The 63,019-nt window shown below is 37.6% G+C and overlaps 2 protein-coding genes and 3 pseudogenes across 2 annotated transcripts; 4 read left to right on the forward strand and 1 right to left on the reverse strand.

Annotated features, from left to right (window-relative positions):
* Positions 1 to 16,341: 16,341 nt before the first annotated feature.
* LOC131837249 (olfactory receptor 56B4-like) lies at positions 16,342 to 20,231 on the forward strand (annotated as a pseudogene).
* A 10,346-nt stretch (positions 20,232 to 30,577) lies between these two features.
* On the forward strand, positions 30,578 to 31,542 carry LOC131821740 (olfactory receptor 56B34-like). Its single transcript, XM_059158035.1, is given in 2 exon segments — positions 30,578 to 31,157; positions 31,160 to 31,542. Coding segments are annotated over 2 exon segments (963 nt in total).
* A 7,584-nt stretch (positions 31,543 to 39,126) lies between these two features.
* On the forward strand, positions 39,127 to 39,667 carry LOC131837377 (large ribosomal subunit protein uL11-like; annotated as a pseudogene).
* Positions 39,668 to 41,471: 1,804 nt separating this feature from the next.
* Positions 41,472 to 42,437, forward strand: LOC131821746 (olfactory receptor 56B34). The gene has a single exon (XM_059158049.1). It carries the CDS (start codon positions 41,472 to 41,474, stop codon positions 42,435 to 42,437), a length of 966 nt encoding a protein of 321 aa, XP_059014032.1.
* Positions 42,438 to 55,432: 12,995 nt separating this feature from the next.
* LOC131837531 (olfactory receptor 52B2-like) lies at positions 55,433 to 56,388 on the reverse strand (annotated as a pseudogene).
* Positions 56,389 to 63,019: the final 6,631 nt, after the last annotated feature.

Genomic DNA, 63,019 nt, shown 5'->3' on the forward strand with positions numbered 1-63,019 from the left:
TCTACACATCATCAATATTGGTGGTATTTCCAATTTTTCCCAGTGATACCAAGACCATGCATTTCCACCCCAGACAATCTATCAGATTATCCAGATCTGCAAAGTTTGGTGAAAAGTTAATTTATGGATGAAGCCTGGATGTCTCTCTCTTGCTTGGCCCTATGCTTGGCCATTACTCACCAAAGAGCTTCACTGTTTAACCTACAGAAGGATGAGAAGAAGTTAAGCTACCAGTCAATTTCCAAGAGCAGAGTATTTAATGGACAGCTTTTCGGGCCTTGCCTATAGGGATCCAAAATGAAGCTCCCACCACCCAGACACCAATTAGTACTTCTGCCTCTTCTTCAAACAAAGGTTTAACAAGGTCTCTTCTTCTTACTGGGACTCCAGGGAACATCTCCAGCAGGGAATATTTTGAATCGCATACTCCAGGATGCCATGTCAAGAGAGGCCTTACATCCAGAAACAAGGTAAAGCTTCCTGCCATGGGGAGTGGGACTACCTGATTTTCTGGCCTAAGCAAGATCTGATCTAGGGTGAGTGAGGAACAAGGCAGGGATGGGGAGGACCAACACCAGGACCAACATACAATATTACCTAAATGACCCTCCCTCCATGACGTAAGTGGAACCATGAGAGGAAGAATGGATTAATACGTAGAAGACTTTATGAGAAAAGATAACCTGCCAGGGAATAAGAGTGAAGATAATATCAAATGTCTGAACTCAAAATGGTAGGTACAAGTGTAGGCCAAGTCTTGACAGTACTACCATCCATATACTATCTCACCTTAGGTGAAATTACCTACCACTCTGTCCCTATTTAGCCAATTTCTTGAAATTTGATTCTCATCTCAGCCACCAAAATCACTCCTGAAAATGGTGCCATGTTAATCTATGGGAGGATATTCAAGATGATGAAGGATCTAGATTGAGAGGGAGTCAATGGATTAAGAGGGATTCAAAAAAATTGAGTGTGTACAGCTTACACAAGAGAACACTTGTGACCTGCATGATTTTTGATGGATTCTTCAAGTCTAGGAAGAAAGTCCCTGCAGGGGAAAAATTATTTGTTTTATAAAGCCAAAGGTGGGGGGACAAGAAACAAACTCTGCAAATTTATAGCTCGAGAATCAGTAAGACCTGTGTCTTCAGAATGATACTCCCTTACCAGAAAGACAAAGGGCAACACAGGCTATATGGAAGGCAACAGCACCCAAATCAGGCCAACCCTTTCTGAGAGCCATACTCTAAGGGTACCAAACCAGTTCCAGGGGGAAGAAGAAGACATAGCAGGTGTCGTTTCTGGTAGAGCCAAGATTAGAAATGCTAATATGAAACACTCAGTTTCCTGACAGAGAAGTCAAATTAGATAACAGTGAGCTTAGAGCAGAAGATACCATCATGTCTCTGAAACCGCAGAGAGAGGTATTATGAAGCAGAAAATACTGGCCCAGAACCCCAGTGGAGGAAGAAGGAGTAGGCAGAACAAGTAGCAAGAGCAATACAAAGTCCATTCTAATAGGCACTGGTAACAGACACAGAAACTCAGGCCCAGAAAATAAAGAAAAGCCTCAGAACCAGAACACTAGATTAGTGTGACTATGGACTCCTTGACTGAAACTCTGAACCCTCGTCTGAAGTCAGAAATTGTGTAAAATATCAAGAGAATGGAATGGGCTAAAGCTTCACAAACAGTCAAGAGGGCTGGGATCAATAATTTGTATCAAAAAAATATGTTTTCTGAGTTCCCCCTTAAGGCTGTGTAAGGCAATTCAGAGATTTTAAACATGGCCAAGTGGAATATATACATCAAACTAAGGTGAAGCATCACCAAAGGCAAAGCAGACGTATAGGCAAAGATTTGTGGCCACACCATGGAGAGATGGGAACACCTTGGAGAGAGGGCATCTAATTATACCTGAGGGATCAGGGAAGGCTTCACAAATAAGGCAACATTAAAGAGGAAAGCTTAAGAGTGGAATAGAATATTCCAGAATGACTTACTAGCCTGAAAAGGAGCTCCAAATTCAAAAAGTGTGGAATTTTGGATGAACAGATAAGAGATCAATATTGAGGGAACAGTGCAGAGGGATGAGGCTTGAGAGGAAGGAATGTAGTAAGTAGATTCAGAATGGTTACTGCCAGTGAAGTTCAGGTGATGTTTTTCTTTGATCAACTGTGATGTGAGTCAAATCACCAAGCTGCACATTGTAGCTTCAGATATCAGTAGGGCTTTTTGAACCTATGAATAAGTGATATTATTGTAGTATCAAATTCATAAATATTTTCCTGGTGGGAGGGCAATGGGGTTTCATAAATCTACCAATGACATTTCATAAGAGAGACTCCCTGTTTTCCATTGCCTATAGATCTTGTGCTAATAAAGGCATGGATCAAGATGCATAGTCATCAAATCTTAGCCAGTTTATTTGCAAATTTTCATTATACTACTGAGTCTGAATGATATGCATAAGGAGATACCCTTTAATCTGTAAGGGGTTAGAAGTTTTCTTTATAATCTGAACTGGAGAATGTGAGCCACATTACTCAATAATATCATAAATCTTAGAATAGAATATACTTCCATAGTACTTATAGAGAAAGGTAAAAGTGTAAGCTCTAACAAAAAGTCACGATCAGTCATACTACCATATCTCTAAAATTTCATTAAGACATTATTAAACTCACCATCTCTGCTACATGCTCTTAGCTTTTCTTTTTTTTTTAATTTTTTATTTTTTATAAACATATATTTCTATCCCCAGGGGTACAGGTCTGTGAATCACCAGGTTTACACACTTCACAGCACTCACCAAAGCACATACCCTCCCCAATGTCCATAATCCCACCCCCTTCTCCCAAACCCCCTCCCCCAGCAACCCTCAGTTTGTTTTGTGAGATTAAGAGTCACTTATGTTTTGTCTCCCTCCCAATCCCATCTTGTTTCATTGATTCTTCTCCTACCCACTTAAGCCCCCATGTGGCATCACCACTTCCTCATATCAGGGAGATCATATGATAGTTGTCTTTCTCTGCTTGACTTATTTCAGTAAGCATGATATGCTCTAGTTCCATCCATGTTGTCGCAAATGGCAAGATTTCATTTCTTTTGATGGCTGCATAGTATTCCATTGTGTATATATACCACATCTTCTTGATCCATTCATCTGTTGGTGGACATCTAGGTTCTTTCCATAGTTTGGCTAATGTGGACATTGCTGCTATAAACATTCGGGTGCACGTGCCCCTTTGGATCACTACATTTGTATCTTTAGGGTAAATACCCAATAGTGCAATTGCTGGGTCATAGGGCAGTTCTATTTTCAACATTTTGAGGAACCTCCATGCTGTTTTCCAGAGTGGCTGCACCAGCTTGCATTCCCACCAACAGTGTAGGAGGGTTCCCCTTTCTCCGCATCCTCGCCAGCATCTGTCATTTCCTGACTTGTTGATTTTAGCCATTCTGACTGGTGTGAGGTGATATCTCATTGTGGTTTTGATTTGTATTTCCCTGATGCCGAGTGATATGGAGCACTTTTTCATGTGTCTGTTGGCCATCTGGATGTCTTCTTTGCAGAAATGTCTGCTCATGTCCTCTACCCATTTCTTTTTTTTTTTTTTTTTATTTTTAAATTTTTTTATTTTTTTTTTTTTTTAATTTTCTCTACCCATTTCTTGATTGGATTATTTGTTTTTTGGGTGTTGAGTTTGCTAAGTTCTTTATAGATTCTGGACACTAGTCCTTTATCTGATATGTCATTTGCAAATATCTTCTCCCATTCTGTCAGTTGTCTTTTGATTTTGTTAACTGTTTCCTTTGCTGTGCAAAAGCTTTTGATCTTGATGAAATCCCAATAGTTCATTTTTGCCCTTGCTTCCCTTGCCTTTGGCGTTGTTCCTAGGAAGATGTTGCTGCGGCTGAGGTCGAAGAGGTTGCTGCCTGTGTTCTCCTCAAGGATTTTGATGGATTCCTTTCGCACATTGAGGTCCTTCATCCATTTTGAGTCTATTTTTGTGTGTGGTGTAAGGAAATGGTCCAATTTCATTTTTCTGCATGTGGCTGTCCAAATTTCCCAGCACCATTTATTGAAGAGGCTGTCTTTTTTCCATTGGACATTCTTTCCTACTTTGTCGAAGATTAGTTGACCGTAGAGTTGAGGGTCTATTTCTGGGCTCTCTATTCTGTTCCATTGATCTATGGGCCTGTTTTTGTGCCAGTACCATGCTGTCTTGATGATGACAGCTTTGTAATAGAGCCTGAAGTCCGGAATTGTGATGCCACCAACGTTGGCTTTCTTTTTCAATATCCCTTTGGCTATTCGAGGTCTTTTCTGGTTCCATATAAATTTTAGCATTATTTTTTCCATTTCTTTGAAAAAGATGGATGGTACTTTGATAGGAATTGCATTAAATGTGTAGATTGCTTTAGGTAGCATAGACATTTTCACAATATTTATTCTTCCAATCCAGGAGCATGGAACATTTTTACATTTCTTAGTGTCTTCCTCAATTTCTTTCATGAGTACTTTATAGTTTTCTGAGTACAGATTCTGTGCCTCTTTGGTTAGGTTTATTCCTAGGTATCTTATGGTTTTGGGTGCAATTGTAAATGGGATTGACTTCTTAATTTCTCTTTCTTCTGTCTTGCTGTTGGTGTAGAGAAATGCAACTGATTTCTGTGCATTGATTTTATATCCTGACACTTTACTGAATTCCTGTATAAGTTCTAGCAGTTTTGGAGTGGAGTCTTTTGGGTTTTCCACATATAGTATCATATCATCTGCGAAGAGTGATAATTTGACTTCTTCTTTGCCGATTTGGATGCCTTTAATTTCCTTTTGTTGTCTGATTGCTAAGGCTAGGACCTCTAATACTATGTTGAATAGCAGTGGTGATAATGGACATCCCTGCCATGTTCCTGACCTTAGCGGAAAAGCTTTCAGTTTTTCTCCATTGAGAATGATATTTGCGGTGGGTTTTTCATAGATGGCTTTGATGATATTGAGGTATGTGCCCTCTATCCCTACACTTTGAAGAGTTTTGATCAGGAAGGGATGCTGTACTTTGTCAAATGCTTTTTCAGCATCTATTGATAGTATCATATGGTTCTTGTTCTTTCTTTTATTGATGTGTTGTATCACACTGACTGTTTTGCGGATGTTGAACCAACCTTGCAGCCCTGGAATAAATCCCACTTGGTCATGGTGAATAATCCTTTTAATGTACTGTTGAATCCTATTGGCTAGTATTTTGGTGAGTATTTTCGCATCTGTGTTCATCAAGGATATTGGTCTATATCTACGGCCATACCACCCTGAACGCGCCCGATCTCGTCTGCTCTTAGCTTTTCTAATGATCCTTCCTCTTTTAGAACTTGTGTCAAGTTCTTCTTAATCTTCACCATCCAGTCTGAATTTGTTTTTCTAAATAATCTCAACACTTACATATGTACAAGTTTTAGTATCTGAGTTCCAGCCTCATGAACAACTTTGGGCCTTCAACGAACAAATGCATAAGGTCAACCTTCAATAAGAGAAAGAAAGTGAAAAAAATTGATATATAAATACACCTCTAAAACAGTTTAAATTATGATTTTGGGTTGATGTCCACTGGCAAAATCTCAGTAGTGGATATCACCCAAGAAAATAATGTAGACTAAGAAGAGATAGGTTGAGGAAAGAACACAGGGAAGTACAAGCATTAAACATAGGACACAAAAAGAAAATTCAGGACACTGAAAATATGCAGTGCTGAAGTTGAATTAATAATAGTTGATTAAAGTAGCTGGATTCTATACTAATATTTTTACTATATGTTAAAATATATAATGGAGTACAAAGAGTATGGTGTTATAGCAGCAGAGAGAAAAAAATATTCAATATAACATTTGTTAACATCATTATCAGCCATCAACTCAGAGTTATGAGGAATAAAATAACGGATAAAACAGGCACAGCTCCTGCTCTCACAGAGCGTAAAGCCATGGAGAGAAGAGACATGTAATGGCAATTATAATGCTATCCAAAGACTGATTAAAAGGGGAAGTTTGGAGCATTATGGTAGTACACAGGAATGGGATCTAAAAAAGACTGGGAAAATCAGGAAAGGTTTCTTAGAAAAAGTGATACTTAGGTTAGAAGGCAAAGACTAGTAAAAGTTACCCACATGAACATTAAAAAAAAAAAAATTCATGAAGAAAGAAAACTATCTCTGGATGTATTTGAGAAACGAGGTTCAAGAAAGAGAAATATGAAAAACTTCCCATTTGATTGAATAGTGTGAAGTGTGGTGGGTACACAAGCAGACTACACAGATCCCTCTTCAAGGAAGGACTTTCTGCCAGCTGGTAAGAGAGAAGACATCCTCCAGCTGTTATTCTTAGGGACTCCCTTGGGTATCGAAAGCCCAAAGTCACACCCACCCCTAAGAAGACCCCATTCAGTGACAGTGTGAAGTGGGGATATGACAGCTGGGACACTTTGGTTTTCTGTGGATTAAACTGTGGTGGGCACAGTTCCCTACTTTGAGTTAGTTAGCTGAAGCTTTGTCATGCATTCATTACAGTTTGATTTAACAGATATACTCAGAACAGTCCATTCTAAAACAGAAGAATATGTATTCTCAAGTGCACATGGAACATTCTCCAAAACAGATCACATGTTAGCCCACAAAACAAACCTCAACAAATTCAAAAAGACTGAAATTATACCATGCATATTTTATGATCATAATGCCATGAAACCAGAAGTGAACCACAAGAAAAAATCTGCAAAGACCACAAATATATGGAGGTTAAATAAAATGCTACTAAACAATGAATGGGTTAACCAGAAAATTAAAGAAGAAACTAAAAAGTACGTGGAAACAAATGAAAATGAAAACACAATGATCCAAAACCTCTGGGATGCAGCAAAAGTGGTTTTAAGAGGGAATTTTATAGCAATACAAACCTACTTCAAGAAACAAGAAAAATCTCAAACAACCTAAACTTTCACCAAAAGGAAATAGAAAAATAACAAACAAAACCTAAAACCAGCTAAAAGAAGGAAATAATAAAGATTAGAGGAAAAATAAATGATACAGAGGGATGCCTGGGTGGCTAGTCCGTTGAGCAGCTGCCTCTTGGTTTCAGCTCAGGTCATGATATCAGGGTCCTATGATCCAGCCCTACATTGGCTCCCCGCTCAGCGGATTTGGTTTTAGGTTTTGTTTTTTATTTTTCTATTTCCTTTTGGTGAAAGGTTAGGTTGTTTGAGATTTTTCTTCTTTCTTGAAGTAGGTTTGTATTGCTATAAAATTCAGGATTCTCTCTCTCTACCCTCCCCATTCTCACTTTGCCCCTCCCCCTGCTTGCTCTGTCTCTCTCTATATATATAAAATAAATAAGTAAATATTTTTTTGAAAAAAGAAAGGATCTGTACTTGAAGAACTACGGAACACTGATGAAAGAAATCAAAGAAGATACAAAAAGGTGGAAGAACATTTCATGCTCTTGGATTGGAAGAATAAACATTGTTAAAATGTCTATACTGCCTAGAGCAACCTATACTTTCAATGTCTTTTCGATCAAAAGTCCACTGGTATTTTTCAAAGAGCTGGAGCAGATAATCCTAAAATTTGTATGGAATCAGAAGAGACCCCAAATTGCTAAGGAAATGTTGAAAAAAAAAAAAAAGCAAAACTGGCGGCATCACATTTCCTGATTTCAAGCTTTACTACAAAGCTGTGATCACCAAGACAGCATGGTACTGGCATAAAAAACAGACACATAGACCAGTGGAACAGAGTAGAGAGCCCAGATATGGACCCTCAACTCTATGTCAAATAATCTTCGACAAAACAGGAAAAAATATACAGTGGAAAAAGACAGTCTCTTCAATAAATGATGTTGGGAAAACTGGGCAGCTATATGTAGAAGAATGAAACTCGACCATTCTTTTACACCGTACACAAAGATAAACTCAAAATGGATAAAAGACCTCAACGTGAGACAGGAATCCATCAGATTCCTAGAGGAGAACATAGGCAGTAACCTATTCAATATCAGCCACAGCAACTTCTTTCAAGATATATCTTCAAAGGTAAAGGAAACAAAAGCTAAAATGAACTTTTGGGACATTATCAAGATCAAAAGCTTCTGCACAGCAAAGGAAACGGTCAAGAAAACAAAGAGACAACCCACCGAATGGGAGAAGATAGTTGCAAATGACAGTACAGACAAAAGGCTGATATCCAGGATCTATACTCAAACTCAACACACACAAAACAGATAATCATGTCAAAAAATGGGCAGAAGATATGAACAGACATTTCTCCAATGAAGACATGCAAAATGGCTATCAGACATATGAAAAAATGTTCATCATCACTAGCCATCAGGGAGATTCAAATTAAAACCACATTGAGATATCACCTTACACCAGTTAGAATGGCCAAAATTAGCAAGACAGGAAACAACGTGTGTTGGAGAGGATGTGGAGAAAGTGGAACCCTTTTACACTATTGGTGGGAATGCAAGTTGGTGCAGCCAATTTGGAGAACAGTATGGAGATTTCTTAAAAAATTAAAAATAGGGGCGCCTGGGTGTTTCAGTGCATTAAACCCTCTGCCTTCGGCTCAGGTCATGATCCCAGGGTCCTGGGATTGAGCCCCGCATCGGCTCTCTGCTCAGCAGGGAGTCTGCTTCCTCCTCTCTCTGTCTGCCTCTCTGCCTACTTGTGATCTCTGTCTTTCAAATAAATAAATAAATAATCTTAAAAAAATTAAAACCAAACATTTAAAAAAAGAAATTAAAAAATAGAACTTCCCTATGACCCTGCAATTGCACTACTGTGTATTTACCCCAAAGATACAGATGTAGTGAGAAGAAGGGCCATCTGTACCCCAATGTTCATAAAATCAATGGCCATGGTGGCCAAACTGTGGAAAGAACCAAGATACCTTTCAACGGACGAATGGATAAGGAAGATGTGGTCCATATACACTATGGAGTATTATGCCTACATCAGAAAGGATGAATACCCAACTTTTACATCAACATGGATGGGACTCAGAGAGATTATGCTGAGTGAAATAAGTCAAGCAGAGAAAGTCAATTATCATATGGTTTCACTTATTTGTGGAGCATAACAAATAACACAGAGAACATAGGGAGATGGAGAAGGAAGTTGAGGGAAATTAAAAGGGGAGATGAACCATGAGAGACTGTGGACTCTGAAAAACAATCTGAGGGTTTTGAAGGGGCAGGAGGTGGGAGGTTGGGGGAGCCAGGTGGTGGGTATTATAAAGGGTACATATTGCATGGAGCACTGGGTGTGGTGCACAAACAATGGATTCTGTTACACTGAAAAGAAATTAAGTAAATAAATAAATAAAAAGAAATGATATAGAAACCGAAATAAATAAATAATAGAACAGATCAATGAAACCAGGAGATAATTCTTTGAAAAAAAAAAAAAATTTCAATACAATTGCTAAACCTCTCTCCAGACTTACCAAGAAAAAAAAAAAAAAAAAGAAAGGACTAAAATATATAAAATCGCAAATGAGAAAGGAGAAATAACAACCAACACCACAGAAATATGAATAGTTATAAAAAAAATATTATGAAAAACTATATGCCAGCAAATTAGACAACTTAGAAGAAATGGATAAATTTCCAGAAACATATAGAATACTAAAACTAAAACAGGGAGAAACAGAAAATTTGAACAGACAGATAACCATCAAAGAAATTGAGTCAGTAATCAACACACTCCCCACAAACAAAAGTCCATGTCCAGATGGCATTACAGGTGAATTCCACCAAATATTTAAAGAATAGTTAATACCCATTCTTCTCAAAGTATTCAAAAAAAATAAAAGAAAGAAAGAAAGAAAGAAAGAAAGAAGAAAAGAAAGGAAAACTTCCAAATTTATTCTATGAGACCAGCACTACCCTGATGCCAAAATTTGATAAAGACTCCATTAAAAAAGAGCACTAACTATATAGGTCAATATCCCTGATGAACATAGATGAAACAAGTCCTCAAGAAAATACTAGCAAACCAAATTCAACAATACATTAAATAAATCATTCACCACAATCAAGTGGGATTTATTCCTAAATTGGAAGTGTGATTCAATCCTCACAAATCAATCAGTGTAATAATCACATTGATAAGATACAGGATAAGAACCATATGATCAGATATGTCGTATAAAAAATAAAAAATTTTTAAAAAAAGAACCATATGATCATTTCACTAGATGCAGAAAAAGCATCTGACAAAGTCCAACATCTATTCATGATAAAAACTCTCAACAAATTAGCTTCAGAGGGAATGTACCTTAACATAATCAAAGACCATCTATGAGAAACCCACAGTTAACATCATCCTTAATGGGGAAAAACTGAGAGCTTTTCCCCAAGATCAGGAACAAAACAAAGATGTCTTTTCTCACCACTTTTATTCAACATAGTACTAGAAAGTCCTAGCCACAGCAATCAGACAACAAAAAGAAATAACAAGCATCCAAATTGGAAAGGAAGTAGTAAAACTTTCACTATTTGCAGATAACATGATATCATATATGGAAAATCTGAAAGAACAACAAAGAAAGAAAGAAGCAAGGAAGTTCTATCAGCTAGAACTGATAAAGCAATTGAGTAAACTTGCAGGATACAAAGTCAATGTACAGAAATCTGTGCATTTCTAGACACCAATAATGAAGCAGCAGAAAGAAAAATTAAGGAAACAATACCATTTACAATTGCACCCACAATAATAAGATACCTAGGAATAAATCTAACCAAAGAGGTGAAAGACCTCTGCTTTGGAAACTATAAAACACTGATGAAAGAAACTGAAGAGGACACAAAGAAATGGAAAGACATTCTATGCTCATGCATTGGAAGAACAAATATTGTTAAAATGTCTGTACCACCCAAAGTAGTACACTTAATATTGTTAAAATGTCTGTACCACCCAAAGTAGTACACTTAATGCAATCTCATTCAACCAACAGCATTTTTTACAGAACAAGAATAAACAATCCCCAAGTTTGGATGAAACCACAAGTCCCCAAATACCCAAAGCAACCCTGAAAAAGAAAAGTAAAGCCCAAGGCATCACAATTGCAGATTTCCACGTTCTATTACAAAGCTGTAGTGATCAAGATAATATGGTATTAACACAAAAATAGATGCATAGATTAAGAGAACAGAATGGAAAATCCATAAATAAACTCAAAATGATGTGGTCAATTAATCTTCAAACAATGCAGAAAGAATAGCCAATAGGAAGAAGATAGTATCTTCACCAAATGGTGTTGGGAAAACTCGACAGCAAGATTCACAAGAGAGAAACAGGACCACGTTCTTATGCCAAACACAAAAATAAATTCAAAATGATTTGCAAATGACACCTTCAATAAGGGTTACTATCCAAAATACATAAGGAACTCATAAAACTCAACATCTAAAAAAAATAACCAACTTAAAAAATGGGCAGAAAACAAGAACAGATGTTTTTGCAGAGATAAAGATGACCAACAGACACATGAAAATATGCTTGACATCATTCATCATCAAGGAAATGCAAATTAAAACTACAGTGAAGTATCACCACTTACATGTCAGAATGGCTAAAATCAACAATATGAAAAACAGCAAGTATTGAGGACGTGGGAAAAAAGGAACAGTAGTGCAATTTTGGTGGGAATGCAAACTGGTCCGGTCACTCTGAAAAACAATAAGGAGGTTCCTCAAAAAGTTAAAAATAGAGCTACCTTATGATCCAGCAATCACACTACTGGGTATTTACCCAAAGAATACAAGAACTAATTCAGGGGGATACATGCAGCTCTATGCTTATAGCAGCATTATTTACAATAGCCAAGATATGGAAGCAACCCAAGTGTCCTTCAATTGATGAACGGATGAAGAAGATGTGATACTTTACCTCTTTGGTCAGGTTTATTCCCAGGTATCTTATGGTTCTTGGTGCTATAGTAAATGGAATCAATTCTCTAATTTTCCTTTCTGTATTTTCATTGTTAGTGTATAAGAAAGCCACTGATTTCTGCACATTGACTTTGTATCCTGCCATGTTGCTGAATTGCTGTATGAGTTCTAGTAGTTTGGGGGTGGAGTCTTTTGGATTTTCCATATAAAGAATCATGTCATCTGCAAAGAGAGAGTTTGACTTCTTCATTGCCAATTTGGATACCTTTTATTTCTCTTTGTTGTCTGATTGCTGTTGCTAGGACTTTAATACTATGTCGAACAAGAGTGGTGAGAGTGGGCATCCTTGTCTTGTTCCTGATCTCAACAGGAAGGCTGCAAGCTTTTTCCCATTGAGGATGATATTTGCTGTGGGTCTTTCATAGATAGATTTGATGAAGTTCAGGAATGTTCCCTCTATCCCTGTACTTTGAAGCGTTTTAATCAGGAATGGATGCTGGATTTTGTCAAATGCTTTTTCTGCATCAATTGAGAGGACCATGTGGTTCTTCTCTCTTCTTATATTAATTTGTTCTATCACATTGATTGATCTGCGAATGTTGAGCCATTCTTGTAGCCCAGGGATGAATCCCACCTGGTCATGGTGGATAATCTTTTTAATGTGCTGTTGGATCCTGTTTGCTAGGATCTTGTTAAGAATCTTAGCATCCATAGTCATCAGTGATATTGGTCTGAAATTCTCTTCCCTATGACCCTGCAATTGCGCTACTGGATATTTACCCCAAAGATACAGATGTAGTGAAAAGAAGGGCCATCTGTACTCCAATGTTTATAGCAGCAATGGCCACGGTCGCCAAACTGTGGAAAGATGCCCTTCAACGGATGAATGGATAAGGAAGATGTGGTCCATATATACTATGGAGTATTATGCCTCCATCAGAAAGGACGAATACCCAACTTTTGTAGCAACATGGACGGGACTGGAAGAGATTATGCTGAGTGAAATAAGTCAAGCAGAGAGAATCAATTATCATATGGTTTCACTTATTTGTGGAGCATAACAAATAGTATGGAGGACATGGGGAGATAGAGAGGAGAAGAAAGTTGAGGGAAATTGGAAGGAGAGGTGAACCATGAGAGACTATGGACTCTGAAAAACAATCTGAGGGTTTTGAAGGGGTGGGGGGTGGGAGGTTGGGGTACCAGGTGGTGGGTATTATAGAGGGCACGGATTGCATGGAGCACTGGGTGTGGTGCAAAAATAATGAATATTGTTATGCTGAAAATAAATAAAAAATAAATTTTAAAAAATCTATGACAAAAAAGAAAAACATATAGATTTCTGATTGGAGAGAATTAATGGATAAAGACATCAACTCTTCCATAATTTGCATTTTTAAATGTAATATTCAAAAAAAGCATTTAAATTAGCATTAATTTAAAGCATTTTTTTGAAGTTATTACTAAGAATGTCCCCTATCATGTGGTAAATACATGATTCAATTGGTAGTGATACTAAAAACAGGAAAGATTGTCCTGGAAGGCAGCGATTTTTGAATACAGGCTGAAATTTAAAATATGAAAAAAGGGCATTCAGAATAATAGGAAAAAAGAAGTCTCATTTATTGAATGATGCTGAGATAATAGTTTAACTACTAGTGGGGAGAAATTAATTTAGATACTTTTTCACCCCATGGGAATTTTCTATTATTGATTGATTGATTGATTTTAGAGAGAAAATGGGGTAGGGGAGAGAGGCAGAGAAAGAAGAGAGAGAAATTCAAGCAGACTCCCCACTGAGTGTGGAAACTGACCTGGGGCTCAATCTCACAACCCTGAGAACAGACCTGCACCAAAACCAAGAGTTAGACACTCAACTATGCCACCCAAGCACCCATGAAATTTCAATTTTTTTTAAAAAAACTAAGTTAAAATAAATTTTCATAAAGAATATGCTAGTAAATATTTATTAAAAGAATGGATTTTACATCATTAAAAGTTTAAAAGTTACCAAAAAATATAAAAGATAGAGTTTGTTATGACTACATAAAAGTTTGTGTATGCATGTGTGTAAATCATTTTTTAGAAAAGACAGACTTTAATGGAAAATGAATTGAAGGAAATATTTCCAGAAAACTCAACAGAGGTATTATCCTTAAGATATAATGAAATTTTTTAAAAAAGTTATAGAGAAATCCATACAGTGAGCATTTGAAAAACATTATTTCATTTAATACTGTAAGTTTCACATAAAGACAAAAGAGAAAATTAGTAAAGAAGCACGTAAGTGGAAAATAAATCCTTGAAAATCTCAAAGTTCAAAAAAAGAAAGAAAATGTCAACAGTCACTCAACAGTGAAGTGAAAACTGAACCAAAATTGAAATACCAATTTTTACTCACTCTATTAATAAAGACTTTTAAATTAAAATTCCTAATTTGGGATGTGATGAAATGGATGGATGGGGTGACATAAACACAGTCCCAAGCAAACTTGCATATCTATGTATACATAAAGTGCTACAGTGCATCTATGAAGCAACACTTTAGTATACATCAAGAGCACTTAAAATACACATATTTTCATACAGGGGCAGAATAACTTCTTGAAACACAATGTGGCAATATCAATCAAAATCTTTGTTTTTAATTTCACACCCCCATTCACTCAGAAATTACCCTATCAATTACCCTATAAATAAACTTACACATATGCATAAAGATATATGAACAGTACAGTTAGTACATAATTTTTTACAGTTACAAAATCCTGGAAACAAACTGAAAGTCAGTAGTTCTTATTAAATTATCAGATATCCATGTGGAAGAAAATCATGTACAGTGAGGCATATCTAGTTTGCGATATGGAGCAGTCTCCAAGATAATTAAGTAAGAAAGAAAAGGAAAGGAAACAAAGGCTATAGGCTATGTTTAGTGTGCTAACATTTGCATTTGTCTTTTATAAGAAAAATAAACATATATTCTTACTCATGCAAAAACTATCTCTGGAAGGATTCCTAAGAAACTGGGTTACTGGCTGCCTCTGGTGAAAAGGAAGGGATTTAGGAGACCCAAGCATAGAAGTCTTACTGTCTGTTATTTATATATTTTTTTAATTTTATTTGACTTCCCTATGACCCTGCAATTGCACTCCTGGGTATTTACCCCCAAGGATACAGATGTCGTGAAAAGAAGGGCCATCTGTACCCCAATGTTTATAGCAGCAATGGCCACGGTCGCCAAACTATTGAAAAAATCAAGATGCCCTTCAATGGATGAATGGATAAGGAAGATGTGGTCCATATACACTATGGAGTATTATGCCTCCATCAGAAAGGATGAACACCAACTTTTGTAGCAACATGGACGGGACTGGAAGAGATTATGCTGAGTGAAATAAGTCAAGCAGAGAGAGTCAACTATCATATTGTTTCACTTATTTGTGGAGCATAACAAATACCATGGAGGACAAGGGGTATTAGAGAGGAGAAGGGAGTTGGGGTAAATTGGAAGGGGAGGTGAACCATGAGAGACTATGGACTCTGAAAAACAATCTGAGGGGTTTGAAGTGGCGGGGGGTGGGAGGTTGGGGTACCAGGTGGTGGGTAATATAGAGGGCACGGATTGCATGGAGCACTGGGTGTGGTGAAAAAAATAATGAATACTGTTTTTCTGAAAATAAATAAATAATTTTTTTAAAAAAAATCAAAATATTACAGAAAATAAAATGTTAAGATGGCTATGTTCTTTTTATGTATCACTTCTGTATCATTTTTAAAATTCTACTTAAAGGAAATAATCTGAAAATAAGATAGCGGTGAGTCAATTATGGTACAGCCAAATGTAGAAATATAAAATAGTCATCCAAATTAAGATTCTACCTTACTTTTAATGATAATGGAAAAATTGTGGTTTATTTATTCATCCATGCCATAAATTTTTACTGAATGCCTACTTTATGTCCTAGAACACAATACTAAAATACAAAGGCAAGATACAACATTATCCTCATATAATGATATAAACTGCTTAAATATAAAATGGAAAAATGGAAGGAAACCAAATATTAATAGTTGTTATCTACTAGTAAGAAGATTATTCTTGATATATATGTATTTGAACATGCTTATTAGATAGACAAGGGTAATGATAAATGGTTATTCCAATCCTTCTGTTTAGAAAAAAATTTGGCTTGTTTTATTACTCTCCTGTGGAATATTTCCAGGAGAAAAAAAAAAAAAAAAGCCACACATGAAAGAAACGATCATTGGTGGGAGAGTGCGTTATGAGGACCCTGAGCTGAACTCTCAAATGCAGTCTTCTTCCTATTTCAGTTTTATGGACAGACACTGAGAACGGAGCACCTATATCACGGAGACCTCCACTAGAGTTACCAAATGTTCCAGCCTCCAGATTCCCACTTCATCCTGATGGAGCTCAGAGGCATTCATGAGTGGCAGTACTGGCTTTCCCTGCCCCACCTCTGCTCTACTTCTTAGCTCTTTGTGCCAACCTCCTTGTCATGGTCACCAACCAACATGAGGCCACACTGCACACGCCTATGTATTCTGGGCCTACTGGCGGTTGTGGACATGGGGCTGGCCACCACAATCACGCCAAAGATCCTGGCTATCCTCTGGTTGGATGCCACAGCCATCAGTTTCCCTGAGTGTGTTGCTCAGATCTACACCATCCACTGCTTCTTGTGCATGGAATCTGGTATCTTCCTCTGCATGCCGGTAGACAATGGAGTCATCTGTCACCCCCTTCCATAGTCACGGAAGCTTTGTGATCAAAACCACAGGATTTATGGTGCTCAGGAATGGCCTGTTTACTACCCCAGTACCTACACTGGCTGCCCAGCAACACTACTGATCCAAGAATGAAACTGATCACTGCCTGTGCTCTAACTTGGAAGTCACCAGTCTGGCTTGTGATGACATCACTGTGAACAAATTTTATCAACTGATTTTAGCATGGGTCCTGATTGGGAGTGATATGGCCCTGGTTTTTTCTTCTTATGTATTAATCCTTTGCTCTGCAATCCAGTTGAACTCACCAGAAGCAATGTCAAAGGCTCTGGGTACCTGTAGCTCCCACCTCATCCTCATCCTCTTCTTCTACATAGGTATCATTGCACTGTCTGCCATACACCTTGCAGAGAAAAAGATCCCCCTGATCCCTGTACTCCTTAATGTGCTGCACAACGTTATCCCCCCCGCACTCAATCCCATGGTCTATGCACTCAGGATTAGGGTTAGGGTTAGGGCAATTTGAAGCAATTTGATAAAATTTACTTAAATGTTCATAAATATTCATATTCTTTTATCCAGTAATGCTATATTTAGAAAAACATCCAAAGGAAATAGTCTAAATGTAAGCAAAAATTTATCCAAGAAAATTCATTAATACTAATAGAAAATGAAAACTGTTTGTATAAATTAACTCTAACTTGCACATATCTATGTGTTTTACATGTCATTTTCATAATATGGAAAAGAAAATAAATAAATGTCTATTTTAGAAGACAGAAAACAGTTTAAATTCATACCAGATAATCTCAATAATAATAATAATAATTAATTAGTTAATCATTAACAAGTGCTAAATATTTCTCATAGGCCAAAGAACTGAGATACACACACACACACACACACACACACACACACAATCTAGTTTAATACTCACAATAACCCTGTGAGGTGCAAACAGTATTATTCCCAATGTATAGCTAAGGGATCTAGGCACTGGGGGTTACAGAACTTGTTCCACCAGCTATGATTCTACTCCTTGGAAGTCTGATTTCGAAACCTTTGCACTCTTTTCCCTGTTCCTCTTGCTCTGTTCCAGAATCTCTACACGATCTTAAGGAACTTGTGAAAGCTCACTCTGCTTCAATTCTTCAAGTTAAAGTAGTAATAATCATGGCACTTTGTTGATTCACAAAGTCACAGCATGCCATGACAAGCAAAAGAGATAATAAAGAAAACAGGCTTTGAGATATGATATACACAGGGAAAAACTGATCTAATTATGCAGCAAAGTTTTCTTTCTAGGGAAGAAAATAGTCCCAGAAAATGCCCTAGAAAAGTAGCTACAAATAACCAGTTAAATCTAATTTAAATTTTATCATTTGCCCATCTAACAAAAATGTACACTTTTGGGGGTACCTGGGTGGTTACGTGGGTTAAGCCTCTGCCTTCAGCCCAGGTCATGATCTCAGGGTCCTGGAACGGAGCCCCACATCAGGCTCTCTGCTCAGCAGGGATCCTATTTCCCCTCTCTCTCTGCCTCCTGTTCTGCCTACTTGTGATCTCTATCAAATAAATAAATAAAATCTTTTTTTAAAAATATACACTTTTGAGTATAAGAACGCTGATCCATGTTCGTTTTGTACCTTCTCTAAGCCTAGTACAGGAACTCCGCACATGACAGATGCTTAATACTTGATTCATGATGTGGCTGGTCAGCAGTATAAGTTAGTCTGTGGACCTGCGTATCAAATATCCTGGACCATGATATGAAGAATGACCTCAAAAAGTTTGCATGAGTCCACCTTGGAAGTCTTAGAAGACTGCTCAGAGCTTAAGCAACGCCATGAGCTCATCCTACCAGAGAAGTGAGCACTGGGCAGGGCAGCAGACCTGGGCAGAAGTCAGTCCATATGTGGGACAAGCCATCCTAGGAGTAATGATTGAACACTTACTCAAGAACAAAGACTATAAACTTTCTCCAAAAGGAGCTATTACTTCACCCTTGACCAACAATGGCCGCTGATTCAGACTGAAGCACTCCTCCAGTAAGAAAAGGTATGCAAGAGGCAGTCACAGAAAAGGGCTTGAACTTAAGCCAACTTCCACTGTTTCTACCCCCAAAGGAGTAGGGTAATAACATCTAACCTTAAAGACTTCTTTACAGTTTGCAGAACACTTTCCCACAATGGATCAACTAATTTCATGTAGTCTTCACAGCAGCCTTCTTAGTTAGGAAACATAGTATATTATTAACCCTTTTTCACAAAGAAAAGGCACTCAGGTTGAATGATTATACAAGTTCATCAACTAGCAGATTGTTGGCAGCCATGAGGCGTGGTCGAGGGCATTGCACCACTAGGTTAAGGTTTGAACTAAGGCCGGCCTAACACCTGCCCTGCCGGTGACGGCTAAGGGTGGGACAGCCTCGCAGATAAGCCTGGTCTGTTAGTCTCTTACCTTTTCCTCTGATCCCCGTTCTCTCTCTCAAATAAAGAGCCCCTTGCTAATCTGCGGCAAACACCTCTCAGGCTTAAGGACTGGAGCAACTCCAAGGAGGTAGATTATTCTGTACCTACAACAATGGAGAACTTTAGATGTGTACCGCAGTAGACAGTTTCCTACCTAAGTTGATGTTTGTCCAAGGCTTTCACAAACCGAGTCATTAAAATATACCCTGCCTCCTACAAAGGTAATGCCTTCTCATTCCTACTTCCCTCCTATATACTTAGTTTCTCCAGATAGCTTCTCGTTTTCCATTAATCTGTCTCCTGTTTTCCTGCAGTTCCTGACTATCTAGTTCATCCCTAAAGCTTCTCGTTTTCCATTGACCTATATCCTGTTTTCCTACAGTTCTTTATTATCTAGTTCAACCCTATAGCTTCTCGTTTTCCATTAACCTATATCTGGTTTTACTGCAGACCCTAAAGTAAGTTACCAAAAAGCACATATCTGTGCTAACTTCCATGGCTTTCTGAGGGACGTGATTACTCAAGAAGCAAGACCCTGTCTCCCATCCCTGGCACCAGTCTGTACCATTATGGTTTAACTAAAATAACGTGTGGTGAACAAACAGAAATTATATGATGAATGCTTGGAAACCCCTACCCCAATTAAACTGCCTATATAAGAAGCTCGATAATCAGAATAAAGATGGAGATGTCTGACTACTAACCAGAACTCGCTGTGTGGCTCTCTCATTCCTCTCGCCAATGCCACCCCTCCTTCAGGGATACCTGTACCTGCCAAGGCTGGATCCCGGCAGTAAATAGCAGTGTTGAGCCATCCTCAAAGCTGCCTCCAAGCTTTCATTCACATATTTATTTCATTTATTTATTCATTCATTCAAAAACACACAGCATGGGTCTATGTGTAGGAGCCCCAAGTGCCACTTTCAATAACTTGCTGGGGATGTGTCTCTCAGTTCCTTTGAAAATATGCAAACATCTCACATCCAACCTGGAAAACTCTGACACAACAGAAAGATAAGAGCAGCTAATTATTCTCTCCACTCACTCCATGTGCCATGTGTATAAAAAGGGATGTGCACTCTATTTTATCTTTATAAACTATTCCTCTTTGTCACATGCTTTACATTTACCCATTTGTTCTGCCCTTTGTGATTTTAATACTGTCACACTACTTTATTTTTAATTGCCTGTCTTTTCATACCAGCTGACAACTTCATTTGAACCTGTCATTTTGAAAGTACATTAGCTATGTCTTCATTACCGTGTAAAACAAAACCACAATGAGATACCACTCCCACCTACCAGGATGTTTATAACTCGAAATACGGAAAGCCAGTGTTGGTGAAGTTATGGAGAAAATAAAACACTCACACGGTGCTGGTGCGGACGTAAACCAATGCAGCAGTTTCGGAAAAGAGGCAGGCAACTCTTGGGGGTGATTAACAAGTCACCCCATGACCCAGCAATTCCACTCTTTGGCACCACCCAAGAGAACTGAAAACATGTATGTCTACACAAAAATTTGGACATGAATATTTATTCCTAAATATTCCTAATAGCCAAAAAATGAAGACAACTCAAATGTGCATCAACTGAGGAATGCATTAAAAAAATGCGGTATACCCATGCAATGGAAAATCAGCCAGCCAGAAAAAAGTAAAAGAGTACTGATACTTGCTACAACATGAATAAAACTCAAAAACATTAGGCTAAATGAAAGAAAGCCCGTCAGAAAAAGATACATATCGTATGATACCATTTTTATGAAATATCTAACATAGGCAAATTCATAAGGACAGAAAGGAGCTAAGTAATTACCATGGGCTAAAGGAAAGGGAAAGTGAGAAACAACTATGTACAAAGGGTTTCTTTGAAGATGGTGAAAATTTCCGTAATTAGAAGTGATAGTAGTACAACATTGTGAATGTACTAGAAGCCACTGAATTAAATACTTTAAAATGGTTAAAATGCTGAATTGTATGTTGTTTGGATTTTACCTCACTTAAACACTAACAAAAAACAAAACAAAACAAAACACAAACCTCTCTTCTTATGATGTCTCTCCAGTGCCCTCTACTGCCAAAGTTTAGCATCGTTCCAGCGGATAAAGGCCTATTACTGACGGACCTAAATCCACTTGCAGAGAGCAGGCCAAACAACAGGATTTGTAGCTGAGGCACAAGAAGTTGATAAATAGCCTGGTTCACACCTTTGACTACTCAGCTTCCAAATGCACTATTTCATGCACATCTGAACTCCCAAACAACAATAAAACAACTCAATACTTCTATTTTTATTTTTTTTTCTATTTTTAAAAAGACAGCTAAATAATAATAATTAATAAATCATAATAAACATAAGAGATAGAGCTATTTTTCATACAAAGAGGTTGTCACTTTTTCCCCAAAAATAACAAGATGCACAATCCCGAGAGTCAGTTTATACACTGCTGGAAAAATTACCATATTCCTCAAATTCAGTCAGAGTCCAATCAAATATTCTGTTACCTACCAAAGACTGAACTATTCAGTTAGCTTTCAATAACATACATAAAATAAAAATGGAAAGGAAAGAGAAGAATCATTTATAAAAATAGAAGTTCACAAATAAAAAGCCAATATATAATATTCAAAGATACTATAGCTCTAATTTCTGTAATTGTTCACAAGGTCATTATTGATCTCTACCATATTTATACCAACTCTGTCAAAACTTGGCAGAGTATCGAAAACCTTCATTCTTAAAAGGTCTGAACTCTCAGACATCCTGCCCTTTATCGTTAGTATACTTTTCCATTAACCCTTACTAGTGAGCATGGAAGTACTAAGAGGCACCTCGGGGATATCCTGGGTTCCCAACATAGTCTTCCTATCCCCATTGCATAGAAGCAATCTAATTTCCCCTTAGTTTGGGGGTTTAATCACTCCAGGTAATAGATTAATCTCTTTTTCTCCTCTGGTTCTATGGTGTAAGGCAGTAAGATGAGTACCCTTTTTTTTTTTTTTAAGTTTTATTTAAGTTTCAGTTAGTTAACATACTGTGTAATATCGGTTTTTAGCTGCAGGTGTATAATATAGTGAATCAACACTTTCATACAATGCCTGTGCTGATCATAACAACTGCACTCCTTAATCCCTATCACCTATTTCACCCATCTCCCCTCTGGTAACCTTCAGTTTGTTCTCTATAGTTTAGAGTCTGTTTCTTGGTTTGCCTCTCTCTCTCTTTTTTTTTTTTTCCTCCTATGATCACTTGTTTTGTTTCTTAAATTCCACAGATGAGCGAAATCAAATGATATTTCTCTTTCTCTGACTGACTTATTTCGCTCAGCACACTACTCTCTAGCTCCATCCACATTCTTGCAAATGGCAAGATTAAATTCTCTTTTATTAGCTGAGTAATATTCCATTGCATTGTTTTACCACATCTTCTTTATCCATTCACCAGTCAATGAACATTTCAGCTTTTTCTATAATATGGCTGTTATTGATAATGCTCTTATAAACATCAGGGTGCAAGTATCCCTTCAAAATCAGTATTTTTGTACCATTTGGGTAAATACCTAATAATGCAATTGCTGGATCATAGGTTAGTTGTTTTTTTAACTTTCTGAGGAACTTCCATACTGTTTTCCACAGTGGCTGCACCAATTTTTATTTCCACCAACAGTATAAGAGGGTTTCCCCTTTTTTGATATCCTCACCAACACCTGTCATTTCCTATGTTGTTGATTTTAGCCATTCTGACTGATGCATAGTGATGTCTCATTATAGTTTTGATTTGTATTTCCCTGATGATGATGTTGAGCATCTTTTCACTAGTCTGTTGGAAGATGGTTCCTTGATGTAAAGATCTATAAACAGAGGATCCAAAATAAAAATACTTTCTGTTCTAATCCTCTAATGATATTTGAAGCATTTGCTTCCATGACCAAATATGCAAACTGAAATCCAGAATCTGTCCCTATCACAGTCAGGAACCATCAATACCCTCCACTTGCTAGCTGCACGTTGGTCTCATAGTGACCAATAGTTGTTTTGAGTCTCTGGTTGTCCCTGTTGACAAACAGAACAATTTTGAGCTTCAGAAGGAGTCAGTGGATTAGACTTATTTATTTATTTATTTATTGCCCATGATAGCATGATAGAATAATCTCATGACCATTCATCTCAGGTAGCCCAAGAAGACTCCACCAAGAAGTGAATTAAAACATCTAATTGTTGATGCTACAGCACTTCTGAGTTCACAAAAGGGTTTTGCTAATGAGAATGAATATGCCCATTTTTACATTCTTTTTTTCCAAGTTCATAATGTTCCATAATCTTGCATGCCATACTGAGATTCATCTTATTGAAGGTCCAGTTCAGACCACATTGCCAGTTCATTGTCTGTGATTGAAAATATGCATAATTCCATCCTCTTCTATTGTCATTATCACTTAGTCCTTTCGATACTGTGAAGAAACCCACTGAGCATATTTACCTTTCCTTTGGGCAAGTTCATTAGTTAAAACAACAAGACAGCAGTCATTCTGAAAGCAACTGACATTCTATTAGCGAAGATAATTTTAGATATTTGCAGGTTTTCTGAAATACCTCATGATTTCAGAGTAGAGAATAAGCTATGAAATGTTTATCAATGTTCTTCCTTCAGAAATCTATACCATATCTCTCCACAGCATTTCTATAATGTCCTGAACAAAATATTTTTTTAAAGATTTTATTTATTTATTTATTTGACAGAGAGAGCGATCACAAGTAGGCAGGAAGGCCAGAGAGAGAGGAGGAAGCAGGTTCTCCGCAGAGCAGAGAGCCCGATGTGGAGCTCGATCCCAGGACCCTGGGATCATGACCTGAGCCAAAGGCAGAGGCTTTAACCCACTGAGCCACCCAGGCGCCCCTGAAAAAAAATTTTTATTCCCAAACCTTCTTGGTTGTGACTTCACATTTTTTATCAATATACAAATTTATTTTTACCAAAAATTTTTTACCAATTTTTTGGTAATTTTACCAAATTTTATGAATATTTTACCAAAATATAAATAATTGTTGTTCTACCAGAATTGCTTACTCCCCTGACCATGCTTTTTTACAGTCCAGAAGCAAAATTTCCCTAATGTGCTGGCAATTCTTGACTCTCTTTGGCTATAGCTTGACAATAATAATTTATGACTTTGTATATCTTAATTTTAGCAAGCTACACCTCATTTTGCAATGTATTACAAAACCTTAACAGTACAATATTCTATTAAACAAAATTGCTAAATCATTACATAACTTTGATTATAGCAAAAACAAATGATCACACATGGATCAAAATATTGATTCCATTCCAAAACTGGGCAGCAACATGCAAAGGAATGAACCTGGACCACTTTCTCTCACAATACACAAAAGTAAATTCAAAGTGGATTAAAGACCTGAATGTCAGATCTGAAACCATAAAAATCCTAGAAGAGAGCAGAAGCAGTAACTTGTTTGACATATGTCATAGCAACTTCTTCCTAGATAAACCTCCTGAGACAAGGGAAACAAAAGTAAAAGCAAACTGTCAGGACTACATAAAAAGAAAAAGCTTTTGCACAGGAAAGGGAACAATCTGCAAAATTAAAAGGCAACCTACAGAATGGAAGAAGGTATTTGCTAATGACATATCCAGTAAAGAGTTAGTACCCAAAATACATAAAGAACTTATAAAACAACATCCAAAAAACAATACAGTTATAAAAAATAAAAAATAAAAAATAAAAAAAAAAAAAAATAGGCAGAGGACATGAACAGACATTTTTCCAAAGAAGACATAAGAAGGCCAACAGACACATGAAAAGATGCTCAACATCACTCTTCAGGGAAATACAAATCAAAACTACAAAGAGGTACCACCCCTCAACTGTCAGAAGGCCAAAAGCATTATTTATAGCAGCCAAGATATGGAAGCAACCCACTTTTTCATTAATTAATGAATGGATAAAGAAGATGTAATACACACACACACACACACACACACACACACACACACACACACACGGAGTATTATTCAGCCATGAAAGAGAATGAAATATTGCCATTTTCAACAATATGGACAGAGCTAGAGTGTATCATGCTCAGCAAAGTAAGTCAGTCAGAGAAAGAAATAAACACCATTTGATTTCACTAATATGTGGAATTTAAGAAACGAAACAAGCAAAGGGAGAAAAATAAGAGAGAGAGAAAAATCAAGAAACAGACTCTTAGTTATAGAGAACAAACTGATGGTTACCAGAGGGGAGATGGGTAGGGTGATGGGTCAAATAGGTGGTAAGGATTAAGGAGTACACTTAACTTTATGAGCACAGAGCAATATATGGAAGAGTTGGATCACAATATTGTACATGTACACCTGAAATTTAATGTAACACTATATGTTAACTAACTGGAATTAAAATAAAAACATTAATATATATTGATTCCATTCTACCACAATTTGACTGTATTTTGAGTAAGTTTTGGCTGTTAGAATCTCTGACAGCAACCTTTAAGCAACAAAGAAGTAAATGGGAGTTTAAGCTAATTTGAGAAAATTAAAATAAAAATTAAAGTTTTATTTAATATAGTATATGTAGCTAGAATACATGTATTATTAAACAGAAAAGGGTAAAATGCCACTGCCTATGAATGTAAGCATCACACTTTGAAACTCCTTTAGACTGCTTCTCTATTCACTCTTCTCAATATTCATTCGTCTATTTGACGAATATTCATAAAATATCTACTATGTTCCAAGAACTGGTCTAGGTGTTGGGGACAGAGCAATGAACAAAAATTACAAGAAGCATGTTTTGGGGGAGCTTATATTTTAATGTGAAAAAGAAAAAAAGATAAAAATAAATGACTTGATAACACGACATGTTGTGATATGTGCCATAGAGACAAATAGAGCAGAGAGTTATAGAGTCAGGACTGCTATTTTAGATAAACTGGTCATAGAATGCATCTCTGATTAAGGAACATTTGATCTGAATACAAATTCTACATCACTCTTTTATTCCAGTTTAATTAACACTAAAATTACAATGTCATAAAAGACAAGAGAGGCAAATGGTCCTGAAAAGGAACTGATCAACACAAATAATAGAGAGGGCTCTAGTAAGATTACCTGAGTAATCTGGGTATTTATAAAAAATGCCCAATTCTTTTGGCACTTGAGATCATTAGCAAGAGCAATTTCTATGCATGCTAAAACAAAAGTTAAATTGCAGTGAGACAAGAAAGCTATAGGAATTGAGGATGAAGAAGCAACATAAACAGGTTACTCATAGTGTTTGTGATCAGGAAATAGGGGAAATCTCTGAAAAGAAGACAAAGTAAAGATATATTTTGAGATAGGCAGACTTCAAAACCTTCCTAGAATGAAGAGCACTATTCCTCAGACAAAAGTGAATTAATCCTTGAGTGAAAGGCTGTCCGTTTTGTGGGCTGCTCTGGGATTTGAGGTGAACGGACTCCAACATTTTGTGACTAACCCCTAAGAACACTTGGGTTGTATTCCCATTGCAATGCCAAAAAAAAAAAAACCCTGGAGGATGTTTGTTATAAAGCAGGGAGGGCCTGGAGAGCACCGCACCAGGATCAGACATCTCACGGACCTAATTTATACAAAAACCCCAGATTCCAAGGGTGGCAAGCAAGGACACGAATCTGTTCTGAACAACAAAAGGCTGACAAAGGCAGCTGAAGCCAGGAGAGCAGACACAGCTACAGAAGGCATTACAGGTATCTTCCAAGACCTCGAAGTACTAAGTAAACCAGTCAATGACCTGTACCCTAAAAGTGAGGGGATGGACGTTTCCCACCATCCTGTAAGAAACCCCCTTCCTCCTCTCTGAGTTTAGTTAGTATATGCTTTATCCTTGCCTTCTATGGCTTTCCTTATTTGATTCTTCACTTCTAGTACCTCCCTTCTCTCAGGCTCTTGACTCGTAGAAACTAAATTCTGTGACTAGGAAACAGGAGAGAAATGAGACTGAGTTCTAGGATTTTCAGTAAATCAATGATAAACCAACAGGCCTAGAATAATAAATTCTACACCCAGGATTCCTAGAACAAAAAGCAACTTTAAACAAAACATTGCTTTATTCACTCAATGAAAAGACATGATTTTTTTAAAAGACCTCATATTTAATATAAATTGAAGCTGAGTTCCCGCTAAATCAACCAAAATTGAAGATATTTGCCATCATATTTATTTTATATTGATCATGAATTTCCAACTGTTTCAGTGAGATATAAAACAAAGATTAAAATATATTAATATTTGTAAAGAGGGAAAGTAGCACTGTTCATAAGCAACTTTTTTTTTTAAAGGTATTTGTTGCACTTTTTTTTTTTAGGATTTTATTTTTAAGTACTCTCTGCATCCAGCATGGGACTCTAATTTACAATCCTGATATCAAGAGTTGTATGCTCTGTGAACTAAGTCAACCAGATGCCCTAAAAGCAAATTTTTGCTATACCCAGAAAATCAGGAAAAGAGTATTAATGGGAAAAATTTAAACATTGACAACAGTTTAGCAAAATGGTTGATACACAAGACAGAAATAACAAAACAAACAAAATTGCAATTTATAAAATGATAAACCCCAAATATTTGGTTTATCAGCAACGATTAATTGGTTGAGCTAATACAGAAAAAATTCCATGAAGTATTTAAAAGTAGCACAAGTTTAGCACAATGAATGCAAAAGGAAATAACAAAACAAATATAATAACACTAAAAAAAGGTAAATTCACTGGATTTCCATAGGTCATAAATACACAATGGAATACATAATGAAAAAAACTCATATTCATTCAAAATATCTCAAAATACTAATAATAAGAACACTGCAGAAGTAAAAAATTTTAATAAAATTTTTTTGAAGATTTAAACAAAGGCAGAGAGAATCCACATTTAATGAAGCAGACTTGACAGTATAAGGATGTCAATTTTTTTTCCAAAATTAAGTTACAAATTTTGAACAGTCCCAAACAAAATTTCTATTTTAGTATTTGATATAAGAAATCAAATTTAATCTGACAAACTGAGGGTTGCTGGGGGGAGGGGGTTTGGGAGAAGGGGGTGGGATTATGGACATTGGGGAGGGTATGTGCTTTGGTGAGTGCTGTGAAGTGTGTAAACCTGGTGATTCACAGACCTGTACCCCTGGGGATAAAAATATATGTTTATAAAAAATTAAAAATTAAAAATTTAAAAAAAAAATGAAAAACAAACACATGAAAAGGACTTTAAAATTAAAGAGAATAGGTAATAAGGGATTATAGTCCTCTTGTGTGTTAAATTTATTATAAAACTAAAATGTTTGACTCAGTTTGATATTGGCACAAAATTAACCAGAAAAAAATAGAAAAGACTGAGTGCTACATAGAACTTATACATATAAAAATTTACTATATTATGAAAGAGGCATAATAATGGCTTGGTAAGACTAGAAACCACTGTTTAATTATGCAAAACCACTTTATTTACATACCTCTCTTTAACAGAAAAACTAATCCCATATAAGTAAGTTGCATCACAAAACCAGAAGGTCTACCATTAAAAATTAAAAGTCATAGAGAAGTGAGTCCTGGTCAAAATTCTCAGTGAAGAATGGTCTTTTGTAGCTGTGTTTTGGTTGAATAATAGAATATTTTGAGAATTTTACTGAAAGCTGAACAGTTCCTCTCCTCAGAATAATATAAATGTATATGAATTTTTTCATATAAATTTAAGAAATTCAAGAATTTTATGGAGAGGGCGCCTGGGTGGCTCAGTGGGTTAAGTCTCTGCCTTCAGCTCAGGTCATGGTCTCAGGGTCCTGGGATCGAGCCCCACATCGGGCTCTCTGCTCAGCTTTCCCCTCTCTCTGCCTGCCTCTCTGCCTACTTGTGGTATCTCTCTCTCTCTCTCTCTGTGAAATAAATAAATAAATAAATAAATCTTTAATTAAAAAAAAGAAATTTACATGTTCTAAGAAAAAGTGCAGGATGAAGAATTCCACTTACATGAAACTTTATAAAACATTATCTTTCAGCAAAAAAGTGCTGAAAGTTAAATATCCTAAAACGTTAAAAACCATTACCTTTGCTTGTTGGGATTTTGATTTATAGTTACTTTTCTTAACTTCTGTTAAGAAAGTTTGTTTTCTAAAAGTGCTACTGTTTAATTTTTTGTTTTTATTTTTCAGTTTTATGAGTACTGTATGTTTATTATAATTATAAAAGGCATGGTCATTCATTCTTCACAGAGGCAGTGAGGGATGGAGGCTTCTCTTATACTTAATGCCATCAATGAAGCAAAGATAAAGATTTGGAAAGGCAATATTGATACCTAAATATTTGACAAGGGAAGGTATTACAAATAAAGGTTAAAAAAAAAAAGAATTCTCAGGTATTAAAGTTTTACAAAACCATAATGCCTGTATGCTTTTTGATACAAATTTTTGAAAATAGTCTACAATAGTTCAAGAGTGAACAAAACTGAGACTGTGAGAATAAGGAGGACAGAGCATATAAAGGACCAATAATAAGCTGCAAAATCACTTAAATGAAATGGTCTAAACGTGTGTGATAAATGCCTACTGCTTTAAACCTATACCACACACAACTCTGAAAGTGTTGGGAAGTCTGGTGGTAATTTTCTCTCCCTAAATCTTTTACTAATAAAACTAAAATATAGCTTTATGTATGTCTTTAAATTACTTTCATAATCAGAAGATGAAATACTGATATCCCTACAGATATTAACCTTTTAGCCAGGATTTGATGCCAGAGATTAATTTTTGCTCAAGTTTTCTCACTTATTAGTGTTTTCAGAAATGATTCTTATCTAGACAAATCATTCAACCTCTGTATCTTTATGTGTAAATACCAACCCCTGCTGGGTGAAGATTAAATGACTTGATTTTTGTGGAGATATCATTTGTCAACTACAGGCATTGTTTAAAAGAAAAACATGGTCAGGTTCTCCCTGTGGTTGCTTGGTTTCTTCGTGAAGATCCCCAACAATGGAGAAAACACCTCTGCCCTCTAAATTTGGGTTCTTTATAAGGTACAAGTCTTCTGCTATGTGTCTGCATTACACACACACACACATACACACACACACACACACATCTACCCAGAATTTCCAGAAAACAAAGCCAATAAATCTTCACTTTTATTCTGCTAAAAATTTTTATGTTAGAATATATTTTGGCTCTTCTATTGTTCTTATCCAAACTTTTCTCAGGGGTCCAAGTGGGTTGAGAATACATTATCTTAAAAAGGACTTCTTGAGTTATAAAGGATAAATCTTCTACATCTACACAAATTTTGAGCCTCAGCTGAGCTTACCATAGCCTATGCTTATTTCCCCTTAATTCACAGATAGATGCTGAGAAGACATCCCACGATATGGATACCACCTTGAGCATAAACAATAGCTCCAGTTTCCAAGTGACTGAGTTCATCCTCATGGGGCTCCCAGGCATTCACGAGTGGCAGCACTGGCTCTCCCTGCCTCTGGCTCTGCTCTACATCTTAGCTCTTGGTACCAACATCCTCATCTTAATCACCATCCAACATGAGCCTTCTCTGCACCAGCCCATGTACTGGCTCCTTGGTATCTTGGCTATAGTGGACATTGGCCTGGCTACCACCATCATGCCCAAGATACTGGCCATTCTATGGTTTGAGGCCAAGGCCATCAGCCTTCCTGAGTGCTTTGCTCAGATCTATGCCATCCACTCTTTTATGGGCATGGAGTCAGGCATCTTCCTCTGCATGGCTGTCGATAGATATGTAGCCATCTGCTACCCACTTCGGTACCCCTCCATAGTCACTGAGGCTTTTGTGATCAAAGCCACACTGTCCATGGTGCTCAGGAATTGCCTCTTGACCATCCCAGTGCCTGTACTGGCTGCCCAGCGACACTACTGCTCCAGGAATGAAATTGACCACTGCCTGTGCTCTAATTTGGGGGTCACCAGTCTGGCCTGGATGACATCACGATTAACAGATTTTACCAGTTGGTGTTGGTATGGGTTATAGCGGGGAGTGACATGGGTCTGGTGTTTGCTTCCTATGCTTTGATTATTCGCTCCGTGATGAGGCTGAACTCTGCTGAAGCAACATCAAAGGCCCTGAGTACCTGCAGCTCCCATCTCATCCTCATTCTCTTTTTCTACACAGCTGCTATTGTTGTATCTGTCACCCAGCTGGCAGGAAGAAAGCTCCCTGTCATCCCTGCTCTCTTCAATGTGCTACACAATGTCATGCCCCCAGCCTTTAACCCCATGGTGTATGCCCTCCAGACCCAGGAGCTGAGAGTAGGCTTCCAGAAGGTGCTTGGTTTGGGCGACAACATGTCCAGGAAGTGAGCCAACTTTAAATGGCAGTGTTCTATAACTGGTGTTACAGAAAGAGCACAGGCTTTAGAGTGTAACAGCCCTGGGTTAAGAAAGATTGCATGTCTTCCAATTGTTAGGAATATCAATTCATATTAATTCACCTATTTGGTACAGCGTATACTAAGTGCCAGGCACTGTTCAAAACATTTCACAAATATTAACTCATATAATTGCATAATAACCCTATGAAACAAGTACAATTGTTATTTATATATTTTGCAGATGAAGTAAGAAAGTTGAGAAACTTGCCCAAGGTCAAATGGGAAGTTGCAGAGTGAGGTTAGAACACACTTCTCTCTATTAAAACTCACTACTAACTTTTAAAAAGAGAAATTAAGATGATAAAAAAAAAGGAATGATATTTAACTAAAGGAAATTGTAAATCACTTCTCCATTAATAAAAGAAAATTCCATTTAAAAGTTGGCAGCAATTTTCCTGTCTAATAGAAAATACAGTACATTTTAAATGCTATAGAGTCACTCTAGATAACCCTATTAGTTACCCCTCATCACACACACACACACATGCACACACACACACATACATACAGCCGTGTGTCTGAGAATTGGACCCAATTCTAACACTACTACTGGGAAACAGCATCAGATTTCACAGGTTAAGGGTTCAGTCCTACAACACTGCCTTTACCCTACCCTCTGCTTCAGATGCCTAGTTGTAAGGCCTAGACTGTCCAGCCTGTGCTCCTGCCCAACCAGATACAGACTGGAGATTCCAAATGATGGGAGAGCAGAACGCTGGCTGAAGACAAAGCATAAGGGGACACCCTGCAACCTTCCCCCCTCCATTCTTGGGTGAGACCTGTGTGACATTCTTCCAGGAATCTCCCAACTATCTTAATGTTAATGCCTTGCTAGAAGGGAAAAACCTCCAGTATCCTGTGAGTCTTCTTTTTTTTTTTTTTTTTGAGTCTTCTTTAGTATATAAAATTTCTTTCAGAAATCTCCCTTTTTCCTTACCCCCCCAACCCCATAGTATATAATCAAGCATCCCTCACAAGCCAGGCAACAGCTCTTTTTGCCCACAGGTCCTGTCCCTGTGCTTTAATAAACCACCATTTTACACCAAAGATGGCTCAAGAATTCTTTCTTGGACATTGGCTCCAGACTCCAACCCACCGAACATCACCTATAATTACAAAACCACATCACAATGACCCTTCCTTCGGTTTCAGACAGCAGTCACAAGTCCAGGTTGTGACCTGTACTTCTGACAAACTTGCTATGATCAGAGATTTCCAGGACCTCTTTCTCAAGTTCCATTAATTTGCTATGGCAGCTCACAGAACTCAGAGAAATATTTTTTGAGCTAGATCTCCAGTTTATTATAAAAAGTTATGTCAGAAATAGCCAGATGGAGGAGAAGCAGTGCAACGTATGTGTTAAGTGATGTGAACAACAAAGCAAAAAAAAAAAAAAAATAAAATAAAATTCCTTTTACCTTACAGACCATTGACAAGTACTTGAGACATGTTGGGGCAGGGGTGGGGCGTGAGGGGTCAGTGACCTTCCTCCAGGAATTGATGTTATACTTTGTTAGAGGCAAAGACAACTTTGGCTTGACATTAGCCTAGATTTTCAGGATCCTGTAAGTCTTCTTTAACATATAAAAATCTCTTTGGAAACTTCCTTTCTTTCTACACCCCAGGATGTATGTTAGCAATCTTCTTCCAAGCATATAGCCCACTGATACACATCTGAAGGGTCTCATGACTAAAGATTTACTAGAACGTAGTAAATGACCTTTTCCTAACAACAGCTAGCTCCTCAAGGTCCTAGAAACCTTGCTTCCAAATTCCTTAGACTTATGCTATCCCCAACCCCTTCCCAACTTGAAAGCATATAATCAGCCACTTCTTACAACCCCAGTGCAGCTCTTTTTGTGCACATGTCCTGTCCCATTGCTTTAATAAAATCGTTTTTGCACCAAAGACATCTCAAGAATTTTTTCTTGACCATTCACTCCTGAACCCCAATGTTTCACATCATTAGGGCACAGAGCTTCTGTGCCCTCTCCAGGCACAACACTCTCCCCATATCAACATGTGTTCACTGTTGGGTCCATGGTCAAAGGAACGAGAATGATAAAAAGTGAAGGTCAAGCAAAGGTTTATTTCATGCCAAGCACTGAGAATCAGACTGACCAGCCAGGGCCATCTCTTGCAAAGAGGCGACCTCTCTCTGCCTTACAGACTAGCTTTTAATGACAAAGGCCATGTGGTTGGACCTGGCCATGCACAGGTGGCCAGTGAAATTATAACACACAGAGAAAGCTGCACAGTCATGCTAGGTCACACATAAGTGACCAGTTGAATCAATTGGATTACAATTTACCCTAGTAGATATTTGAACTAGCCTATCACCTTGGTCAGAATTGGTGCCCAAAAAGCACCCAAAGGATGGGGCCCATACTCGTTGGTAGCTAGGGAGAGAGTTTGCGCCCCCATTGATTGGATACCTCCACCTGGCCTGACCCATCCTTGTATTTGGGCTTTGTTACCTGGGACTGGTTTCGGGGACTTGGGGGGAGGGGGAGACAGGGAAAGTTTAAGTTTTACTGTATAAACAACAAAGTCATTCAAAGTCATTGCTTAACCGGATGGAATCACTCTGGCTGAATAGGCCCTTACATTCACCAGCTGGGAAGAGATCTGAACCCAGGGATTTTTTGTGGGGATTCCATTACACAGTCATAACTGACTAAGTCATTGGCCATTTGCTGACTCAGCCTCCAGTTCCCACCACCCCCACCCCACCCTTCCCCAGATGTGGGCCCACCCTCAGATTACAGAAGGACATCCCAAAAGTCACCTCATTAACATAACAAAAGCAACCTTTAGCTCCCTTACCACAGGAAATTCTAAGGGTTTTAGGGGCCTTGAGCTGGGAACAATGGATGAAGACCAAATACACAGGAAAAACTCTTTTGGTCACCTGAGTGACCAAAATATATATCCCTTAGGAATCACAGAATGAGAGACCAGGACTGAGAAACTGAGGCCATTAAAATTCAAAAAATTATCTTTCTTTTAACAGAATGAGTTAGATAGCAGTTCTATGTTATATCTATAGACAAGGCAGAATTGGGCCATGTGCTTTTCACCTGTTTTTAACAATGATCTTTGTAGAGGCTGCTTTTAGGTAAACAGGGTTGAGCAAAAGAGAAAGGTCCCACAGTGACTACTTGGCTAAATACAGACAGTCCCACCAAGCCACCGACCTCAAAAAAAAAAAAAAAAAAAAATATATCCATAGACCCTAACTGAACAATGAGCTATTTACAATCAAGCACAGTCACCAAAAAGGGGAGAATTCCACACATTGCCATACCAACTTATTTTAACCCCTTTTTAAAAAACCCCCATCCACCATGAGAGACTATGGACTCTAAAAAACAATCTGTGGGGTTTGAAGTGGCGGGGGGGGGGGAGGTTGGGGTACGAGGTGGTGGGTAATATAGAGGGCATGGATTGCATGGAGCACTGGGTGTGGTGAAAAAATAATGAATACTGTTATGCTAAAAATAAATAAAAAATAAATTTTAAAAAAATAAAATAAAAGTAAAAAGCCCCCATCCACCACATCCTTGCAGACAGTCCTCTGCTATCCTGTCCACATCTCCTTTGCTGTGTAGTCAATAAACTTCTATCTCCATTGTTCTGCCTCAGCTGAATTCTTTAACCACCTTGCCACTGGCCTCCTCCCAATCATCACCCAACATATAAACTAATATAACATTATATGTCAATTATACTTCAATTAAGAAGTTTTTCAAATTACTCTAATTTGAGTGGGCCATCTGTTCCCTATTAGTACTCTATCTACTGCAACGCTCATTCAATTAGGCAATATGGAAGTCATTAGCAAAACCAGTTTCAATATAACAGTAGGATAGGATTCTTAGTTATAAGTATAAAGGTGAGGAATTGAGAGCAATATACAAAGATGACTCTTACAAGAGACTGAGTCAGGGAAAGATAGATGCTGGGGATACAGGGTATGACTGAGAAGTGCCATGGAAAGACCCAGGCAGAAGTGTGTACAGAAGAGATATTCTGTGGAGTCCTTGGAATCAGTCCTTGGAATCCTCAAACATTGAGGTAGAAGATTCAGGAGAGTGGAAGACTGTGGACACAGGGTACGGAGGATACAGTCCCTTCTGTTATATCACTTGGTTTGATACATTACAAAACAATTGGAGGATAACCAGATTTCACCTTTGCCTTTGTGCAATCCAAACACAGAAAACTGCATCAAGCTGGGTGTGAGCATCCTAGGATATAACACACACACACACACACACACACACACACACACACACTCCTAACACCCACCAGATTCCTACCCTCAATCACAACTTTCTGAGTTCAGACAAAGCTCTTTTTACCACTTCACCATAAGCTCATAAGCTACAGCCCTTCCACCCACTTTCACAGTCGAATTTCATGTCCTTCTCAAAGTAAAGTATTGTCTTCATTACAGTATTTGTATTTCCTTAACCATTTAACATGTGTCAAAATCTGCTAGGTTTATCCTAGTTCTCTATCTTTTTCATGTGTCACTGGTAACATTTCTGAGTATTACATTCCTAATTCCATTTTCCTCATAAATCCTGTGGCTTCTCATGTGGAGTTTTGCATAGCACAGTGATTTTGAAGAACTCCTGCATTCCATTACATCAGAACTGACTACTTGCTAGAGTGAGTGGGGAGGAAACCAAGTTTAGACAAAAAGGGCCAACACACTTTCTTCTGACAGTTCAACCTGGCAGAGCTGTCCACCTCCTGGGCCCATGTCCTTGGACTAGGTTTGTTCCCAGAGCAGCCAAGACAGGCCTCCAAGTCACTGGGGAACCTCTTGTTGGAGTGAGACATCTGCTCCAGGGGCAGCCAGATGGCAATGAGGAGTGCCATGGGGTGAGCCCAGGTTGGGGTGGGTGTCAAACCAAAACCAGGTGATTTCAGACCTGTGATTCACATCCAAAACCCCAGGAGTGGTAGGAAAGGGACACATCTGCTCTGAGCAACAAAAGGCCCAGCATAAGCAGCAGCAGCCAGGAGAAGGGAAGTAGCCCAGAAGGACGAACCAGCCTGGGAGGCATCTTCTTACTCCTGCAGTAGTAAGTAAATCAGCCACTATCATGGACTCTGGGAGGGGAATCAGTGGAGACAGTTCTCCTCTCAGGATTCTGTCCCTGTCTATGAATCTGGCTCACTGTCCTTGGATTTCTCAACTTGCCTTTCTTTACCTTCCAACAGTCTCTTCATCTGGGCAGAGGTTAAGAGCTCTAATCTGGGAATTTGTGGCTGAGTTCTGACATGGCTATATTGCAGACAGTGGGGCTCTCCAGCCAGGGGAATGTGCAAAGAAAACCCCTTGGTTGCCACAGTGTCAGGCACACAGGAGCTGCTCAGTAAAGCTTTGGTGAGTAAACGACCAAGCTAAGTGATTCTTGAATGATAAATTATAAGGCAAAGATCCCCAAAATTAAAGGATATTATGAATCATGACTCTCAGTTCTTCAATGATCTGGAACTATTGCAGTATATAAAACACATTCTTAATTGGTTTTATTTGTAAAACATAAAAGCCAACGCCATTCTCAATGTAGAATATTTTATTAAATCAACCAATGGGGGAAAAATGAGATTGGCTGGTAGCACTGTTTTATGTTGTTCTGATTAAAACAAAGCAGAAAAACATAAATGAGAGCTATATTTGGAAAAGAGAGCTCCAAATTATCACATTTATAACACTAGTGAGGTCTTACTAGAAAATCAAAGAGGAAAAAAATGAAGAAGGATTTATAGTGAGCAATAAAATAGTGAAGTTAATCCAAAGCAAAATAGATATCAGCAAGTTTCAAATGTACTAGCAACAATTAATTAGAAAATAAACTCTAGAGGGGCACCTCAGTGGTGCAATCAGTTGCATGTCCAACTTTTGATTTCAGGTAAGGTCATGATCTCAATAAATAAAATTTTTAAAAAAAGAAAGAAAAGAAACCCTAGGGAAAAAATCCACTAATAAAACTTCAAATATGGAGGGAAGACAGTTTGGGGTTTTTTGTTTTGTTTTTTAATTTTGAAGTGTTGGGATGCCTAGGTGGCTCAGTTGATTAAGCATCTGCCTTCAACTCAGGTCCTGATCTTAGGGTCCTGGGATCAAGTCCTACATTAGGCTCCTTGCTCAGCAGGAAGTCTGCTTCTCCCTCTGCTTGTGCTCTTTCTCTCTCTCTGACAAATAAATAAAATCTTTAACAAATAATTAAGTAAATAAAGTTTGAAATGTTGAGACATTAAATAATAGCTTTTAGTGATAGATGTATATTAAATTTAAGTAAAGACAAATCAGGGATGCCTAGGTGGCTCAGTCAGTTAAGCATCTGCCTTTGGCTCAGGTCATGATCCCAGGGTTCTGGGATCAAGTCCCTCATCAGGCTCCTTGTTTACCAGGGAGACTGCTTCTCTCTCTGACTCTGCCTGCCACTCTGCCTACTTGTGTTCTCCCTCTCTCTCTGACAAATAAATAAATAAAAGCTTAAAAAAAATCAAATTGCTGAATAAAAGAAAAAAAACTTTAATTAAAAATAGAACTACTATAGGATCTATCAATTCCACTTTGGGTGGAACTGATTGCGCCACTGAGGTGCCCCTCTAGAGTTTATTTTCTAATTAATTGTTGCTAGTACATTTGAAACTTGCTGATATCTATTTTGCTTTGGATTAACTTCACTATCTTATTGTTCACTATAAATCCTTCTTCATTTTTTTCTCTTTGATTTTCTAGTAAGACCTCACTAGTGTTATAAATATAATTTGGAGCTCTCTTTTCCAAATATAGCTCTCATTTATGTTTTTCTGCTTTGTTTTAATCAGAACAACATAAAACAGTGCTGCCAGCCAATCTCATTTTTCCCCCATTGGTTGATTTAATAAAATATTCTTCATTGAGAATGGTGCTGGCTTTTGTGTTTTACAAATACTTCATTTTACAAATACTTCAGGTATTTATCCAGGAAAATAAAAACACTGATTCAAAAAATATATACATATACACTCCATGTTTATTTCAGCATTATTTACAATAGCCAAGATATAGAATGTGTTAATGTTCATAAATTAGTTTTCATATTTTATAGGATCAAAATTAAATTGGGGTGTTTTTTTTTTTGACCAAAAAAAGAATTTACAGTGTTGCTAGCAGGCTAAACATAAGAGTTTTAAAATTTTAAATGTAAAATATTGAGTGAATAAAAGATCTATATATGTCAAATTGATGTGGGGAACAAAGACAAAAGAAAAAAATTGAATTCCCTACAACTTACAGCCCATTGACAAGTCCTTAAGACAGGCAGAGTAACCTTTGTCTAGGAACTCAACTGCCTTGATGTTAACACATTGCCAAGGGCAAAAGACAATCTTACCTTAACATCATCCCAACCTCCAGGATCCTGTAAGTCTACTATTACATATAAAAATTCCTTTGAACTTTGGTCTTTTGGCTCAGAGTAGGCAGAGGTACAATTGACTTCAGTCATCCTGAATCCTGGTTTATCAGACACCAGCCGCCTCAACCATGCCACCCACATTCAACCCCAATGAGATCAAACTTATATTTCTGATGTGCACCAGTGGCGAAGTTGATGCCACATCTCTCTGGCCCTGAAGATCAACCTCCTGGGTCTGTCTTCAAAAAGCGTTGGTGATGACATCCCTCCTAGTGACTGGAAGGGTCTGAGGATGACAGTAAAACTGACCATTCAGAATAGACAAGCCCAGATTGAAGCAGTACCTTCTGCCTCTGTCCTAATTATCAAAGCCCTCAAGGAATCATCAAGAGATAGAATGAAGGAGAAAAACAGTAAGCACAGTGGAAATACCACTTTTGATGAGATTGTCAGTATTGCCTGGCAGATAGGGCACTGATTTTTAGCCAGAGAATTCTCTGGAACCATTAAAGAGATCCTGGGGACTGCCCAGTCTATATGCTGCCATGTTGATGGCCATGACCATCATGACATCCTAGATGGCATCAGAGTGGTGCAGTGGAATGCCTGGCTAGTGAAAAACTATAAAGGAAAATATTTTAATAAAGGATCATTTGACAACCAGAAAAAAAATTCCTTTGGAAATTTCTCCTGTCCTTCAAGATACATGTTGGCAATCATCCTCCAAGCATATGGCCCACTGATATACATCTGAAGGGTCCCATAACTAAGATTTTATTAGACAGTAATAAATCACCTTTTCCTAACAATAGCTAGCCCCTCAAGGTCCTAGAAACCTCACTTCTAAAATTCAGAGACTTACACTATCCCTCATCCCCCTCCCAACTTGAAAGTATATAATCTGCCACCCCTCACAACTCCAGTGCAGCTCTTCCTGCCCATAGGTCCTGTCCCTGTGCTTTAATAAAACAACACTTTTGCACCAAAGATGTCTCAGAAATCCTTTCTTGACAATTCACTCCAAACCCCAGCATTTCCACCTCAAAATCTCTTATAAATCTAGAGAAGTTTTGCTCACTATGGTAGTACCACAATGCACAGATAGAAAAGTGAAACAGAAAAAATATAAAAACTTACTGCAAACAAAAGGAGGAGTTAGAAGTCATGGGAAAAGAAACTAAAAGAACTGTTTTGCTATTTGAAGAAAAATAAAACAATATAAATATATTCCTCCCATTATAGATCAAAATCCATTCAAGATAAATGAGTTACATTTTTGTAATGAACCATTAAAAACAGGAAAAAAGAGCAATGAGAATAATAATCAAAATTCTGAAGATGATTTTCTTATTCACTCAAGATTTACTGCCCATTTTCCCTTGCTGTTAAAATAACTTTAAAATGTTCTACCGCCAAGCAAGATTTGAATAAAAATAAAGACCTCACAAATGGGGAGGTACTGTTACAAAAAGTTATGGCAAACACTGATTTCACTTAAGTATAATTATCTAAATATTTAAATGTCAAAATATATACAGAAATTATGAAAATTAAATCTAGTATATGTTAAAATTCATTTAAGGAAATACATGGTATTATCCACTTTTTAAAATAATGCTCTTGAAAAAGTTCTACTAAAATCTGGAAGTGCTAGGAAAGTTGTTACTAATTTAATCATCTTATGTATCTTGTATTTAAAAATCAATAAATTGAAAAATTAGGTTTTAATATGTTTTCAATTTAACTTTTATAATCAAAAAGGGAAAAGGGGTTATACATTAAAAGAACCATTTTTACTAAGCCATCAGGAATAGTTTAACAAAATTTGCATAGTAGCTAAATACAGAATACTAGGATTTTTAGTTCCAGTGCATTTATCATTTAAAACTATAGCCTCAAATAAATCACTTAACTTCTGTGAACTTCAATTTCCTCAAATTTGAAAAAGTCCTCTTTCAAAAGATTTTTTTTTAAACATCTAAACCCTATTCAAAACAAAACCGTTATGATAATTCCTGGTTTGATTTCTTGTTCTTCCTTGGAGGACCTCCAAGAAGGGCTGTATCTATTCTGTCCTTAGTTTAACTCCTGAGAAATCAAAATATTCATGACTTTGTCTCCCGCTTTGTCTATACCCTCTTGCTCCAGGTAGAAAAATGCCACTGATTGACATAAGCCTGTAAATGATTCCCCTCTGACTTTGCTTCTTCTGTATCTTCCTCTTAGGGCTCATGTTGGCCATCTCTGTTACTCTCTTCTGAATATTTTCCACAGACAAGGGACATGGTGTATTATTATCTTGACGAAAGGGACTATGAGTGAATCTTAAATCTTTAAATTAAATCTGAATCTCAGCTGGACACTTAACCAAGCTTCCTTTTTGTTTCCCTGGATCTACAGGCAGACACTACCAATTCAGATTCCACAAGATATGGATATCTCCCAGAACGCACCCAACAGCTCAAGATTTCAAGTGTCTAACTTCATTTTGATGGGGCTCCCAGGCATTCACGAATGGCAGCACTGGCTCTCTCTGCCACTGGCTCTGATATACTTCTTAGCTCTTGGTGCCAACACTCTCATTGTGATCACTGTTCACCATGAGCATAACCTGCATCAGCCCATGTATCAGTTCCTTAGTATCCTGGCTATAGTGGACATTGGCTTGGCTACTACCATCATGCCCAAGATTCTGGCCATCTTCTGGTTTGATGTCAAGGCCATTAGCCTCCCTGAGTGCTTTACTCAAATTTATGCTGTTCACTGTTTTATTAGCATGGAGTCAGGCATCTTCCTCTGCATGGCTGTGGATAGATATGTAGCTATCTGCCACCCACTTCAGTACTCCTCCATAGTTACTGAAGCTTTTGTGGTAAAAGCCACAGTGTTCATGGTGCTTAGGAATGTGCTGTTGACCATCCCAGTGCCTATACTGGCTGCCCAGAGACACTACTGCTCCAGGAATGAAATTGAGCACTGCATGTGCTCCAACCCAGGGGTCACTGGTTTGGCCTGTGATGATATTACCATTAATAGGTTTTATCAGTTGGCTTTGGCATGGGTCCTTGGTGGAAGTGACATGGTTCTAGTCTTTATTTCCTATGTTCTGATCTTTCGCTCTGTGCTGAGGCTGAACTCCACTGAGGCAATAGTCAAGGCTCTGAGCACCTGCAGTTCTCATCTCATCCTAATCCTCTTCTTCTACACAACCATTGTCGTAGTGTCTATAGCCCATCTGGCAGGAAAAGCAGTTCCCATCTTCCCTGTTCTTCTAAATGTGCTCAACATTGTCATCCCTCCAGCTCTCAACCCCATGGTATATGCTCTTAGGGCCCAGGAACTCAGAGTAGGCTTCCAGAGGGTGTTTGAGTTAGATAAGAATGTGTCCCAAAAATGACACAATCTTGAAGAATGTGATATGTCATATTACAAAAGAGCACAGGTTTTGAAAACCAACAGACCCAAGTTGCAGTCCAATTTCCCTCTCTCATTAGGAAATATCATTTTTTAGCTAACACGTGAACAAAAATTCAAACTGTCTAGAAATAAAAATGTTGCAAACAAAATAAATATGAGAGGTAGTTCCTGACTAAGTGGAACTATACACATCGTTTTTAAGGGAAGCAATTTACATTTAAAAGTTACAGTCATGGAAATAACTCAAACATGCATCAGCTGATGAATGAACAAATAAAATGAGGTATATCCATATTTTGGAATATTATCCCAACAATAAAAAGGAATGAAGTTAAAAACAAAACAAAACAAAAAAGGAATGAAGTACTGACACATGCTACAATGTGAATGAACCTTTAAAACATTATGTTAATTGAAAGAAGCCAGACTTAAGAGATCATATATTGTATAATTTTATTTATAGGAATCGTGTGTAATAGGCAAATCCATAGAGACAGAAAGTAGATTAATGTTTGTCAGAGGCTGGGGATGTTGAGTGTGGAGGAATGGCGATGACTACTAAAGGATAACATTTATTTTGTGGGGATGAAAGTGTTCTGGAATTACGTAATTGTGATAGTTGCACATTTCTATGAATATACTAAAAACCACTGAATTGTATACTTCAAAAGAGTAAAGTATACTCTTTTGTATACTCAAAAGAGTAAAACAGTAGTATGTACAATAAGTTTCTGTTTTTTTAATGTTGCCAGATGTTTGTCTAACACTAAAGGCAGCAGATTTTCCTTCTTCTAGAAATCACTACAATAAAAATTAATTGTATATGGAAGAATGTAACATAAACTATTTTGTGATTTCACAAAGCTTGATCTCTCTCACTATATATGGAGAAGCCAAAGAATCTTTCTGGAAGAAAAGTAATGAGATTACCTGACTCCATAACCTTTCATTTTGGATTTTAATATAATGTGATTTTTCCCAAAGAGTGGATGATGATCCCAACAGATTCTAGATCTTCTCTGCATCAAAGATCATATAAAATACCATAAAGAGAAATCTCACCAGAAGAGAAGAGAGTGAAAAAGAAAGAGAGATAAAGAGAGAGTACTGGGAGGAAGTAAAACCAATGTCCTAGGACCAGTGTCAAAATCCAGATGGATAAGGGATAGTTGCCAGTTTCAGCAAATGTCAGTTGTTTTATTTTCAGATAAATAGCAAATAATTTTTTAGTAAAAGTATGTGTCATGCAATATTTGGTATCTATTCATATTTTAAAAAATTAGTCATTGTTTATTTGAAATTCAAACTTAACTTGGTGACCTATATTTTATCTGGAATCCCTACAGGTAGTAGTATGCTCACAGGTCCCCACATGGCTGAGGGTGGGACTCTCTCTGACTTAGTCTTTCCAACTCTGTGGGAAGAGTATTTGTCATAAGACTAAGCATGTAAGTGCTAGCTAAAGGGTTGTCAATTTGGGAGTCTGAGTATGGAGAATGCTTGGCCAAACATAATACTGAGGAAATGTGTTCATCTTACCACAAAGGAATTTTTAGACAGTACAAAATGGTTTGGAGAGGTCATAAATCTTCTTCTATAAAATTAGAAATAATTATCAGAAATACTCATATCATGGTTCTGAACACCAACGACAAACTGAGAGACAAAATTTATTGAACAGTAGCTGAATGTCAGCTAGAAGGGACATGATTCTGTTGCTCTTGCCTGGGGTGGCTCCCGTCTAACTTCCTCCAAAGCTAGCTTGGTCAGTATGACAGTTTCACCAGAGGGAGACTGGGCATAAAATCAATAGCTTCGGGTTGCTGGGGGGAGGGGGTTTGGGAGAAGGGGGTGGGATTATGGACATTGGGGAGGCTATGTGCTTTGGTGAGTGCTGTGAAGTGTGTAAACCTGGTGATTCACAGACCTGTACCCCTGGGGATAAAAATATATGTTTATAAAAAATAAAAAATTATATTAAAAAAAAATCAATAGCTTCACTACTGGAAGGGGCTGACTTGATTTGGAATGAAGAGTGGAAAACTCATATCCAGTGTTGAATGGGGAAACCCTGCAGTCATCCTAGCCAGAGGATGATGTTCTGGTTGAATTTAGCCCCAGACTGGGAGACTGGCCAAAGGTGAGAGAAATTTAGAGGGTTTAATAAGCTCTTCACACATGTCCAGCTGACTGGAAGTTTATACAGACATTCAAGGGAAAACAAGGAGAACCCAAACTCTCCACACATCCTAACCTGTCCAGAAGCTGAGTACACATGAGAAGACACTTAAAAAAAAAAAAAAACAAAGGAAAATTAAAGCAGGGGCAGATCTGAAAACCGCCTGAACTTTGGATGTGCTTCCCAAGCTGAACACAGATCCACAGCAGAAGAGACAACTCTTACTAGCTCAAGGTATTTAGACACAAACTCTGGTAAATCACTGGTAGCCCACTAAGCTACGCAGACACAGGGAAACCCATTAAATTCTAGACTTAACAGTAAAATGTTAAGTTTAAAAATATCTGAGGAGAGAAGTCAGGTGAAAGCTGTGAGAGAGATGCCAGGAAAAGCCACTCAAAACAAAATAGCAACAACACTTACGTGGGGTTTGGGAGAATCAGAAAAGATATTTAAAATGCCTAGTTTTAAAAAGTTGTTTTTTAAGCAGGAGACATGTAGAGAAAGAAGAAAGTATGACCTATGGGGGTGGGGGGAGGCAGCAGTCATCAAAACTCTCAGCAGACCTAGATACTGTGTTTCTCGAAAACAGGATTCAGAGCAGCCATTATAAACATGTTCAAACAATAAAATGGAACCACACTTAAAGAATTAGAGAAAAATATGAGGACAGTGACTGTACAAACAGAGAATCTCAATAAAGAGATAGAAACTATACATATTAATCAAATGGAATTTCTGGAGTTGAAAAGTATGATAACTGGGATGGAAGGAACAACTCATTAACAGGCTCAACAGCAGATCTGAGAGGGCAGGAAAGAAAAACAAAACAAAACAAATAAACCCAGTGAACTTGAAAATAAATCAAAGGAAAGTATACAATCTGAAGTACAAAGAGAAAAAATAATGATTTAAAAAAATGAACAGAGACTCAGAGCCCTGTAATACAACAAATATACCAACATAGACAAAATGCAATTCTCAGAAGGAGAAGAGAAAGCAAGGATGGGGCAGAAAAATGTATTAAAGAAATATAGGTAGGAACAATTTATGAAAAAACAATAATCTACATATCAAAGAACATCAGAGTCCCAATTATGGTAAAAACAAAGAGACCTATATCTCTTTAATCTACACACATAAGAGTCAGCCTACTAAAGACAAAGAGAAAAATTTTGAAACCAGCAAGAGAAAAATAACTCATCACAAGCAAACACACATTACAAATGATAACTCCTAGAGGCTAGAAGAGAATAACATGACATATCTCAAGTTCTGACCATTCTTGGTATAAACCAAGAATTCTATATCCAGCAAAATTAGCCCTCAAAACATAAAGGCAAATAAACACTATCATAGACAGAAAAAAAAAAAAAAAAGGCTGATAAAATTCATTGCCAGCAGACTTGCCTTATAGGAAATACTAAAGAAAATCACAGAGGAAAGTAAGTAACACCAAACAGTATGTTGAATCCATAGGAAGAAATGGAGAAAATAAGAACGTTAAATATGTAGGTAAATATAATGACTGTATAAAATATATTTTGTTTTTTTCTCTCTCAAAAGTTTTTTAAAAGATAAGACTATAAGAGCAATAACAACAACACTCTGTTGGTGGGTTTGTAACACATATAGATACAATATTTATGCAATAGTGATAACAAAGGAGGAAGTAATGTAGATATATTAAAACAAAGTTCTTATATTTTATCAGAATCAAGTTTTTATTCATGTAAATTATGATTAAAAAGAGTATAAAGATATAAAGTGGGGGGGGACAAGATGGCGGGGAATTAGGAGGAGGCACCTTTTCAACCTATACCCTAAAGTGAGCTGAGTATGTACCAAAGAACTCCATTCACCCATGAAATCAGCCTGAGATCAGAATTATACACGTCTGGATCTCTACAGGGGCAGAAGACGTCAGTGGGCAGGTAAAGCAGAGTGGGAACAGTGACTGATATCAGAAGATAAACAAAAGGGGGAGGGAGCCACCGGAGGTGACCGGTTGGAAAGTAATATCCCTAACACAAGGGAGAGTGCCCTGCGTCTGGGGACCAGCATTAATTTGGAGACTGGTTGAAAGCACTCCAAAGAGCAAAGGAATGTGGGGGGGGGGGGCAATATTGTGGGAATCAACCAAGAATACTTTATCCAGCAAGACTGATGTTCAAAATGGATGGAGAGATAAAGAATTTCCAAGACCAGCAAGGCTTAAAAGACTATGCAACCACCAAGCCGGCACTGCAGGAAATATTAAGGGGGTTCTATAAAAAAGGGAAAATCCTAAGAATAGCATTGAACAGAAATATAGAGACAATCTACAGAAAGAAAGACTTCAGAGGTAACACGATGTCAATAAAAACGTATCTATCAATAATCACTCTCAATGTGAATGGCCTAAATGTGCCCATAAAATGGCAAGGGTTGCAGATTGGATAAAACAACAGGACCCATCCATATGTTATCTACAAGAGAACCACTTGGATCCTAAAGATACACCCAGACTGAAAGTGAAGGAATGGAGAAGCATTTATCATGCCAATGGGCCCCAAAAGAAGACTGGGGTAGCAATTCTCATATCAGATAAATTAGATCTTAAACTAAAGACTGAAGTCAGAGATACAGAAGGACACTATATAATCTTTAAAGGGACTATCCACCAAGATGATCTAACATTGTAAATATCTATGCCCCCAATATGGGAGCAGCCAATTATATAAGAAAACTGTTAATCAAAACAAAGAGTTGGGGCGCCTGGGTGGCTCAGTGGGTTAAAGCCTCTGCTTTCGGATCAGGTCATGATCCCAGGGTCCTGGGATCGAGCCCCGCATCGGGCTCTCTGCTCCGCGAGAAGCCTGCTTCCTCCTCTCTCTGCCTGCCTCTCTGCTTACCTGTGATTTCTCTCTGTCAAATAAATAAATAAAATCTTTAAAAAAAAAAAAAGAGTCATATTGATATGAATACACTAATCATAGGAGATCTTAACATGCCTCTCTCAGAAATAGACATCATCGAAGCAGAAAATCAATAAAGAAACAAGAGCATTGAATGACACATTGGACCAGATGGGCCTCATAGATGTATACAGAACATTCCACCCTAAAACAACAGAATACTCATTCTTCTCAAGTGCACATGGAACCTTCTCCAGAATAGACCACATATGGGGTCACAAATCAGGACTCAACCGATACCAAAAGACTGAGATTATTCCCTGCATATTCTCAGATCACAATGCTTTGAAACAGGAGCTCAATCACAAAGAAAAGTTCAGAAGGAACTCAAACACCTGGAAGCTAAAGATCACCTTGGTTAAGAATGCTTGGATCAACCAGGAGATCAAAGAAGAACTGAAACAATTCATAGAAACCAATGACAATGAAGACACTTCGGTCCCAAACCTATGGGATACAGCAAAGGCGGTCCTAAGGGGGAAATACATAGCCATCCAAGCCTCCCTCAAAAAAATTGAAAAATCCAAAACACAGCAGCTGTCTCTACACCTTAAATAACTGGAGAATAAACAAGAAATCAAACCAACTCCACACATAAGAAGGGAAATCATCAAGATTAGAGCTGAGATCAATGAGGTAGAAACCAGAGATACAGTAGAACGTATCAATGAAACTAGAAGCTGGTTTTTTGAAAGAATCAATATGATCGATAACCATTGGCCACACTAAACCAAAAGAAAAGAAAGAAAGCCCAAATTCATAAAATTATGAATGAAAAGGGAGAGATCACAGCGAACACAAAGGAAGTAGAAACAATCACCAGAAGTTATTATCAACAGTTATATGCCAATAAGCTTAGCAACCTAGATGAAATGGATGCATTCCTAGAAAACTATAAACTACCAAAATTGAACCAGGAAGAAATCAACAACCTGAACAGATCGATATCTAATAATGAGATTGAAGCAGTGATCAAAAACCTCCCAAAAAACAAGAGCCCAGGACCTGACGGATTCCCTGGGGAATTCTACCAAACTTTCAAAGAAGAAATAACACCTATTCTCCTGAAGCTGTTTCAAAAAATTGAAGTGGGGAGGGTATGTGTTTTGGTGAGTGCTGTGAAGTGTGTAAACCTGGTGATTCACAGACCTGTACCCCTGGGGATAAAAATATATGTTTATAAAAAATAAAAAATTATATTAAAAAAAAAGAACCTAAAAAAAAAAATTGAAGCAGAAGGAAAACTTCCAGACTCTTTCTATGAAGCCAGCATTATCCTGATCCCCAAACCAGGCAAAGACCCTACCAAAAAGGAGAAGTTTAGACCAATATCACTGATGAATATGGATGCTAAGATTCTCAACAAGATCCTAGCCAACAGGATCCAACAACACATTAAAAAGATTATCCACCATAATCAGGTGGGATTCATCCCTGGGCTACAAGAATGGTTCAACATTCGCAAATCAATCAATGTGATACAATAAATTAATATAAGAAGAGAGAAGAACCACATGGTCCTCTCAATTGATGCAAAAAAAGCATTTGACAAAATCCAGCATCCATTCCTGATTAAAACGCTTCAAAGTATAGGGAAAGAGGGAACATTCCTGAACCTCATCAAATCCATCTATGAAATACCCAAAGCAAATATCATCCTCAATGGGAAAAGCTTGCAGCCTTCCCGTTGAGATCAGGAACACGACAAGGATGCCCACTTTCACCACTCTTGTTCAACATAGTATTAGAAGTCCTAGCAACAGCAATCAGACAACAAAGAGAAATAAAAGGTATCCAAATTGGCAATGAAGAAGTCAAACTCTCTCTTTGCAGATGACATGATTCTTTATATGGAAAACCCAAAAGACTCCACCCCCAAACTACTAGAACTCATACAGCAATTCAGCAACATGGCAGGATACAAAGTCAATGTGCAGAAATCAGTGGCTTTCTTATACACTAACAATGAAAATACAGAAAGGAAAATTAGAGAATTGATTTCATTTACTATAGCACCAAGAACCATAAGATACCTGGGAATAAACCTAACCAAAGAGGTAAAGGATCTGTACTCAAGGAATTACAGAACACTCATGAAAGAAATTGAAGAAGACACAAAAAGATGGAAGACTATTCCATGCTCTTGGTGAGAAGAATAAACATTGCTAAAATGTCTCTACTGTCTAGAGCAATCTATACTTTTAATGCCATTCCGATCAAAATTCCACCAGTATTCTTCAAAGAGCTGGAGCAAATAATCCAAAAATTTGTATGGAAACAGAAGAGACCCCGAATTGCTAAGGAAATGTTGAAAAACAAAAATAAAGCTGGGGACATCACGTTACCTGATTTCAAGCTTTATTACAAAGCTGTGATCACCAAGACAGCATGGTACTGGCATAAAAACAGACACATAGACCAGTGGAACAGAGTAGAGAGCCCAGATATGGACACTCAACTCTATGGTCAATTAATCTTCGACAAAACAGGAAAAAATATACAGTGGGAAAAAGACAGTCTCTTCAATAAATGGTGCTGGGAAAACTGGACAGCTATATGTAGAAGAATGAAACTCAACCATTCTCTTACACCATACACAGAGATCAACTCAAAATATATGAAAGATCTCAACGTGAGACAGGAATCCATCAGAATCCTAGAAGAGAACATAGGCAGTAATCTCTCTGATATCAGCCACAGCAACTTCTTTCAAGATATGTCTCCAAAAGCAAAGGAAACAAAAGCAAAAATAAACTTTTGGGACTTCATCAAAATCAAAAGCTTTTGCAAAGCAAAGGAAACAGTCAAAAAAACAAAGAGGCAACCCACGGAATGGGAGAAGATATTTGCAAATGACAGTACAGACCAAAGGTTGATATCCAGGATCTATAATGAACTCCTCAAACTCAACCCACACGAAACAGGCAAACATATCAAAAAATGGGAAGAAGATATGAACAGACACTTCTCCAATCAAGATATACAAATGGCTATCAAACACATGAAAAAATGTTCATCATCATTAGCCCTCAGGGAGATTCAAATTAAAACCACATTGAGATATCACCTTACACCAGTTAGAATGGCCAAAATTAACAAAACAGGAAACAACATGTGTTGGAGAGGATGTGGAGAAAGGGGAACCCTCTTACACTGTTAGTGGGAATGCAGGTTGGTGCAGCCAATTTGGAGAACAGTGTGGAGATTCCTCAAGAAATAGAACTTCCCTATGACCCTGCAATTGCACTACTGGGTATTTACCCCAAAGATACAGATGTCTTGAAAAAAAGGGCCATCTGTAACCTAATGTTATAGCAGCAATGGCCACGGTCACCAAACTATGGAAAGAACCAAGATGCCCTTCAATGGACGAATGGATAAGGAAGATGTGGTCCATATACACTATGGAGTATTATGCCTCCATCAGAAAGGATGAATACCCAACTTTTGTAGCAACATGGACGGGACTGGAAGAGATTATGCTGAGTGAAATAAGTCAAGCAGAAAGAGTCAATTATCATATGGTTTCACTTATTTGTGGAGCATAACAAATATCATGGAGGACAAGGGGTGTTAGAGAGGAGAAGGGAGCTGGGGTATATTGGAAGGGGAGGTGAATTATGAGAGACTATGGACTCTGAAAAACAATCTGCGGGGTTTGAAGTGGCGGGGGGTGGTAGGTTGGGGTACCAGGTGGTGGGTATTAGAGAGGGCATGGATTGCATGGAGCACGGGGTGTGGTGAAAAAATAATGAATACAGTTTTTCTGAAAATAAATTAATTAATTTTTTTTAAAACAGAAAGATATAGAAACAGTCAAGAAAACAAAGAGGCAACTCATGGAATGGAAGAAGATATTTGCAAATGCCAGTACAGACAAAAGGTTGATATCCAGGGTCTATAAAGAACTCCTCAAACTCAACACACACAAAACAGATAATCATATCAAGAAATGGGCAGAAGATATGAACAGACACATCTCCAGTGAAGACATACAAATGGCTATCAGACACATGAAAAAATATTCATCATCACTAGCCATCAGGGAGATTCAAATCAAAACCACATTGAGATATCACCTTACACCAGTTAGAATGGCCAAAATTAGAAAGATAGGAAACAATATGTGTTGGAGGGGATGTGGGGAAAGGGGAACTCTCTTCCACTGTTGGTGAGAATGCAATTTGGTGCAGCCTCTTTGGAGAACAGTGTGGAGATTCCTCAAGAAATTAAAAATAGAACTTCCCTATGACCCTGCAATTGCACTACTGGGTATTTACCCCACAGATACAGATGTAGTGAAAAGAAGGGCCATCTGTACCCCAATGTTTATAGCAGCAATGGCCACGGTCACCAAACTGTGGAAAGAACCAAGATGCCCTTCAACGGACGAATGGATAAGGAAGATGTGGTCCATATACACTATGGAGTATTGTGTCTCCATCAGAAAGGATGAGTACCCAACTTTTGTAGCAACATGGACGGTACTGGAGCAGATTATGCTGAGTGAAATAAGTCAAGCAGAGAGAGTCAATTATCATACAGTTTCATTTATTAGTGGAGCATAACAAATAGCATGCTGGACATGGGGACTTATGAGAAGGGAGTTTGGGGAAATTGGAAGGGGAGGTGAACCATGAGAGACTATGGATACTGAAAAACAATCTGAGGGGTTTTAAGTGATGGGGGGGTGGGAGGTTGGGAACCAGGTGGTGGGTATTAGAGAGGGCATGGATTGCATGGAGCACTGGGTGTGGTACAAAGACAATGAATACTGTTATGCTGAAAATAAATAAATATAAATTTAAAAAATGATATAAAGTATATAAGGTACTAGCTAAGAAAATAACTAAAACATGGTTTAAGAATCAATTATGTAAGATTTTGCTTCAAACACTTGGGGCTTTTGCACAGCAAAGGAAACAGTTAACAAAATCAAAAGACAACTGACAGAATGGGAGAAGATATTTGCAAACGACATATCAGATAAAGGACTAGTGTCCAGAATCTATAAAGAACTTAGCAAACTCAACACCCAAAGAACAAATAATCCAATCAAGAAATGGGCAGAGGACATGAACAGACATTTCTGCAAAGAAGACATCCGGATGGCGAACAGACACATGAAAAAGTGCTCCATATCACTCGGCATCAGGGAAATACAAATCAAAACCACAATGAGATATCACCTCACACCAGTCAGAATGGCTAAAATCAACAAGTCAGGAAATGACAGATGCTGGCGAGGATGCGGAGAAAGGGGAACCCTCCTACACTGTTGGTGGGAATGCAAGCTGGTGCAGCCACTCTGGAAAACAGCATGGAGGTTCCTCAAAATGTTGAAAATAGAACTGCCCTATGACCCAGCAATTGCACTATTGGGTATTTACCCTAAATATACAAATTTAGTGATCCAAAGGGGCACATGCACCCGAATGTTTATAGCAGCAATGTCCACAATAGCCAAACTATGGAAAGAACCTAGATGTCCATCAACAGATGAATGGATCAAGAAGATGTGGTATATATACACAATGGAATACTATGCAGCCATCAAAAGAAATGAAATCTTGCCATTTGCAACAACATGGATGGAACTAGAGCGTATCATGCTTAGCGAAATAAGTCAAGCAGAGAAAGACAACTATCATATGATCTCCCTGATATGAGGAAGTGGTGATACAACATGGAGGCTTAAGTGGGTAGAAGAAGAATAAATGAAACAAGATGGGATTGGGAGGGAGACAAACCATAAGTGACTCTTAATCTCACAAAACAAACTGAGGGTTGCCGGGGGGGAGGGGGTTTGGGAGAAGGGGGTGGGATTATGGACATTGGGGAGGGTATGTGATTTGGTGAGTGCTGTGAAGTGTGTAAACCTGGTGATTCACAGACCTGTACCCCTGGGGATAAAAATATATGTTTATAAAAAATAAAAAATTAAAAAAAAAAAAATCCATAGACAAACACTTGGGTCTGTATGGATAGGTGCCAAACATTTATAGATAATGTACTTTCTAAGGTATTGGTCCTTCTAGCATTATTAAATAACTCTAGAAATACTTGTTTGAAAGTCTGTTTTATCTTACATTAATATAGTCACTCGAATATTTATGACTTTTGTTTGTATAGCTTATATTTTTACACTATAAATTTCAAACTGTACTTTTAAGAGTACTTTCAATCGCAGTGTTCAGTACCTGCACATTTGATGTTACTGTTTATATGTTTGGATTTATATATGCCATTTTGCTTTTTGTTTTCTATGTCTCTCTCTCTCTCTCTCTCTCTCATAAATAAATAAATACATATCTTTTTAAAAGACTTTATAATTACAAGGAGAAATGCTCATGAAATAATATTAATTTAAAAAGAAAACTATAAACTATCTTCAATAAGATATTTCTCTCTCTTCTCTTCTCTTTCTTTCTCTCCTATTTACTATTTTATATGCTTTGGTGAAAGACTGATAGGACTTTTGGGGTGCCTGGCTGGCTCTGTTGGTAGAGCATGTGACTCTTGATCTTGAGGTTGTGAGTTAGAGCCCCATGTTGCATGCAGAGTATACTTAAAAAAAAAAAGGATTAAAAATAAAAAAGAATGGCAGAGGCTTTTGGATTGAGTGTGAGATGCTGGAGAAAAAATATAAACAATGAAGACATGACCTCGCCCCCATACTGTTTACATTCTAAAAGGGAATATAGACAGTGAACACATAAATACACTTAAATACAGAAGTCTCTAAAAATCAAGAGATTTGGATCCTTTGCCTTTCTGCCTCTCATCTGCCACATAACAGTAGCTGACAGCTTTCAGTAACTGCTTTTCTGAAAAATGTCCTCCCTACTCATATGGTTGACAAGGAGGCACCACCACTCCTTCCTCACAACCCTTTGGAATATGAGTAAACATATGACTTCAACTGAACCAAAGAGATCCTTCTCCAAAATTTTTAGGCAGTCACTCTCCAGTGGACAAAATTTCTAAATATAACACTCAGAAACTGTATTTCCAGGCTACAGAGAAAACCACAATGGCTCTCCCTCAAGTGTTATTCTCTCCAGCTTTATTCAGATATAATTGATATATAACACTGTGTAAGCTTGAGATGTACAATGTGTTGATTTATGTACTTATACAATACAGAATGATTGCCACCACAGTGTTAGCTAACACCTCTATTACATCCCACAATTCACATAATTATCATTTCTTTTTAGTGGTGAGAACATTAAGATCTATTCTATTAGCAACTTTCAAGTGTATAATACAGTATAATGAGCTGTAATTGCCATGTTGTGCATTAGATCCCCAGAACTTATTTTCTTATAACTAGAAGTTTGTATCCTTTCACCAGCATCTCCCCATCCATCAACCCCCATGCCTGGTTAACACTACTGTACTATTTCTCTAAGTTTGGATTTTTTAGATTCCACATCCAGCCTCCAGAAATACTGGATATCTCACATATATCAAATCTAAAACATCCTCCTCTGGTAATAAACTTCCAAGTTAGAATTATGGCTAACATCGAGTGCCCACTAAGTGCTGAGCAATGTACCAAGTAGTTTATAAATTTTAGTCCTTACAAAACCATTACAGCATACGTACAGTTGGTTCCATTTTATAGGTTAGGACTAAATTTCCAAAAGGTGAGAACCTAACTATGGTGAAAAATCAGGAGATAAGGGAGCTAGGATTTGAATCCAGACACATTTTATTCCAAAACTATGTACTTTCTGCTTCAGCGAACTAAGGTGCCTACACTTGAGAACTTGGTTGCTAAGTTCTTTCTTCTCCTGCTGATAAGAGAAAATTGTGAAAGAAACATGACCTTTTTCAAGACCTCCCCACAATAGATAACATGTGAGCCATACTGTCCCTGATTTGCTTGGGTTTTGCTCCATAGATGATGGGATTAAGCATGGTGGGGGGTGGGGAATTAACACACAGAGATTTGCCAGAAGGATGTAGACATGGTGGGGGATATTCTTGCCAAACTAATGGGTCAAGAAATTAAAACAGGATGGGATAAAAAGAGGAGAATGACTCCAATGTAGGAACCACATATTCTGAGAGCCTTGTGCCAGGCATCCTGGGAAGGAAGTCTAAACACAGCTTGGAGAATCAAAGTGTAGGAAATACCAATGAGTGCAACATCTTCCAAAACTGATGCCATTGGCAAGGAGAAGCCATACCAGATACTGACAATGATGTCAGCACAGGCCAATCTGTCCACTCCAATGTGCATGTGAGCATATGAATGGGGGATGATATTAGTTTGAAAGTATGGCAGCCTCTTTAGCCAGAATATGATAGGGAAAATAGTCCCAATGCTTCATCCCCAGATTGTCAGTCATTTTTCCAATTTCCATAGGAACTAAGATGACTGTGTATCTCAAGGGAGCACAAACGGCCACACAGCAGTCAAATGCCATGGCAAACAGGATACCTAACTCAGTCACAAAGGCAGAATGGATGAAAAACACCTGAGTGAGGCAGGCATCAGATGCAATTTCCCCAGCATGAAACCAAAATACAGCCAGGGCCTTGGGAATGGTGGTGGTAGACAGCAGGATGTCAGTGCCAGCCAACATGGAGAGGAAGACATACATGCATTCATGGAGGGTGCGTTCACTGAAGACAACAAGGTCAAGGGCTCCATTTCCCAATACTGCAGTGATGTACATAAGGCAAAAGAGGAGAGAAAGCCAGGTGTGATAGTTCTCCAGTCCCGGAATGCAAAGTAGGGTGAACACAGTGCGGCGGAAGGTGATGAAGTTAGCACCAAACATGCCTGCTTTGGGAGTCTCTCTATGAAGACTACATAAAGAGAATCAGTGGGCAAAACCAACAATAAGTTTCACTAAAAGTTGAACATTAGATAATTAAATCAATCACTAATGCCTTGACTTAGAGTAGAGATTATTGTGCTTTTATTTCCTACATTATCATTACAAACACAAATATAAATAAAGGTTCCTAGTCATGCCTCAGCAATGTCCAGTAGCCATATATGCCTCCCCATTCTCACTTACTTGTTCCTATTCTGGCTTTAAGCATTCTTCATTTGTTCTGGTGCAATTGCATCCTAACCAACTGGCTCCCTATCTCCCAGCTTCCTATTCTCAAAGCCCTCCTCCCCACCATACCCATCAGCTATGTTGCAGCCTGGCTGTAATGCACAAAAACAAAAATCTTATTGGATTTTCACTTAAAACTTTTATATGATTTTTTCATTACAAGATAAAGCTCAAACTTCTCAAACATGCAAAGCCTTCCACAATCTCACTGTTACTCTCTTTTCTAGATTTAGTCCCCTTTAGGCACTCTGACATTAAACTACATGGACATTAAATAGACCATGATCTATTCTCCACACAAAGACTCAGTTTTCCAACCTTCATGACTTTTTTTAAGCTTTCCTCTTAATCTGGAACATACTTTTCTACCTTTGATGTCTGTTAAATCTACTGAGCTTCCAATTCACAGGCTAAATATTTATCATTTGAGAAGCCTTCTCCAGGTCCAAATTCTGGGCTTCCAACCTCCTGATTATTGACAAAAGGCAAGTTTTTCACACTGCAGAAATTTAGTCTGATCCATGAAAATAAGCTATTCCTATTTATCTTGCAAGGATTAAATCAAATGCTTTCTTTAAACTGCCTAGTATAATGCCTAGCATAAAAATACTAAATAAATGTCAGCTATTATTAGTCAGCAGATCAATAAAACTACACAGAGAGCCCAGAAACTAATATATTTGGAATTTTAAGTGTAATAAAATACCATTTCAATTTAGTGGGGGAAAGGAAGGCCTAGTCAACTAATGGCATTGGGGTATTGAGCAATGATATTTTTATAGAAGAATAAAATTAGTTCCCACCTCAGTAAACAAATAGAAATCTTAGATAAATTAAAGATGTATATTTTAAAAATAAAATCAAAAAATATTAAAAATTAAAGTGAAAGTCTTAGGAGAAAACCAGAAAATACATTTTTAAGTTAGGAAAGATTTTTCTGAGTAAGTTAAGAAAATGGTATTTCATGGACAGTAATAATTGAATGATGTAATTGTGCAAAAATGTAGACAACTCTAGGAGAATAAATAAATATTCCAGGAGAATAAATTATAAAACATAGACAAAAGGTGAATATCCTTAAATAGTAAAAGTTAGTATAAATGAATGAGGAAAAAAATATGCAAAGAATCAGAAGGGGCAATTCGTACCACAAGAAAAATAAATGGCCAATATACACATGAATAGATGCTCAAAACTTATAGAACTGAAAATCTGTCAAATTGAAATATCATAATTTTCCTATTAAATTGGAAAACATAAGCAAAAAATTAGCCTCCAGTGCTGATTACACAGCAAGAGAATATACAGATATTTCTATAAGGATACTCATTGCTGTACTGTCATTATAATAAAAGAAATTATGGCAACTTCCAAATCCATCAATAGGGCAAAAAATTAAATTATGGCATACACAGTATAATAGACTGTTCTGTACTACCTCAAAAACTAATGATGGTTAATCTCACAAAACAAACTGAAGGTTGCTGGGAGGTGGGGTGGGTAGGGATAGGGTGGCTGGGTTATGGACATTGGTGAAGGTATGTGCTATGATGAGTGTGTGAAATGTGTAAGCCTGATGATTCACAGACCTGTACCCCTGGGGCAAATAATACAGAATATGTTAATAAAATTAAAAATAAACTAAAAAAACTAATGATGTACCATATGCTGACTAATTAAACATAAAAAATAGAATGCTTTGTTTCCATTTTTAAGAAAAAAAGTATCAGTCATGGCATATAGTTAGGTGTAAAACCAAACTGAAAATTAAAAATGACTAAGTTAATTCTCTTCTTCTTTCTTGTTTCAATTACAACACTTTACATTATAAGTAACAGAAAACCCCACCTCACTTTGGCTTGAACACATAGGGAAATGTTTTTGCTCCTGCAACAGAAAGTTATGTTTCTAACCCTCAGGTTTATGGAAAAATTCAAGCAAGGGTCACATTTCTTTGTGACTCTGGTCTGTCCTCCAGGTGCTGAGTCTCAAGGAATAAGGTGAAATGAATGAGAACTTAGCTCAGTACAAAATGTAAGCATGCACCAAAAGCTCAATAAACGTAATATTTTAATACAATTTTTTTATTTCTATTCAGCGTAACAGTATTCATTGTTTTTGCACCACACCCAGTGCTCCATGAAATACATGCCCTCCCCAATACCCACCACCTGGTTCCCCCAACCTCCCATCCTCCACCCCTTCAAAACCCTCAGGCTGTTTCTCAGAGTCCATAGTCTCTCATGGTTCACCTCCCCTTCCAATTTCCCTCAGCTCCCTTCTCCTTCCCATCTCCCCATGTCCTCCATGTTATTTGTTATGCTCCACAAATAAGTGAAACCATAAGATTGACTTTCTCTGCTTGACTTATTTCACTCAGCATAATCTCTTCCAGTCCCATCCATGTGGCTACAAAAGTTGGGTATTCATCCTTTCTGATAGAGGCATAATACTCCATAGTGTATATGGACCACATCTTCCTTATCCATTTGTCCGCTGAAGGGCATCTTGGTTCTTTCCACAGTTTGGCGACAGTGGCCATTGCCACTGTGAACATTGGATACAGATGGCCCTTCTTTTCACTACATCTGTATCTTTGGGGTAAATATCCAGTAGTGCAATTGCAGGGTCATAGGGAAGTTCTATTTTTAATTTCTTGAGAAATCTCCACACTGTTCTCCAAATTGGCTGCACCAACTTGCATTCCCACCAACAGTGTAAAATGGTTTCCCTTTCTCTGCATCCTCTCCAACACACGTTGTTTCCTGTCTTGCTAATTTTCGCCATTCTAACGGATGTAAGGTGGTATCTCAATGTGGTTTTGATTTGAATCTCCCTGATGGCTAGTGATGATGAACATTTTTTTCATGTGTCTGATAGCCATTTGTATGTCTTGATTGGAGAAGTGTCTGTTCATATCTTCTGCCCATTTTTTGATAAGATTATCTGTTCTGTGTGTGTTGAGTTTGAGGAGTGCATTATAGATCCTGGATATCAACCTTCTGTCTGTACTGTTATTTGCAAATATCTTCTCCCATTCCATGAGTTGCCTCTTTGTTCTGTTGACTGTTTCCTTTGCTGTGCAGTAGCTTTTGATCTTGATAAAGCCCCAAAAGTTCATTTTTGCTTTTGTTTCCTGTGCCTTTGGAGACATATCTTGAAAGAAGTTGCCATGGCTGATATTGAAGAGGTTACTGCCTATGTTCTCTAGGATTCTGATGGATTCCTATCTCGCGTTGAGGTCTTTTATCCATTCCGAGTTTATCTTTGTGTACGGTGTGGGAGAATGGTCGCGTTTCATTCTTCTACATATAGCTGTCCAGTTTTCCCAGCACCATTTATTGAAGAGACTGTCTTTTTTTCACTGTGTATTTTTTCCTGTTTTGTCAAAGATTATTTGCCCCATAGAGTTGAGGGTCCATATCTGGGCTCTCTACTCTGTTCCACTGGTCTCAATTTTCAAATCAAAATTAATGCAAAATATCCATGATGAACAAGTCACCAACATTTTAAATAAAGATAGGACTGACCATGCTGTACTGAGCCATGTCAGAGCCCAAGGCAAAAGAGAAAATGGGAGCACCTTTATATATGTTTTCATGTGCTTTTAATGGTTAACTTTTTCCCTAATTTTATTTTGAAAGCATTATTTATGAGTTTCTCCCATTAAAATGACTAGAATTAGAGTAAATTTTAATTTTACATAAATAGTATATTTAAACTTAATGTTGTGAGTTTTAATATACTGACTTTTCAGTGTTTTGTTTTGTTTTTTTTTACTTTTAAGATTCATTTATTTATTTGAGAGAGTGTGTGTTTGCCACCTCATGAGTTGGGGAAGGGTAGAGGACAAGAATCTTGAAGCAGACTCTCTGATGAGTGAGGAGCCCAACACAGCGCTTGAACTTAAGACCCATGAGATCATGACCTGGGCCAAAAACCAAGAGACAGACACTTAACCAACTGAAACATCCAGGTGCCCCCAGTGTTCAATATTTTTTTTCAAACCACTTTAATTCTGGGAAAATATTAGTCATACTCCCAGCCCTACATAGTAAAATGTCTGCAGCAGTCCAAGATGTCAAGATGTACACACTGGATAGTATATACTTATACTACACTATCCAGAGGAATCAAGAAGATCTCATCTGAATCAATAGTTTATTAAGTTTATTCCAAGAAAACCTAAAATTTCTAGGAACAAAATATTTATCCCCTTCCCAGAAACTTACCCCAGTTCAAGAGAAAGTTCTTCCTCAACGTGTGAGAGAAGCTGAGTGAAATAGGGCAGTATTTGGACCTCATCCTTTGGGCAAGGAGAGAGCTTCTACTCCACTAGGTCTTTAGGGAGCATCTGGTTTAATTAGAAAGAGGCAGACCCCAGCAGAACCGATCTCCAGAGATCACTCAGGAACCAGAGAGGGTGGGCAATCTCTATGCCCTACCTACAGCAGTCTGTACATACCACATCTATTAAAGACTCCATGTCTCCGGTTAAGATAATGGACAGAGCGGATTTGGGTCAATACATAGAACACTGAAACCCTGCTTTTATTCCTGTTAGACTTCAATGTACATAGAAACCTGTGGAAATGTAGAAGAAATAGATCAGAAGGAACTAAGTGGTGTGTATGTGTGTGTACAAATGATTTTGTCCTAAAATTAGATAATACTTAACAGTGAAGGGTCCAGAGGTCAACCACTTCACCAACATTTCAAATTAATCAATCCATAAATATACATCGTGAATCCTATGCTGGATGTTGGAACTGTAATGATGAGTAAGACATATTCTGTACTCTCACAGAACCCAAGCTCTGATGATTTCATGGAGTAATTAACCTTCGATTGAAATATAAATGTCATTGCTGTGGAAAGCCAGAGGACAAGGTAATCACCTCTAACTTGGGGGGACTGGTGAAGACTTTAAAAGTAATTGACATCAATACTCTACCATTTGCCAGGTGAGTGGCCTTCATTATTCATCCTCTCTGAAACTTGGGTGCCCTTGTGTATAAAACAAATAGCAAAGGTACTATCTCATAAGGCTGTGTAAGGATTAAATAAGTTAATGCAGCAGAGCACTTAACATGGCTCCCAGCATAGATTAATCTCTTAATAAACATTAGCTATTATTTTAAGCTATAATTATTAATACTATTATATACAAATAGGTTGCTATCTGGCCGTGTGTTTTAAGGTAGAAATGGAAAAGTTAGGACTACATTACTAAGTTAATGCATGGCTTAGAAATTACCCTATAGTCCTATGATTTCTAAACTGCAGCTAATGAAGCACTAGGTTATTTTAGAAATGTAAATTGATGTGCAATCAGAAAAATGATATGGACATGGACACAAATATCTATGGTCACATTACTGTGGGATATGCTGCAAACTCTAGTCTTCCCTTTGACAACTACATGCATGACCCACAGTGTCAGTATTTTTCACTTATTTGACCATGGAACTTTCTTTAAAACATCTATTGTGATATCTGCTATTTCTGCAGAATAGTCTATAGAAAACACTTCTATAAGTAATGAAGATTACCTGAAAGTATTTGACAGCTCTGCCTTTTAGAATGTTTAATTTCAAGTCAATTTATAATTTAGGTTACAGTATAAAAGACTGAAAACAATGAAATCAATTAATAAGCTAATGTGTTATCTGAGGTGAAAGATGATAACAGACATAAGTAATTGGTAGAGGAAACATTTAAAGGAAAACTAACAATACAAAGAACATAGCATTAATGAAATATTTCTCAGATATCTACTATGAACCAAGGATTGTATTAAGTATTATACATATGGTTTATTTCATTTTATCATCTCAATTATTATATATATGATTTATTTCATGTAATCTTCTCAATAATCCTATGAGGTATTATTGCTATCCCCATTTTATAGATTAAAAAAATGAGGACTAAAAATATTATATATGTTTCACACATTCACACAGCTAGAAAATAATAGCGATAGGGCTTTAATCCTGACAGCACTGCAAATATTAGCCACATAATTATTTAGTGGTACAATTGGTATTGGTAATAATCATTAACTTCTTGAGGAACAGGACAGAAAGGAAGAAGTTGAGAAACTCCCCAGGGTTTCCAGCTCAGTGAAGCTGATTGAATCATCATAATCTAGGTCCTAAGAAAAGGGATGGAATAGGAAGAAAAGCTAGCCTTAATGGGAGCTCTACATCCTGGAGGAGAAATCCAGTTGATAGGTATATTTATGCATCAAAAACTCAAAAAAGATTTCTGGGGTGGAGAGAGGGATGTCGGACTCATTTGTGTCGATGGTGGTTGAAGAAATGAGTGTATATGATCTCTT

The sequence above is a fragment of the Mustela lutreola genome, chromosome 1, assembly GCF_030435805.1.
Source record: "Mustela lutreola isolate mMusLut2 chromosome 1, mMusLut2.pri, whole genome shotgun sequence".
Classification (NCBI taxonomy): domain Eukaryota; kingdom Metazoa; phylum Chordata; class Mammalia; order Carnivora; family Mustelidae; genus Mustela; species Mustela lutreola.

Excerpts from the sequence above, each read along its gene's own strand:
- LOC131821746 (XM_059158049.1), top strand. The coding sequence starts at position 41,472 with ATGGATATCTCCCAGAACGCACCCAACAGCTCAAGATTTCAAGTGTCT.